General features: G+C 32.3%; 7 protein-coding genes across 7 annotated transcripts; 1 reads left to right on the top strand and 6 right to left on the bottom strand.

Moving 5' to 3' along the window:
* Positions 1 to 2030: 2030 nt before the first annotated feature.
* Positions 2031 to 6693, bottom strand: HELRODRAFT_77628 (hypothetical protein; the record flags this gene model as incomplete). Its single annotated transcript, XM_009017938.1, has 11 exons — positions 2031 to 2096; positions 2350 to 2441; positions 2629 to 2712; positions 2920 to 3106; positions 3644 to 3836; positions 4069 to 4212; positions 4370 to 4547; positions 4985 to 5217; positions 5347 to 5423; positions 6197 to 6268; positions 6514 to 6693. 11 exons carry the CDS (start codon positions 6691 to 6693, stop codon positions 2031 to 2033), a joined length of 1506 nt encoding a protein of 501 aa, XP_009016186.1.
* Positions 6694 to 7949: 1256 nt separating this feature from the next.
* HELRODRAFT_171192 (hypothetical protein) lies at positions 7950 to 13688 on the bottom strand (the record flags this gene model as incomplete). Its single annotated transcript, XM_009017937.1, has 10 exons — positions 7950 to 8038; positions 8804 to 8947; positions 9470 to 9587; positions 9859 to 9912; positions 10072 to 10172; positions 10476 to 10595; positions 10815 to 11162; positions 11362 to 11474; positions 12407 to 12557; positions 13652 to 13688. The coding sequence occupies 10 exons, from the start codon at positions 13686 to 13688 to the stop codon at positions 7950 to 7952; spliced, it is 1275 nt and encodes a 424-aa protein (XP_009016185.1).
* A 2787-nt stretch (positions 13689 to 16475) lies between these two features.
* On the bottom strand, positions 16476 to 19854 carry HELRODRAFT_171191 (hypothetical protein; the record flags this gene model as incomplete). Its single annotated transcript, XM_009017936.1, has 10 exons — positions 16476 to 16493; positions 17276 to 17367; positions 17536 to 17619; positions 17682 to 17868; positions 17937 to 18129; positions 18394 to 18534; positions 18701 to 18884; positions 19101 to 19199; positions 19341 to 19465; positions 19763 to 19854. The coding sequence occupies 10 exons, from the start codon at positions 19852 to 19854 to the stop codon at positions 16476 to 16478; spliced, it is 1215 nt and encodes a 404-aa protein (XP_009016184.1).
* Positions 19855 to 20073: 219 nt separating this feature from the next.
* Positions 20074 to 25907, bottom strand: HELRODRAFT_171190 (hypothetical protein; the record flags this gene model as incomplete). Its single annotated transcript, XM_009017935.1, has 13 exons — positions 20074 to 20193; positions 20780 to 20908; positions 21301 to 21498; positions 21825 to 21909; positions 22227 to 22305; positions 22463 to 22556; positions 22676 to 22806; positions 23043 to 23166; positions 23335 to 23415; positions 23701 to 23915; positions 24167 to 24553; positions 24881 to 24993; positions 25717 to 25907. The coding sequence occupies 13 exons, from the start codon at positions 25905 to 25907 to the stop codon at positions 20074 to 20076; spliced, it is 1947 nt and encodes a 648-aa protein (XP_009016183.1).
* Positions 25908 to 33955: 8048 nt separating this feature from the next.
* On the top strand, positions 33956 to 38295 carry HELRODRAFT_77434 (hypothetical protein; the record flags this gene model as incomplete). The annotated part of the gene is made up of 13 exons (XM_009017934.1): positions 33956 to 34051; positions 34209 to 34313; positions 34717 to 34788; positions 34957 to 35033; positions 35137 to 35267; positions 35614 to 35715; positions 35986 to 36169; positions 36328 to 36468; positions 36693 to 36885; positions 36966 to 37152; positions 37215 to 37298; positions 37597 to 37688; positions 38215 to 38295. 13 exons carry the CDS (start codon positions 33956 to 33958, stop codon positions 38293 to 38295), a joined length of 1545 nt encoding a protein of 514 aa, XP_009016182.1.
* Positions 38296 to 39724: 1429 nt separating this feature from the next.
* HELRODRAFT_77336 (hypothetical protein) lies at positions 39725 to 43452 on the bottom strand (the record flags this gene model as incomplete). The annotated part of the gene is made up of 13 exons (XM_009017933.1): positions 39725 to 39790; positions 40018 to 40109; positions 40242 to 40325; positions 40388 to 40574; positions 40658 to 40850; positions 40992 to 41132; positions 41406 to 41589; positions 41762 to 41860; positions 42006 to 42130; positions 42382 to 42461; positions 42780 to 42851; positions 43082 to 43186; positions 43354 to 43452. 13 exons carry the CDS (start codon positions 43450 to 43452, stop codon positions 39725 to 39727), a joined length of 1527 nt encoding a protein of 508 aa, XP_009016181.1.
* A 12278-nt stretch (positions 43453 to 55730) lies between these two features.
* HELRODRAFT_77371 (hypothetical protein) lies at positions 55731 to 60917 on the bottom strand (the record flags this gene model as incomplete). Its single annotated transcript, XM_009017932.1, has 13 exons — positions 55731 to 55796; positions 56517 to 56608; positions 56819 to 56902; positions 56965 to 57151; positions 57246 to 57438; positions 57563 to 57703; positions 57812 to 57995; positions 58197 to 58295; positions 58667 to 58797; positions 59003 to 59079; positions 60109 to 60180; positions 60577 to 60681; positions 60822 to 60917. The coding sequence occupies 13 exons, from the start codon at positions 60915 to 60917 to the stop codon at positions 55731 to 55733; spliced, it is 1527 nt and encodes a 508-aa protein (XP_009016180.1).
* Between the last annotated feature and the right edge of the window lie 31 nt (positions 60918 to 60948).

Here is a 60948-nt window from a genome sequence, read left to right as displayed (position 1 = left end):
TTTACCGTATAAACCAGTTGCTTCTCTAACTAATAACTGATAATAAAACCCCAGTAAATTTTAAAATTATCATCTGCTGAAAACCCATTTTTATCAAGCATGCCGATTATTGTTTAGATTATCATTTCTTTCGTTTTTAGATTCTTTAAATTACACGTCCGATGATTTCTCTATAACTATATTATTATATTGCTGGTTATTCACCATTCTACGACGGTTGCAGAACGGCCACGTTGTTTGTTCTTGGGGAAATTCTTTCTGTTTCTGTAAACTTGCTCGTTCACCGTTAAATAGCTTGAAATTTTTCATGTACATAAAATAATGATAGATGACTTTAATTGGTGACTTACGTATGTTGATTATTAGTTAGTGTTTAAATGTTATAATGTTTAGTAATCGAAATAGAATAGTTTTTACTGTTTGATTGCAATTGAATATATTTTAATGAAATACAATAGCAAAGTTTAAAAACTGAGAATTAAAATGTAAAGAGTAAATGATAATGTGTAAATGTGTATAAGTAGTGTTCAAGAGATAACTCTAACTAACTTTAACTTATGTGCTCGCCTATTATTATATACCAGGAGAACTTAGCTTGACTAGCTGTCTAACTCTTTCTAACCAGTCAGTCCCTATTGTTTGTCACCACATTCATATTATACAAAGTGTTATATGCTCTGATTAATTATACGTTATATTATATTGTATTGTATTAAGCTGCTTTATGTCTGTAAATTTGCTGTCTCGTCGTGAACTACTTTCATAACTCAACTATCATTATAATTGCTTACCTACTTTAACATCTGTCTATATATAACCTATATTTACTTATACCTCCTAACCTAGATTAGGTGATGCTTCTGGTATAAATTGCTTAAAGCACGCATCCAAGTTTTGCGCTTTGGCTTTGCTTAACCAATGACATACCTATTTATTTTTTCCATTTCCCTGGACATTTATTTTTTGGAAGATAATTTGAGGACAAATTAAGATTTTCAAAGTTGAAGATATCATGTGAGATTTCCAGTTAGGAAAGGAAACAAATTAACGAAAAAATATTTTGAAAGAAATGATAAGTGAACTATGAAAACTCACACACATTAATGTCCTCATCTCAAATGCCGCTGTTTTAATATTAATCCGAGTTAAAAGAAATAATTAGGTAACTTTAGTTAATTTTTGGTAAGAGTTGAATAAGATGGGGGAATTTTATTAAGTATGAAGGTGTGTTAATTCTTTTAATTTTAACAATTTATACTTGTTTTGGAATGTATTATAAATTTTTATTGAAACTGTCGAAGTGTTTATATTTCGTAAAAATGCGGTAAAACGAAAATTTTTTGTACACGCTACCGGCAAAAAAAATGCCCAAAAAGAAGTCGATGAATTTTTCTAGCTATTTATCACACAATCGTTATGTTTTATGATTGCATACGGTGATTTCCTAATATTAAATACCGTTTTTACCAACTATTTTCACTTTAAAGAATTAAATCCCCAAGCTGTTACATCCTGCGTGTGGTAAGAATTTATAATTAAAACCATTCTCTTATATATAATTCGCAAAATATAATATATATATATAATATAAATATATATAAATAAAAAATCAAAATATAATAAAGTTGCTACCATAATCTTATATTTAAATATCTGATGATTTTTGTTTCAGTTTTAGAAAGAACATCGTTTGTAAAATATTTATATTGCACAAGAATTCATTGAAAAAATACAACAACGAGTGATTAGAACTTTTAAACATATGGTTGCACGCTAAATCTAACAAAATCATTCATTTAAATCTAATAAAAAAATAATTATTTTTTTTATATATGAAAGGATATTATCCGTTTAAGAACATTTTTTATAGAACATTCATCAGAAATATTTCCATCTTAATATATTAAACTAATCAAATATACCTGTCTATATATTATACTAATCAAATATACCTGCCTATATATTACGCTAGCAATATTTATATTTTAAAAAAATACCATCACAATCTTTTACTAAACAAACACCAATCGTCATTCCAGCTCATCAGTTGTTGCTTTTTTCCTCACCAGCCAGTAAGTCACCATCTTACCTTTCCCCTGTTATAAAACGAAATAATTATAGTGATCACTTATTTTAATAATAATTCTGTTTTAGAAGTGTTAGCAAAATTATCGTCAGAAGTTTACACGCTGATCAGTTTGTTTTGGAATAATTTAGACATCTTATGTGATTTTTGAATAGAAGTTGGAAATCATTAATTACAATAAAACTATACTTTTTAACTATTGAAAAAAGTTTGAACAAGATAATGCAAAAGTAACATTTATGATTTAACACAATTTTATCTACTTTCAACTCAGTGGGACCTCTCAACTCGATGACGTAGCCGGGAAACTGGAGGAGTTGATCTCGGGCTGCTGTGCTCATGTGGATTTTGAGGGCTTTATCATTTGGGGTGAAATTTATTGAATAAATACATTAGATTCTCATTAATGACTTTTTTTTAAATTGAAAAATTAACTGATAATTTAATTTTATGTTTAAAAAAATGTAAATATACCAAATATTGAAAAAACATAATTTTTAGATACATTATTTCAACTAAAAATATTTTCGCTTAACGTCAACCTTGACCGGTCGACTCAATTCTAGAAGCGGTGTTGACTGTGTCCCCGAACAGACAGTAACGAGGCATCGTATGACCAACTATTCCTGCGAAAAAAATATAGAACTACAAATAAACTTGTTTAAAAAATTTAACCACATAAATAATTTGACAAATGTTTTTCAAAAAATTTTGATACAAATAATGTTTCTCTTTTTTCCGATATTTTTTATTAAATAGTAAAAAAATGTTTTAGCACTATTATTTTTTAGTTATATACACAAACAGTAAAGTCACATCAACGATTTTCGAACCAGCAGCACAAGGTCCCGAATGAATGCCAATCCTCAACATGAGTGTCATCTCAGGCCGATGTCTGATCTTGAAGGTCTTGACGATGCCCAGCAGATCCAATGCCATGTTGCATATTTCCACGACATGGCGCTCTGTTACCTGAGGCAGACCACTCACAACCATGTACGAGTCTCCTATCGTCTCAACCTTAAAATAATTTAGTGTATCGCATTTTAAACGTTTAAAAAATGCAGATTTTAAAATTGAAGCAGGAACTAATTGAATGTATGAATTTGCGTCTTGTACGAGTCAAAGAAATCAAACAATATTATATTGTGAAAATTATGAGGGGCCATTCTTTTGTTTTTTATTGTCTAGCTCTGACAAAAGAAAAACTGCTCCCAATTGAGCAAATTGCCGGACAATCAATTGTTACCATGTTATTGAATGTCATCTTATTATACCCTAATTTGTTCTGGTTTATGTGGCTGTAACGGGAGCAGCTTAGCTACTTACAAATTGTTTTGATCCGCTCATATGCATAGAAACCAGATGATCCTGCAACGAAGTCATTAACCTGCAACGCAAACGCAAGACCGACGTACCTGCTTGTTTAAATTTTCTGAGCTCTTCTTACCTTTGAACTAGGAATATTTTATTGGCATAATTTTAGATTGAATAATTTACACTTGGAAATAACAATGAACAAAGTGGTTTAAAATGTAGCCATTTAATAAAACTGACCTTATAAACATTATGCCTCGAGATGGTATCATCAAATGCTCCATAGAGATCATTAAGCAGATCCACAATTTGCATGGGAGTGCTTTGAGATGACAACGTCGTGAACCCAACGATGTCTGAGAAATACACCGTGGCACTCTGGTACATCTTGGGCTCAATTCTGCGACCAGCTTTCAACTCTTCTGCTACGAATCTTTTAGAAACGGTGAAATTTTAAAACAAAAAAATTATATATTTTTGAAAAATTCTTCAAGTATATTTTACTTTATTTAAAGCTTCATAATAGAATTACACATATCTCTAAAAAATAAATATATAAAAATGAAACTTCAAAAATTAGTTTTGCAGTTTATTAACCGTTTCTATACTTAACTAAATAAATTAAAGCAATGACGTAAAAACAATCAAACACGAAGTTATCTCACGGCGGCAGCATACTGTTTAGCAGCAAATCTGTTTTTTTCTTTTCGCCAACAAGTTCTTCAGTTCTCTGCTCTACAATTTTCTCAAGGTCATTCGCATACTTTTCCAGTTTTTCAAGCATGTTGTCTACTATGTTCACATTGGTCCTTGAAACAGTCAAAATTTGTTACTAAGTTTGTTGGAAATTAATGTGTTTTTTTTCAATATTTTAAATAGAGTTTTTAAAATTTTGTTTTGTTCAACACATTGTCATCCTACAAACAAATTTAATACAAAGCTTTAAATTAAAAAACAAAAAATTACTTGTTCAACTTGAGTAGCACTTTACTGATGTTCTCAAAAGTTGGTCTGTTGGCAGGGTTCTCATGCCAGCACAGTTGGATCAACTCCAGCATGGATGGACTGACACTCGGCGACTTGTGTGGCGACATTGCAGGACGAAATATTCCATCAGCACTATGCATCACTCTTTGGATTATATCTAAAAATTTCAAATTTAATAACAATGGTATGTCGGATTAATAAAAAGCTGTTGCTCGTTGACAGTTTTTAGTGGTCATCAGATTGTTTCTTTAAAAAATGTGGTCAGCTGTCATGATTTCGCAACCATAAATTGTGCTGCAAAATTATTGGATTGAATGTCCTACAATTAAGCATTTTAAACATGCATATTTATATGTAGTCATTTTCATGCTAAACTTATTCTATGTTATTGAAACCTTCACATTGTACGCGGCCACACTTTTGAAAACAATTGATTAAAAAGCTCAAATCAATGTTCTGTCATCAAGACTATTTTAAATCAAACAAACATTTAAATATTGTTTTCTATGTTGACGTTTTGAACAAAGCATCTAACCAAATGCAAATAGATGCTGTTTAAAAGTTAAAAAACTTACCGCAATTTACTTAACAGACCTTTAGCTGACAAGCCAGAATCTTGGTACGGATACTTCCTAAACACAATCTCGTGGCAGATGATCCCAAAGCTGAACACATTGCCCGCCGGACTACTTGACTGCTGGTCATTCGACCTCAAAATTTCAGGAGCAGTCCACAAAAGGTCACGATAATAATCGTCGGTTGTTTCATCAAATTTAGGCAAGGATCTGAACTTTTTTAAGCCGAATCCGGTTATTTTGACAACCCATCTTGTCGTTTGATAACATTTCAAGTTACAAAATAAATTCACTTTTTATTAGTATATATCGAAAACTAATTTGCGTTAAAATTTATTATTACAAACATTTATATTGAATCAAAATAAGTACAAAGCTAACCTGTTGTCCAACATGCAGACGTTACTGGTCAGTTTTTCGTGAAACTTAACAAATGATTTCTGGAGGTGAGTCATACCCTGGAGGTTTGTTCAAATGAATGTTCCAAGTGACATTAACAGAAAAATACATTTTATTTTATAATATAAAAGTGTAATAATGCACAGAGTTGAAGATCGTAATAACCAGTAACAGATCTAGGGGCTCGGGTGGCCACTGGTAAGCAGCTTTCTATTAAAAGTCAGAATAAAGACCGTTTTACGTGTAAAATCGACCAAAATTTGAACGTGAAAAGCAAAAAAGCTCTTCAGCCCCACTTCCACAAATCTTGGCTCCCGTGAAAATTTGTATATTTTCAACTTGTTGGCCTCTCTCCTTCAAAGTTGTCTTGATCCGCCACTGGTAATAACTAATTAAATGACTCTTAAGTATTCACATTAAATGAACATCGAATTAAAATTTTAGAGACACAGGATATATATATACTTGAGCATTCGGCTACATAACATATCAATTCGAACACCGAAGATGGTATAGGAATACCGAAAAAAGCTTTTTCGTACTATCATGCTTAAAATAAATAAAAATTTTGGTTTTGAACTCAAAAAACTTGACAATGATTTACGACCTGTTGTTAAAAAATTCGAAAAATTAAACAGGAAGCTAATTAACGCGGAACATGCTGTGATTTTCATCATTATTTGCATTTCTGACAGTCTTAATCCAATATTTAGAAAAATATATATATGTATATAAATCACTCTACATCTATAATATTACAAATACGTTGTAATAATGAGACGGTTTGTCATTATCAAGATTTCATCATAAAAAAGTTTCATCAACGAATCACCTTCACGATATCCATCACAAACGAGAATTTGAACGACCAGTCCAATTTTTTAGAGTAATCGCTCAGCATGTCCTGTTAAAATATTTATGAACGTAATAGAGTCTAAATATTTATCCAAATTCAATCAAATACTGCTAAACTGATTATTATTATACAAATTTATGAACCATGGGAAATTGTTTAAATATTATTACCAAGTTTTATTTCAGTTTCTTAAAACATTATTCATTAATCATAAATAAAAATGTTTTTTCCACTTTAAGTTCTTTTCTTATTCAATTCAAATTCAACACCGAAATCCGAGTTTAGTAACCCACCTGCAAAGAACCTCTACTGCAGTATTGCACAACGTAACAAATTTTATGATCATCTGTGCAGGCGCCTAAGAAAGGGAGCAAGTTGTCGTGTTGGAGTTCCTTCATTTGGACCAGTTCAACCAAATTTTCCTTGGTCAATTTGATGCTGTGCATGTTTGAGTAACAAACAGACACCAACATTCCTTTATAGACAGCTTTCAACTGGCCGTTCTTATCGTTCAAACTTTTGAGGTCTTTCATTTGATGGTGGTTCTTATCTCCAAACATGTCTGAACTGTCCATTATTTTTGAACTGCTTTTCATCTAATGTTGAAAATTTTACAAATAAAGTATTTGTTGTAGCAGAGTGTTAACAAGTAAATCAGCTTAATGATGCCTTGTGCTCAATCACGTAAACCGGGTTTGATTCTAAAGATCCCCCCATCATACACAAGAGCATATGATGCGTTGGTGCCCAGTCTGCGTGCGTAGCTCTGACTAATACAACGAGAACAAATATTGAAAAATATTTTATTTTAATCCAAATATTTGTTAACCACATTCTCACTCACACTTTTTGCTTCGACGAGAAATTGCAATTCATTGAATTCGATCTTCCAGGACATTTTGAAAACTTTTCTTTCAGAGATCACCGTTCTGTATTGTATATGCAATGCGTATTTTTATCGGTGTTTTTACGAGCGTTTTACGTTTGTCAGTCACAACGTTGATGTACGCGACATATTTTGGAGTTAGCTCAAAGTGTAGGTATGTACGCCTTTGTACAAATTGTACGCCCTTAGACACCTTACGCCTTGTGTGGTCTTGCAAATATCTTTTGAGTCTGAATGGCCTACAGATCCTAAATTGCAAAGCAAACTTATTTGCAGACAAATTGAACAAATGGTAAGTTGTTCCGCTTTTATGAATGTTACAATTTGAGGACAAAATTGACAATTTTTAGTAAAAAAACAATACCAAAATTTTTTTTAAATCTCAACTCACCGAATGACGTAAAAGACAAACGTCGCAAGGAGGAATACGACGAAAATGACTGCCAGGGCAACAAAGAACCGGGTGTTATCTGGAAAGATTTTGTATGTAATGAAGTTTGCCACGAAACAATCCTACCTGCCTCTATATACCTCTACTCTACAAAACATTAAATTCATTTTTTTCATTCTATAAACTTGTGTTATTTTTAAAATGAACGTAGATGTAAAAGAAAACAATAAAATTTAGTGAAATGAATATTTTTTCTCAAATAATGAAATCTTTCACTTAGCGATTGGATGCAGTATTCATTTTCGAATCCACAGTCTGGGGTATCTTTCGGGACTTCGTTGTCAGTCGTCCATGCTTCATAACCGATCGTGTATGTCTGAATTTTAGAAAAAATCATTTATTTTCATAAAATTTCATACAAGAAAATTAACTAACATTTTACAAACATTTGGTCAGCGCGATAGTGTAGCGGCAAAGTGCCTGGCACCGCTATTGCATTGACCAGATTTAATTGCAAAGAGACCCCCGCTTACAACAATCACTTTGTGTGTGAATATGAAAGTATTCAATTTTTTTGTTTTTTCATTTTAAAGAGTCATCATTCAAGATTTTAGATTTTCTCTCAGAAGCTGCAATTAAACATAAAATGGAACTTCTTTCACGTGAAACCTAAGTGGCCATGGTTATTTTTTTCTTCAAACATTGTTCAAAAGATGACGCAGGTGCCATTGCTAGATGGAGTGCAACGATAATTATTAAATGGAAGGAGAGGTTAATGAATACTTGGAGCCCCATGCATACATCAGCATTTTATGGTGATTAATTTTCCGCTTTCTAATATTTTCAATAAATCCGATTCATTGAAGCGACGCACGTGGGGTGAATTTATGATGATGAACACGACGATTACAATAAAATTTTAATGAAAACTTTCTCAAAAATTTTAATAGTATCATAGAGATGACAGGTGCATCATAAATAGAGTAAAATTAATTTAAAAAATAAATATGTCTAATTGATATTATTTTTTAAATAAAATATATATTCATGGTGATTGCTGGAGATGGTTTTGTTTAATAAGTTTCAGCTGAGATAACAAGTCCTTTTAAAGCCTCAGGAGTAATTGAATTTTTATTTTTAATTTGTGTCATTCTTGTTTTATAATTAAAATAATCTAAATTCAATGAAAACCAGTACATGGTACATTACTAATAGCCCACCATATAAGTTTACCACAGCCCTTAATCACCCAACTACATTTCCACAAAAAAAGTACAACTTCACATCTGATAATACAAAAATAAACCTGTACCCACCGAATATGTACTTTCGTTAGTCAGGTTGATTTCCATGTAGGGACCGAATGTGGTAGCTCCAGGAGCCAGCGACCAAACGTAAAAGTTCATCAGTCGGTCACCATCCGGATTGAATTTCAAGGTCTCGCTTTTATCTAATTTCATTTACTTTTTTTTTCATTATCTTAAAAATAAATAAATATTTATAATTATTTTTTTAATTGTGTATTATAGTTACTATCAAAAGTGTTTGCAAATTTTTTTGCATATAAAAAGTCAAATAAATAAAAAAATGATTAATTCAATCATTTTCAATTTATCTACTATAATATCTTGTGGCTTCCTGATCGATTCGACTTTGTCTCCTATCCCTGTTTATTTGAATTTTAATTTAGCTCACTCTTTTGTTCTTTTTCGTCTCAACTAGAATGAAACTCACTAAATCAATCAATATCTTTTCTTTCTATTTAAATACTCAACTTAGTTATTAATTTTAATTACTTTTTAACGAATTAATTTTTAATAAAATTATTGTTCGTTGATCAAATGACATCGTAAACTATTTCTCGCGTTAAAGTTATCGCCTTAATTCAGCATTTCAATCATGAAAAAGACATTGAAAGCATTTCGGTTCTTTTTTTTACAATTTATTGATTAATATTTATTTTTCCACTTACCAATAATTTCATTTGATTTCGCAGAGTTGAGAATGTTGGATCCGCTCTCTGGATCCTTGTTTGAACTCAACGTTTGATTCCTGAGCACCAGGTAGAGGTAGAATATGTCATCCAGTGACTGTTAGGTATTATATTAAAATCATTTTGTTTAGGAAATTCTAAGAAACATTAAAACGTGAAGCTCTTGCCGCATCATTATTTCCCAAAACTTCATGGTTCACATCATTTACTGACTCAATAACAATAAAAGTTCACTGACTAGTCTTATTGCTATACAATACTTTTTAAAGTGTTCATATTCGTATATATAACTTGCATAATATAACTATCTATAAAACTTTTATTTTCCAAACTTTATTTATTAAATTTATTCATGTGAATGAAATTACTTGAGTAGCGTCATCAGCAATGTTGGAAATATTTGTCATGTTTTTGTACGTTATCTGTTTCGCGGTGCAAAGGTTAATAATAATGTATCATCAATGTACTAACAAATGATAACCAAAGTTGATAAAAAGTCAGATAAAAAATTGATGACAAGATATAAAATTGTTGACAAAAAACATAAACTATTTAACACAAAACAAATTTCATCCCCTTACAATTTTGAGGGCGAGAAAGGCTTTCCTCCTATGGTCATCGTCAGGTTGGTTGTTGTTGTTTGTGGCTGACCATGGTTGGAGCAGAACATCAAATGGAAGTCCTTGAATAGTTTTATAGCAATGAATCATGTCTGTCATCTTCTTATTTAAATTAAAGCATTAATGACAATATTTTGAATGCCAGTCATAAATGAAATAACGAACATAAGTTATAGGAAATATTTGAGACTATAAACAGCCAAACTTTTATTTTATTTTTAAGAAATTACCTTTATGAATAAACATTTCAACAAGTTTAGCAATAACAATTTCAAAGTATATGCTTTATAGAAATAAAATTAGAATTATTTTTGCAATGCAGATCTAATTCAAAACAACGCAAAGTACAACTTTAAAAAACCTACCTAAGTAGATGTTATAGAAAGTGATCCAGACATATTGACTTGGATCAGTCATTCCAAGATCCTGTGCGAAAAATATAATCTGTCTCAGGGCAGCAGGCTTGGAATGGCAGACGATAATTACTGCAAAAAAAAAGTTGAAACGGAAACTTTAATAAAATTGAGGTTAATTCGCTATCAACATTCAAATTTTAAATTATTGACTTGATTTGAACAACTGATAAAAAAAACTTTGAAAACAATAATAAGTTAGGTAGTGTTTTCAAACACATTTATATCAATTACTTGTCATTTTTTTAAATATTCTAAACATCAAATTACAAAGTTACATTTAACACAAACTTCGAGCTGAGCGACGAATTTTTAAAAAAACCGAAGCATCCAAAGAGCTGATGTCAGCTGGCAATTGCACGATTTCAGCCACCGTCACCATGTCTCCTCTCAATGAAGATTGAATGGCATTAAGAGCGGAATCGCAAAAGTCTGCTTCACTTTCTATCATGATGGCGACGTTTTCCCACTGATACCTTTTGAAATATGCTGCAAACGATGCGCCAAATGATGTCAGAGAGCCAAAGAATCGAACAATTGTCGAATAGAGATTGGAATCATCGAGGCTCGGATCGAAGCAGTTCAAAGGGAAGTATGGAATGTTCCAGTAGTTAGCAGCTTGGGCTGTGGCAATGCAATCTGAACAATGTAGTTACGTTAATGTTGATGGGAAAACTGAAACTTTTCTATTAATAATGAATAGACTATTTTGGTAGATTTTATTTACTTAGAAACTGAATTGGTTGATCGGTCATACAAATTTTGAGTAATATTATCGACACTGTAGACATTAGAACAACAATAAGTAAGTTTAAGAAACATTAAAAAGGACACAAACTAGCTGAACAAAGAGCTCCGAAGATGACATTCACGGAATCGTTTTGAATGAGGTTGAGCGTCTCCCTCATACTCGCCATGCCATCACACGCGTCCAACACACGAAACATTGCTCTAATTAATGATAGATTGTGCACATTTATCAGAATGTTTTGTAAATTTAGTAATAATAATTCAACGTTTTAAATTAAAGTAAAACTAATTATTTGTTTGAATCCATGTGTAGATATCCAGTAATAAATGCAAAAAAAATAAAAAAGAAAACCCAAAAATTTTTAGACAAACAGCATGTAGCTACAAACGCATGATCTAAAATTGTGTAACTGACATTGAAGAAAGATCATTTTTTGTTGCATCGCTGTTCTCAGTCTACATGTTTCACGAACAACATCAAAATTGACTATGAATAAACATCTTGCAAGTGTAGCAAACCCAACCGTCAGTATGACAAATTTCGTAAATTCGCCAGTCTGTCGCAGTCGGATGAATAACATCCGACTCCGAATCCGGTCCTTCAAAAAAATCCGACTCCGAATCCGGGTAAAAATTTCCAACTTTGAATACGGGTTCCAATTTCCAGAAAATATTTTAAACTTTTGCGTTATAATTTCATTTGATTATCATTACTAAATAAAAAAAAACTTTGAAAAAATCTTAAAATCAATTACTTTAATTGTTTCTCTTAGTAAAATTACTTTATTTTTATGTTTTAAAATATACTGAACAAATCATACTATATTATAACCGCTAAATAAAAAATACTTAAAAAAACACTTAAAATCATTATATGTGATTTTTTTCTAAGTAATATTTTCCGGGGTCAGATAAAAAAATACGGCCCCTTAAAAATTTCCGACTCCAACAACTCTGCCCATTTGAGTTATTGCAGGCACATATAATCTACATTCAAAAATTAAAAGCAAATTGTACAATAAAATGAAAATTTTCTGAAATTAAAATTTTCTGATGATCTTAGGCGATTCCTGGCATATCATCATCCGACACCCGACGGTTGAGAACTGCTGGGGTCTCACAAAAGTACTAACTTATAAGTTCCATTGTAAATATTTTCCTGTCTTGCGAGAGAATATCCGTTTCCCAAAACTGTTTCTACAAGATTTATGTTGCTGCTGCTAGATATCATACCAATGAGGAGGTTGTCGGTGTTGGGTGATGGTGACGGTGGTGATGATGTGGCTGTTGTTGAAGAGAAAAAAGATGATACTAAAAATAAAGAAGAAAATAAGGATGTTAAGGTTGATGAAGATGATAAGTGGAAAATAAAGGAGTATGAGAAGAGATGGAAGAACAAAGAAAATGAAAGAAGGAAATTTATATTAGAAACAGACTCCAACATGATGCTAGATTTATTAAAATGTGAACTGACGACGAGATTGAACTTTATTTCAGTTATGTTTCATTGAACTTTATGTAAGTTATGTTTCAGTAGAAGTAACACTTTTAATAAGATAATCCAAACGCAGACGTTGGTATATATGCAGCAGACTTGCTGAAAATGACAACTTCTACGATGATGACATGAAGATGCTCTGTGTTCAAAATTATTCACTAAAAACAGCAGATGGGCCCTAGAATAATTGAAAATAAGATACGTTTGGTTTTTTGAAGATAAAACAGTGACAAAAGTTTTCAAAAATTGAAATAATGAAGCCAAATTTCACAAACTAGTTCCAAACATGCTCAACAAATCAAGCGAAACTATACACTGTTGTTTCCTTGTAAAGAATGCTTTCCAAACGATTTCTCAAGTGAAATCAACGTAGAAAGATGAAGATAAAAAAAGTCAAACCCATGAACAATCATACAAACATCATACAGGATATATATATATATATATATATATATATTTATATATATATATTTATTTATATATATATATATATATATTTATATATATTTATATTGATTTATTTTTTTTATACTTGTATATATATACATATCCATATCTATCTATATTTCATACAAAATCATCTATTATATTTAAATATACAATGTGCCCTGCACGCGTGTGCATATGTTTAAACGTTTATGTTTGCGTGAATAATATAACTACATTACACTGAAATGTTAATTAAAATGCATGAAATGAATAAGTTTACATTTCCAACTATTCGTCTGTCTTTTAATATCTGATTATTTTAATAACCAAAAACTTATTTCAGTTGAATTTAATCATTTGGAGTTATCAATCTTGTTTTAGAATTATGTAATGCCATTTATGTTTTATACTGGAATTAATAGTTCCATCGTGTTCTTCCAATTACATTCACTTTGGAAATGGAAACGACTGTTGAATTGAATTGACATCGCGCAATCATTACAATTAGTGCTGGGAACCTCTACATGGTGGTTCAATTTCTTATATATGATTCAATATTTACGATTATTATGGAGCCCCGATTTTTAAAACATTTATTCAAGAAGATAGTACGTATGAATAGCATCATTCCCACAACTATTCATCAGCATTCACTAGCAGTAATTACAGACAATTAGACACATTGTAAGTTTATTTCCACCCATTAACTCAAAGATACGATCTTACAAATTAAAATCGTGAAAAAATTCGTATTTTAAGGTTACTAAGTTGCTGGAGATTAACATTTTATAGCCATTTAATTCACGCTAAAATGTATAACTGCTTCATTCAAATGCTGACAAAACATCTTGTAATCACACTTCAAATTCTGCACAGCTTTCGAAAAAGAAAGCTAAAAAAATAATAAATAATTAGGATCGCAATAGCTGTAGGAGTGTGATTAGATTCTAACTCATAAAAACATAGGTGTGAGTAGGTTATGCCGTTCTTATTTAGTGGATCGTTTTGTAAAAGCCATTTCAATAATTAAAATAAAACATACAGTTAATTGATTTCTTAATGAGTATTAAGTCACTCTACCAATTTATGTATAATTTCTTCTCTACAATATCACTTAATCAACGTCAATGACTATTAAATTTCTTGTTAGGTAGATCGTTTAATTAATTGATATAATATTGAAAGACATTAAAAGAAGAGAAATAAACCAAGCAACGTTCTCGACTTGTTTATTATCCACCGGATCAACAGAAAAGGAAAAAGTGAAGTTACATACAAAGCAAAGAACATTTGGTCCAAAGAAAAATAAATGTATATTAATAATCATGTTTTAATAAAAAACTTAAAACTTAACACCTTCTCATTTTATTTAAAACATTAGATGACCTTAACCTAAATGTTTTGAATGGCATCTTTGTAGCTCTCTGGTTCAAGTACTTCACATAATGCAGACATAACGAAAGGATCATAACGAGATGGCCTTTTGATATTATTCCTGTCACGTAAAACCATACCTTTGGTCTTTTGATTACAACAGTCAGATTGATCTTCTTCATCAGATAAAACTGAACTACGGTTGTGAACATCTTCATCAGTTGAAATATTTTCTTTAATCAAAGTTTCTTTATTTTCATCTTTGATTTCAACATCAATCGAAACTGTATCATCTGAACAACTTTCTTTTTGCAAAATCACTGAATTTGGTTTGACAACCTTCTCATCAAAAATAACATCTCTTGATCGATGCATTTTAACATGTTTCTTATTCTGTTGTCCCATTCTTTCATGGTATAACTGCAATGAATCTGAACATTGAACAAAGTTACTTTCGACTTCAGAATTCAACGGCCAAACAGTTTTTGAACCAGTTTTGACAAAACCCCCATTGTTGTTTCTAATTCAACAAACATTATCACATTGTCAATAAGTAGGATGACAACTTCTTGAGGTTGAAACAAAAGAGCATTTTCTGTTTTATTTTTGAGTTGCAAGTACTGAGAAAAATTTCCTTTTTACTTTTGGAACATACTGTAAGTTTAACAGTTTACCATTTATATTCCCCTTTCACTTGAAGATGAATAATTCCTTTTCCAAAAGCTTCTACAGTATCACCATTTGCAACATATAATTTACTCGGTTGAGAAAATTTTTCAAAACTTTGAAATATGTCTCTTCGGAAAGTTAGATGACACGTTGCACCATTGTTAAAAAACCATTCATCAGTGTACGCTGACTCATCAATTGCAAAAACACTTGATTTCATAACAACTAGTGATTTCTTATTGTCATCGCGTAGATTGTTATTTCTTGGTTTTGCTGGTCTACCATCAGAATGGGACCTGGCAATTTGCAATAATGACATATCAGTCGCTTTGGTTTGCTGACAAATTTATCTTGTTTTTGACCATTCATGTTTAGTGATGATGACCTTTTAGTTGTTGCTTTGACAAATAATACTTTATTACATTCTGTTTTGCCTTCCAAAGATCTCTCATAGCTACACAGTTGATCTGTGAGTGTTTCGACCGTTCTTTCAGTCTTGTTCAACAATCTCCAACTTGCAGCAAATGAAAAATATTTTTCTGGCAAAGTTTCAATTATTTGGCTCATCAGCAACAAGTCACTGTTTTCATCTTTTCCTAACTCAACCTTTAAATCTTTCCAAAGATTCTTGAGTTTTGTGACATGAGTGACAACATCATCGCTTTCATCTATTTTATAACTGAAGAACTTCATGCATAAGTTGTATGCTTTATCTTTATTAACTTCATCATACAATCTGTGAAGTTCTAACCAAACATCCTTGGCATTACTGAATGAACGAACTTTTTCATACGTTTCATCGGTCATGTTGGTTGACAGAATAATCATAGCACTACAATCTGCTTTATTGAATCTGTTCAAAGCAGTTTGATATTTTGCTATCTCATCTTTATTTGAGTCATCGTTTAATTCATCTGAAATTTTTAATTTGCCATTTACTACGTCCATTGCATCAGGAATGCCACATAGTATTATACAAACTCTCGACTTCCAGTTCAACCAATTACTTTTGCCTTCTAGGTGTTTGATCTGCACTTTTGTTAGATCCATTGCTTCCTTGTCTTTCAATTTGACCTTTTAATTAGACGCAAAATATCGACTTTCAGAAAATGAAGAAGCACGTGTTTTTTCTTCACTTCAGTCTTCACAAACTCAAAGGAATCTTCTTTATTATTTTCTTTATTATATTTCTTTATTCTAAATTTTCTTCGTCAAATCAATTAAAAAAAACGTTATCTGGGTCCCGTAACCTGTTAAATTTCTTGTTACGTAGATCGTTTAATTAATTGATATAATATTGAAAGACATTAAAAGAAGAGAAATAAACCAAACAACGTTCTCTACTTGTTTATTATCCACCGGATCAACAGAAAAGGAAAAAGTGAAGTTACATACAAAGCAAAGAACATTTGGTCCAAAGAAAAATAAATGTATATTTTAAGTCATAATGTTTTAATATAAAACTTAAAACTTAACAATGACAATTTTTAACAATACGCAAGACTGTGGTGAATTAGAAAATACTTTTAAAGCGTCACACGGACTGTAAACGTATTTACAACGCAATAGAAATAACTACTACAAATGTATAAACTTAATCTTATCTAAGGATGGAGATAGGAAAGTTGAGTGTTTATTATTTGGTGTCGTTTCTTCCATCTTTTCCCACTAACCAATACGTTACCATCGTTCCTTTACCCTTTCAGAAATAATTGAAACAGTTTTAAATGTTCAAACCAAAAAATTTAATTATAGAACAGAAAAATTATTTTTATTAAATTAACTTTATATCAGCGAAGAAAAATAATTTTAATTTGAATAAAATTTTAATATTAAAGAGTCTAGAAAAAAATTTATATTACATCAATCAACTTTGAAATATGATATCATTGTGTAATGAAAATTTTTATATAATATTTTTTGACTCTACTTGAAATAAATATATTCGTTCGTTTGCCTATATTATTTTTGAATTTTTGAAACAGTTGAATGTTGATAATAATGCAAAATATGAATAAATGTCAAAAGTTACTTTCAACTCAGTGGGACCTCTCAACTCGATGAGGTATCCTGGAAACTGGAGGAGTTGATCTCTGGCTGGGGTGCTCAAGTGGATTTTGAGGGCTTTGAAGTTTTATTATTTTGAAGTGATTTATCCAGATTAATTTATAGTTTTTTTTAGATTGTTTGAATTTGTTATTAATTTTGTGAGAAACCACGAAACAATATTAAAACAGTTTTTTTATTCATAAATATTCTTCAAGTGTAGTACCTATATTTGAAAACACCAACCTTCACCAGTTGACTCCATCCTGGATGCGGTGTTGACCGTATCACCAAACAAGCAGTAGCGAGGCATCGTGTGACCGACCACTCCTGTTGAAATTTTTAGGACCATTTAGCATACAACCTTGAGAGGTTAGTGAAAACGGGTGAACCAGCAGCACAAGGTCCAGAATGAATGCCAATCCTCAACATGAGTGTCATCTCAGGCCGATGTCTGATCTTGAAGGTCTTGACGATGCCCAGCAGATCCAATGCCATGTTGCATATTTCCACGACATGGTGCTCTGTTACCTGAGGCAGACCACTCACAACCATGTACGCATCTCCTATCGTCTCAACCTAAGAGTTCATCTACTTCTATCAAAAATTGGTTCAGTGCTCAATTTACAAAGTGAAAAATCTTCAACCTTGTAAACATTATGCTTGGAGATGGTATCATCAAATGCTCCATAGAGATCATTAAGCAGATCCACAATTTGCATGGGAGTGCTCTCAGATGACAACGTCGTGAATCCAACAATGTCTGAGAAATACAACGTGGCACTCTGGTACATTTTTGGCTCAACTTTACGACCAGCTTTTAATTCTTCCGCTATGAAACTGATAAAAATTTAAAGAACTAGGTAGATGTATAATTTCATGAAAAATATGTTCCATGGTTGTAAGACCAACATTCGACGTGTTGCTACGCGTGTTTTGTTGCAAATTATTTTTATTTTAATACGTATGCAAATGGGTATGTGTTGCCTCACTTTCTTGATAAATTGGAGAACGCTTGCTGTGAAAACCTCGCATTTAAAATATCTTATTAATTTATTTATATAGCGAAGGATGGTTACGCATAGCATGGAAATAAATAGTAACGGTGGCAAGATATTGTTCAGAAGCATATCCGTTTTCCTCTTTTCTTCAACCAGCTCCTCGGTCCTCTGCTCCACAACCAACTCCAGATTGTTTGCATACTTCTCCAACTTTTTCAAAATGCTGTCGACAATGTTGTCTGTTCTGGATAAAATTGATCGACAACGTGTTTTTTTCTTCATTCAATAAACAATACTCGACAGTGACAATGATTGGGTTAATTTTGTAAACCTATAACTGCTAATCATTCAAAAAAGTTCTATGATTGTTATGGATATTTTAATTTAATAAAAACAAAAAAAAATCAAACTTCCCGCTATGAAAGGTCTTCACCGTCTTCTCAATGACGTCAAAGGCCGGGCGAACATTCGGATCCTCGGCCCAGCATAGCGCCAGAAGACTCAACACAGCCGGGTTGGTGTCTGACTCTTTCAAAGAGTGCAACTTCGGACGGAATGGTTCACCGCGGCAGTTGTGGACACGCGTTATAATGTCTGTTAGGACATTTGTTTCACGATGAACTTTCATGGCAAACATTTAAATCAAAATAATTCTGAAAAAAAAAGAATATTAATTTTTGCAATTTTTAATATAGTAATAAATTTTCATTGCCGATAATGGTTATAAATGCTTTTAAACTTTATATATCCAAATAATATTTTGAAATTATGAACATTGCCATATTTTAAATAAATTCGATAAATACAAACCTTCGTACCCCAAATCAAATGACTGATAGGGCGAACATTTAAAAACTAATTCGTACAGAACAATAGCGAAACTGTAGACATCTCCTTTCTGACTCTTTTCTGAAATAATTTGCATACTCATTAATTTATATACATTTAATGGATGGTGTTAGACTTTCAATCTCAAAATGATTTACCATCGTTTTTTAATTTCAAAGTAGTTAATAAATTACAGACATCGTCACCAGCAGCCACACTGACTTGTATGAGATGACCTCAGGTGTTCAGGTGCCATCCACAGAAAATCCCGGTAATTTTTTTCATCGTCAACTTTCACCTCCGATCGAAATGGTGATAACCCGAAACCCGAAATTTTCAAAACCCACCTAAAATTTGAAAATAGGAATGTCAGTGTCTCATTGAAATGGCTAGAGTGCTGAATCACATTTATTTAGCATTTTCTAAACCAGATTTAGTTTAAAACTTTTAATGTTTGCTTTCATTAAGACTGGAAAGTTAATTTTTCTCCATACTAATTTATAATAATGTGAATATGTACACACATTTTTAAAACGTCTTGAAATGAATTCGATTATTATTTTCTTCATCATGAAAAATTTACAATCAAGTCTACACTACGTTAATAATATCGTGAATTCAAACAACCACAACGATTCGGCAACCTATTATCAATCAGGCAAACATTGCTGGTCAGACTTCCATGTTGCCCAATGAAGGACTTGTGCAAGTAGTTCAAACCCTGCGGTACAATCATAACGTGAATAACATCTATTCAATTGTTGTTGAAAATGTGGTCATTATTCTTTGAAATTTTTAAGATAGAACTAAATTTTCCTTGTCAATGGCTTATGAACGCTTTTTAACCTACTGTTGTAGCACTCGTTATCGACATCAACCAAAACTACAAAAAAATTATAAAGGATGAAAATTATTGAATCTTTATTTTATTTTTTTTTTTAATTTTGCTGTAGATTTAAACATCTCGACAAGCCTTCGTCAAATCAGTGATGAATGACAGCTTGAACGTCCAGTCGATTGGAGTTTGAACATCAGCCAACATGTCCTTCAGAATGTTGGGTTGTACGATGTTTTGCTTACAATAAATTTATAATAAATTAATTGTAGTTATAAAATATAATTATAAATTATTAAGATAACTTATTAAAATATTATTAACAATGTTGAATCCACATTCTGTTAGCACGTAATCACTCTTGTTGATTCAACTCTTTTTAAAATTTAAACTAACATTTAAATTGTGTGCTAAAAATGTCATCATTTAATCTGGCTGTTAATACTGTACTGTGTTAATCTGGCACTGTATGATAACTATGTAAGTTTGAGACCCACGGAGACATTTAATAAAAATAATTTTATGTACCTGGTTATAATAATTATGTCTTTTCATGTGATGTTTTTCAAATATTTAACTAATTTTTTGCTACGTTTGATAGACTGTTTTGAGTCAGAATAAAATATCATTATAGGACTGCTAATAAAACATTTTCAATTATTCACTTATTGCTTATGTCACAATTTTAAAATTATAAACCAAACTAATACTATCTAAACTTTCATTCATGCTTCGAAAACTAAAACTGGATACTATTTTATTTAAAAATAATTATTGCTAATTTTGAAGAGGAAAAGAGTTGAAATAAATTTTAATGTTAAAAAACCTGCAAGGAACCCCTAGAGCAGTATTGAGTTAGAAAACAAATTCTGTCGGTTTCAATACAAGCTCCAATGAAATGAATTATGTTATCGTGCTGGAGGTCTTTCATCTGTTGAAAATCAGTTGAAAATGCCTTTATGAATTGATGTAATAATTCAATAATTTTAAATTTTGTTAACCATAAGTTATTTTAAATAAAAAATAAATGATTTTGATGAAAGCGAATTCTAGACGAAATTTCTCAAACCAACAAACGCGATATTTAGAGACCATTAAGACGAGCATGTCAGTCAGTTTACACCTCATTCCAACACCAGTACATCATCAACTGAACATCATTCAATTTTTTACCATAGAGTCATTAAAACATAGCATAGCCGTCACATATTATGGACACAATTTTTGCGTTATCAGCATAATGCTGTTTGATTTCTAATTTGAAAAACACTGGCAGAGTTATTGGCATTCCAAAAAATCTACACCACATAAGAATCATTATGAAATCAACCTGAGACCAGTTCCTACCTTGACCAGTTCTACCAGATCCTTTTTAGTTAGATCAACCTCCGTCTTGCTGGAATAGTTCACAGTTACCAACATTTCTTTATAGAGGGCCACCATGACCCCTTGAGTGTCGGCGGTGTCCTGGAAGTCCCTGAATGAGTGAGGAAACGTTCGCTCGCCCGTTATGTTCAGCAATGATGATTTCGGCATGCCTTTCAACTGTTAACATGTGTGTGTTTGTGTTTGTAGTAAGTAAGTTTTTTTAAATTTTGTTTTTCATAAAAAAATGAAATACAAAAATTTAAACAGTTGATTTTGTCAGGTTGATTCATGATCTGATGATAGTATAAACATGTGATAGACTAGCTAGATCGGCAGAATAGGAAATAACAGTAAAAACATTTGAATTTATCGATTTTACGTGAATAACAATGTCATTCACTTAAGAAGTAAAGTAATGAATCTACAAATTTTTTTATTTAGATCTGTGTAGTGCTTTTAAGGAATATAATTTTTTAATAGTTTCAATGTAATCAACAACATACGTTCATGTTCTTTTTGAAGAATTCCAAATCACTGAATTTCACCTTCCAGAGCATGTTTTGAATCTTCTGTTCAACTACAAACGATCTTCATGTGATTATCATTCGAATAGTTTAAACGATCAAATTATTTAAAAACTGTTAACTTCTTTCGCAATTTATGCACTTTGACATAAAATAATAATGTCATTGTGATTTTATATAGCGCCATGGCAAACGACTGAAACCCATTAATATTATTACAACAAACACACGGTGCATGAACACACGAAAATCAACGCATTACACACTTCTATATGTGACAAGCGGGGATTTTTTACATTCGAACCCGGACGCTGCGTCCACAATTTCAGGCACCTTAACCATTACACCATCGCGGCATATATGATAATTTAACTAACTGACCTGATGACCAAGAAGATGATCAGTATGATAAAAAGAAGCACGAAGAAAACAACCATGCCGATAATGAGTGGCTGTCCATCTGAAATCGTTCAAACTTTTTTCATTAGAACAATGATTTGATTTGAAGACTTATTCATAATTTTATTGCAAAGAATTCATTAAATAATCAGAACTAGAAACAGCAAAATATAAAATAAGATAAACGCAGAATTTAAAAATAGTTCAAATCTGCTAACCGTTTTTGCAATACTTGTTGTCATAATCGCAAATTGGTCTGTCAAGAGGGGGCCTACTGGAAAGGCCCCACCTTTCACGGCCCACCAAAATCGGCTGAATAAAAAATAAAAAAAGAATAAAACCTGAAACAAACCCTTAAATAAAAATTAAGTATAAAGTATTTACAAATTGTCTGAAGTGAAGGCTAAAATGAAAATAAAATCTACACATACCGTATAATTTCCATCTGTGATATTGATGTTGAGGTAGGGTTTGAACATGGATGAGTCGCGAGAGAGAGACCAGACTGTGAAAGTCATCAGTCTATCTCCGTCTAAATTCATTGTTATCTTGTCAGTGGCACCTGAAAAATTTGTTACATCTCATAACTTTAATTTTATCAATATGAATATATAACAAAATTATAAATGGGTATTGAGTCAGTTTTGGTCTAAGATCTAAAACAAGATTTTGTCCATTCCATTTTAATTTTAATACAATTTTCATTACAAACATACATAGACTAAATTAGCATTCGCAAAAAATCTTTTAATTGTTACGGGAATTCACAAATTCATTCATTTATTTCCGCTGAAGTACCATTTTCTAGTTCCTTTCCTCGACTAAGGTTGAGGATGTTCTTCCCACTGAACGGATCTTCATCATTTCTCATGGCTTCAATGACCAGGGTGAAATATAAATAAACTGAATCTGCCAGGATGTCCTAAATAAAAAAATTGGCGTGTATATTTGTATGTTAATATTCAATGCTATTATTTTGTTTTTTGGCTTATATTTAACGTGCATTACAATAAATCCAAAATCCATCGTTCTGATTAACTTATTAATATCAACAGTTTCTTAACTTTAATAATATTTTGAATTACTTAACCAGCTGCAGAGTCTTAGAGGTGATGGTTCGAGTTAAATTTGTGTTGGGATCAGGCAGGCGGGTGTAGTTCTTGTACGTCAGCTGTCGAAAAGTGAGTGAGTGGCCGTGAAATTTGTTTTTATTTGTCAAAAACAACTGGTTCAAGTTTGCCAAATTACGTTATTAAACAAAGTTATGATGGAAATAATAAATTTATTTTTTTTTATAAACTTTTTATTCAACATAGCTAAGATTACGTCGTCATAATCTGGCAAGCTCGCTTGATTCTGGTGATGTTTGAATACAATACACATCATCAAACATAATTTCAACTCCACCATAACCATCAAAATAAATTTTCCATCATCAGTTAACATTACGACAAACAGCTTTGACGGACAGGAAGGCTTGCATCAGTTCATCCCTCGCTAAACTGTCGTTGGTGACAAACCAGGGTATGAAGAGCATGTTGAAGTCGAATTTGTAGTAAACATTGTACAGAGTAATCCATGCGTACTCGTTCGGGTCGGTCATGCCTCGTCTATAGGCCGATCTCATGAGACTAGCCAGTGTGCTTGCGTTGCTGTGACAGACTATAATTACTGTGGTGGGTTGTATATTTTTTTAAGTTATTCATATAATTTCATAATTATAATAAAATATTAAAATAAAAATGAATTTTTTTTATTAAAACACAGCTTAAAAATTTAAAAAAATAACTTTAATAATATAGTAAAAATGTTTGACACCGATACTAACAAATATATATCACAATCTTACAACCTAACGCAAAAAGTAGGAACGATATAAGTTATAAAATATTAAAAACAATATTTCGAAAAACAACACAAACTTCTAGCAGAAAAGGAAATCTTGCTCAAAATAATTGCCATTTCACCGTCAGGAAAGAAATTATTCACTTCCAGAAATTCACTTACCCTTACAGCGCCATCAAACTTTTTCTTTATCGCAGTCATGGCATATTTACAGAAATCGTTGTTCATTTCGTTAACGATAGCGCAATTCATCCAATTGTTGCGCGCGAAGAAAGCCAAGAGAGCCGACCCATAAGACGTGAGCGAGCCATAGAGCCGGATTGATGTTGTGTAGATGGAGGAGTTGTCCAGAGTAGGGTCGATGCATTCAGTGGCGAAGTAGGGCAGGTCCCAGTAGTCCGCCACCTGAGCGCTGGAGAGGCAGTCTTTATCGCATATGGGTGGAAGAGTTTTAGGAATTTTAACTTAAATTAGTCGTCCGTTTTATTTCATTAATTACTTGTTTGATAGTTTAATTAATCGGAAAATTAGCTCAGTCGGTAGAAGTGCAATGTTCAGCGTTGTAAACGCGAGATGACCTGGTTCGAATACTATCACGTTCAAAAATCAAAGACGCCATGCATGTATGATGCGGTGCTTGCGCGTGCATGAAAATGTATACATCATGGGGTGTGGATGTTACTGTGAAGTTTTACTACACTTATATAAGGATATGCTATGAGTTTGGCTTAAAGCCAGGGCTACATGACAAAAATACAACAGGAATAGTTTTACTATAGCGATAAACTGACTGGCTGAGCAAAAAGATCCAAAGACGGCGTCAACAGACTGGTTGAGGCGGAGGAACAAAACTGCCCTGGCACCGCTGACTCCGTCACACACGTCCACAACTGTTGAAACTAAACTGTCGCAAGTGTGTGTGTGTGTGTGTGTGTGTGTGTGTGTGGGTGTGTGTGGGTGTGTGATTGACTAATAAGTTAGGTTGTGTTTTCATATCTTTCAGATTGGTACTTTAAAAATTTAGTTCTTTAACACAAAATAAAAATGCAATAATTTAAATTTCTTTGCAAAACAAATAGTTTTTTCACATTATTGGTATAAATAAAATATATCGTATTAATTAAATGTGATCTCAAAGAGTTGCTTCATTGATATACGTCACAGATAAAACTAACTATAAGAGAAAGACAAACTACGGCTTGCAAACCTATTTTATGCGGCCCGCAAGGCCTTCTACGCCAAAAAAAAGGTTGTCAGCCAGACAGCCAGCGTCAGCCAGACATTATGACCAAAAAAAGAATAAATCTTAAAAAAATTCTCCCTCAGGTCGAAAAAACTTGCTATTTAAGTACATATGCGGCCCTTCAAAAGTAAAACAGTTCTTAAAGCGGCCCTCCAGCAAAAAAGTTTGCCCACCCCTGATTTATTTAAATATTTTATAACATATTTTGGTTTTTCATGCCGGAAACATATCAGAAACTTATTCTAATTTTATCAGCTTTTGCTTTTTTAACAATTCTCATTTTAAAATTATCTTAGGCATCTGCACACAGCGCACAACTCAACTAAAAATGAGAAGAATAAAATAAAAAAACTTTTAAAATGAGATCAAACCATCGTAACCGACTTGTACGTAATATTGGCCCTGCCTCCATTGTGCTGAATAGCCTTCAAAAAGCCTTCATTCATGTTTGCTGAAAATTTGTTCTCGTTCTCTCTGCTCACAATCATTCCCAACTGCATGGGTTTATCTAGTATTAATGAAGACAACTTTACAAAAATTAAACTCACTGGGAAGAATACTTTAAATATTGACATTTTTTAAATTTTCCGTTTCAAAGTAGTCTGTTTTGGAAAACCCTTCACGTAAACTGTCTATTTATATTTTTTCTTTGATATTATGTATAAGGAAAAATCAATAAAATTTCTAAAAACTGAAAAACGACGATTTAAAAGCAATCATTCATCGCCTGACTCAAGTGCGTTTATCAATTTATTCAATTTAATTTTGAATTATATTAAGCAAATAGTTTTTCAACTAAATAAATTTCCTATTTAATTAATTTGCACCGTGTGGAAAGCGTGAAGGTGTAGCGACAAATTCGCAATTTCATCAAATTTATTTTTCATTTAAAATTTTTTAATTGATAAATTTTAATTAAAAAAAATTTATTCTTCCTACGCAATATGACGTGCATCGCCGAAGAGTTTTTTAAATACTCCACTGAATTAATCAACGATTCTAATTAAGCTTTTCATCAAGAAGTATGTTTGCAGTCTGAATGAGCTCCATTTAAAAATCCATTCAAGTTATTTTTAACAGGTGAAAAAAAGTTTAAAATGCCTGAAACGCCTATACGTCATTCACAACTAAACAAAATATAAAATTAACTTTTCACGAAATCTCAGATAGAAACAGTGGCTGATGAAGAATGTTGACGTGAGGGAAGGAGATGAATTTAAAATTACAAAGTTGGGGAACTTTTTTCTTGCTGGCCTTTAAATTCCCGGTATAATTCTATTTCCGAGAGGATTATTTTCAAAGTTCTTAGTATACGACATTTTCCGCCAATTTCCTTTTACTACACTACACTGTACCTTCCATATTTTCTTTACTCAACGACATACACAGCGAACTCGTGAAAACCACGCATCACACACATTGCAAATAATAGGCGGGAATCTCTTTGTATTCGATCCCAGCCACTGCAATAGCGGACCAGGCGCCTTTAACCATTACGCTATCACGCCACCCATAAAACTAATGACACAGCGTTTCTCTTTTCAGATATTTGATAAAAATTAACAAACAATTTTAAGCTCACCGGAAAATCTTTAAAAATGCTGGCCAGAAAAGATAATTTTACGGTGGTTGGTTAACTGATTTGTTAACTGTGTCTTAGCGTGGTTAGCGTTAAATTTTTTTGAACAAAATTTTTCATGCAAATTTCAATAACAGTCGCCAGACTTAAGAAGTCAAATTTTAAATATCGACAATAGAAGATTGCGATTATGGAATTTAAAAACGAAAATTCGTTCAATTTTGAATGCGGATGTAGTTTTTAATTTAAATAATCATGTTTTTTTTGAGAATTCTGCTAAAAAAATTCAAATAAATTAAACTTTTAAAAACAAATTTTCAAGCCTTTTAACCACAAACAGCAGTTTGATGGTTAATACGCATGTTAAAATGATTTTGAGGTCCGTAATTGGTACATTTTTACAAGTCTCCAAATTTTGTGGCCGCCAAGGCAACATGGGAAATTGGAAAAGATTGTTTGACTAAGTTTTAGTTACTGCAAACAAATATTTTAAGTGAATTTAAATGGTGATTGCGTATTTTGTGGTTCGACATTTTGTTACACGGCCGGTAGCTCTCAAACACTCCATAAATTTCTCTCGTAATAACAGTGTATCCACTTCTATATTGTATAACACGTTTGCTTCATGCCATGGACATATATAAAATATATATATATTCAAACCTAAAAACTATTAAAGCTAAATTTTCAAGCCATTTAATATCCATGCTTCATGTTTAGAATTGTATTCACTTTTAAGTTTAATTTAAATTTTAAGGGAAAAAAACAAAATATTTTTCATGTATTCATTTAAAAAAATACTGAATGATACGAAAAAGGTGAACCTCGAAAAGGAAATGGTCAGGTGGTTGGTCCAAAAAAAAATTGGTTTTGCTCAGAATAGTTGACTACTCATACTCGGTGACAGATGACTGCTCATTTCTTGATAATAAGATGAAATCAAAAACATGCACATTAATATTCAAGTAGGCTATCTTCATCAGCATTTTCATACTCACCACCACGTTAATAATGAAATGTGAATACTTTCGTTTTGCCTAAATGGTTATTTTCTGACACAGTTCAAAAAATTTACATCCTGATTTAGAATTACAGAAATTAAATAAAATTAAAAATTAATTATACCTATATAAAAAAATATATAAAAATTCACTCACAGTATTCGCAAAAAAAAAACAAAAAGTTGAAAAACATCATTTTCAACTAATCATGGTATTGTCCTTGTCTGATTGTTATGAATTGAATTTTATTGCATTCAAACCAGGTGGCAATAAATAAATCATCACAATCTCCATAAATCACCACAATATAATGGCTCGTACGCATGGGTCTTAAAATTTTTTATTTAAAAAAATGGTTTTGTTATGACAATTTATTTTCATAATGTATAACAAGCGATCAGTTTCAAAAACGTTGAATGGATCAAAGAAATAGATTTCTTAGAAATAATTTTTATCGTTCAGTCTTTAGATTTTATAATAGAAACATAAATTGCAAAATATTCATAAAATTTACATTTTATTTATAAAAAATGACATCCATAAAAATAAAGCTGACGATCATTTGTGATGGAAAAGAATTTTCGATGTTGATCGTGGAACCAGGTGTTTAAGGTGATCAATTAATATTATTTGCTATCATTAATTGCAGTGCTGAAAAACTGGTTCGGACATTTTTGCTAAACTAGCACGCTTTGAAATAAATTGTGAATGTTACGGTTAAAAATCTGTTGAAGTTTAATTATCCACAAAATTAAGTTAAAAACAACTCGGACAAACATCAAACAATGATTTTATAACGAAAAAATACCTCAATCGATCAGACAATCAAAAATCAATTTATTTATTTATTTATTAAATTTTCTTAATTTGAAAAAAAATAAAATAATTTGTACAAAATGTTTGCATTGTTTATTATATTGATTCATTACTATTTAAAATATCATTATACAAAACTGAATTACTTGCCCCAGGTACCATGTTGCACGTCCAGTAAAAGTTTCGTCATGGCCCGCATTTTATTCTTTATGAATATCAGCGGCTCAAAACTTTAGTCAACTTTAATTTCAGTTGCCTTTTGGTCGAATCTTTGAATCATTAAACATCCAATCCTCTGATCTCTAACCGTCCCAATTCGTTGTGCGGTTCTGGGCAATTGGGACCATTTTTTGATGCGATTTAATCTTCAAAACATTCATATGAAAAATGCAATAAAGGTCTCTACCCAATATCTGCTTCTTATAAAAAAATTGTGGTTAAGCGTCTGAAAAAACAGAAAATATAAAAAAAATTTATTTTCTCAATTGTGAAAGTATACTCAGAAAAAAAGGATCTGCCATTCGTAAATACAAAATTTAAAATAAAAAATACCTGAGATTAAATTTCCAGATTGCACGACATGGGTGCAAAACACTCGCGTGTGAAAACCTTTCGTGCAGTTGCTTCATGCCGTGTTGGATCGTTTCACTGATTGGTCTCAATTTCAGTTTCATGTTCATTTCACAAAAAACAACACAAACGTGATCTGATGAAAGATGAAAGAAATAAGGTGGCTCTATGCAATGATTGTCAACCGTAAATCAATTTTTTGTCTTTTGCCAATCCAATCGTGTTGTTTTTATTCTTCCTTTGTTGTTGTTTATGAATCTTCCTTCTTTTCCTCTCTCATTGATTTTTTTCACCAATCCATCCTCCAATATTCTCCACAACAAACGCGTTGACGCTCAAGTATCATCCTTTATTTATGACATTCATTCCAATATTTAAGACGATGAAAGTGCTTTAGCAATTAATTTCAAACGCTTAGTGCTGCTATGAATGGTTAAATATTATCTATCAGATTTGTTTCTAGAACATTTTCAGATTTATCTAACAAAATAGCAAAACTAATTAAGCGCTAAATTTAGGTGAAAGTAAGAAAAGAAGTTCTCAAACAATGAGATCATCAGAGCGGTTGGTCTCAGTAGCAACAACGTTGTTATTTTGTTGCTCGTTTGGCGTCTCGTTGGAAACATCAGACGTTGTAGTTCGCATCGGTATGATGGTCAGTCTGGAAAATTCGGTAAAGTTTCCACAGTGGATTTTAGAAGGCTACTACTTGGCCATCAAGCACTTCAACGAATCCATCCCACTTTACAAGTTTGTCATCTTTTTAAGGATGAGTGGGTAATTTTTGTAGTGAGTATCAAAAGTGTTTTCATGATTGCAATAAGTGTACTTAATTAATTATAATTTTCACAAAAATTTTACTGTTTCAAAATATTTTTATAATTTTTTCAGAATTAAAATTTCAGATTAATGTTAATTCTCTGCCGTCTGCTCATATGAATGTATTTTTATTTTAGATTTAATAAGAGAGCGTTAATTAAATAAGGAATTTGAGAGTGCAAATATCAAAAGTTACATCCTTCAAATTTTATTGAAACCATTGCTTGAATTAAAAATATTTAAGAAAACTTTATCAAGCGTTAAAAATCTTCAGACCACATATAAAGCATTACTCTACGTACGCAACGAAATAAACGTAATTTCAACTGATGGTGCATGGAATTAACTGTTTTGATAATTTCAAATTATTAAATAATTGTTCGTAAACTAATCTGACAATAAAATTAAAATCAAAATTTTTATCAAGAACATTTTGCCCAAAGATTTATTAATTTTTATTGATCTTAACCGCAGCTTGTCGACGAGAGTTGTTTTCATTTGCGACGGAGTGCGAGGCACCAAGGCGGGAATAGAGCTGTACATGAACGAACACGCCAACGTCTTTTTTGGGTCCTTCTGTGCCCTCAGTATGTTTAAAAATTGTATTTGATGACGAATTATTTTTTTTTAATTTTTATACCTTTAATTTCTATTTTACCAAAGATTGCATATCGACCTCTCAAGTGACGGACTATTGGGACATCCCTTACTTTGCCACGGAATGCCTCGATGAAGCTCTGGACAACTCGAATATTTACCAAACGGTCATTCGATTGAATGGCTCTCCAAGGACGTACGGATGGGCGTTGTACACACTTTTTCAACGCAACAAATGGAAAAGTTGCGCTATTATTAAGCAATTGGATGTAGATTTCTGTCAATTTGTGATAAACGCCACAAGAAGCAAATTTCGTGCCAACAATATAAGAGTAGATGAATATTTGGAGGTTAATAATGAATTCTCTGATGAAGAAGTAAAAGATCTTTTGAAAAAAATTTCTGCCTCGTCTAGAAGTATGTATTGTTTTGTATAAGTTGTTATAAATTTAAATGTTGAAATTTAGGACTTACTTTTATTTAGCGGGTGAGGAAGGTTTGTTGGGCGAAAATTTGAAATATTTAGTGATTTTTTTCATTCAACCCACTTGAACTCATTTCAATTTTATAATTTTTTATTGTGGTGGACTTTTATTAAAATCAAAAGCATGGGCACTCGGCGGTGTACTGCTTATTTGAAGCATCCGCGTGTGCTGATTTTGAATTTGAAAACTGTTTTATTGTTTGCCGATCATACATTAAGTGTTCAATAATTTATTTCTTCTGTCTCATTTATGCAATATTTTCATAGTTTGGATTTACGTATCACAATCCGCATTAACTATAATGGCAAGTAACAAACAACTTAATGAATCAATCTACAACGGCATCATCATGAGGATGAACAAAAATTTCATTTTAAATTTTAATGTGACATCTTTCAAATATTCATTTTTTCCAGTCATCGTGTTCTGCCATTCGGACGCTAGCACGACAGCAAAGATAATGCAAGCAGCTTACACACTCGGTATGGCCGACCCGAAGGAGTTCGCTTGGGTCATCCTCTACAACATCTACTACAAGTTCGATTTCAACAGGCTCTTCGTTCCATGGTACTTTTTCAATAATACATCGCAAAGGAACGAGCTGATGAAAGCCTTTCAGTCGGTTAAAATTGTTAGTAATGCTCGAGTTTCAATCTTGTTGTTTTATAGAGAAAACTTAGTTTTGAATCTCATGGTAACAGTTTTCAACCAAATTGAAATTTGTTGAAATACCTTTAAATACTACATTTCGTAGTTGACATTTAAGAACTACACTCGACTCGCTGACCCCGAATCAACCACAACGCAGAACGTCACGTCTAAGACATTACAATTGGTTAGACAAAAAGACTGAGGCATAATTTAGACATGTTTTCATAATATTCTTATCAACTTTGCTTGATTTTCTAGTTAAAAATACATTTATTTAAAGTTTAATATATTTTTGGACTGTTTTTCAGCAGTTTTGTTATAAGTTTTATTATTCATAAAGGACATCTTAACGGATTCAGTGTACCTGTATTACGTGTTGAGGGACATGGCCATCAAACAGGGCTTGAACCCTTTCAGTGGCAGGGTCATACTCAATTTGAGTCGTGATATGGAAGTCAGTGGAGGTAAGTCTTTTGGTGATTGCTTGTCTTTTTGTACGATTTGTTGTTGACAGTTCAAGGTTTGTTCAGATAAAATAGATAGATTTAAGTTAGGTAGGATAATGGATTAATTAACAATATCATCTATAAACGATAAATTAACTTCTTGTTTATAGGTAATATGGTAGACTATATTTATGTGATGTTTAGTTCTAATAAATATAAATTTGATAGAAAAAATCGACCAGAAAACAAAATATAACACTTTTGTATAACGCTTGCCTAAGTGGATAATAATAAATGAATCGTTTGAACGAGTTTAGTGTTTTTCCTTCATCGAGAAAGGTGTTAAATAGTTAAACATAATTTACCAGGTGTCACTGAAACAATCAAAATGGACCCAGACGGAGATAGATTGATGACGTTCACAGTTTGGTCCCTGGCGCCTGATTCTCCAATGTTCAGACCTTATCTTAATATCAACTACTCTGATGGAAATTATTGGGTGGGCAATTTAGATAAGTATTTTTATGTTTTTTTTTTAATAAGTAATTTACAGTTTTTAATTTATACGCCCAGGCTTTCTTGGTGGGCAGTGAGAATTGGGGTTATTCACAAATTCCCCCCCTTGACAGACCAATATGCGAATATGACCCCAACATCTGCAATACAAGTTCAGAGCAACAAATTTTTTTTTATTTCTTCGAGTGTTTTCATAAAACAAATATTTTTTACAAATGTAAAATATCCGTTTATATATCAAAAAATTTTCCTACTCAATTCATTAATATGATTTGTTTAATTTTGATAAACTGCTATCAGAACACAAGACAATTTTAACAAATGATTTAAATAAATTTTTTGCAATCAGACCAAGACAAAATCATGTTTGGAGTAGGAATTCTCTTCACTGTCCTAATAGTAATTATCGCAGTATCGGTAGCTATCAGGTGATTTGAATGAAACGTTAACTACAAACATTGAAAATGAAAATTTACAGAATAATTAACAATTGAAACAGGTCTCGTATTGTCGAGCAGAGGATACAAAGCATGATCTGGAAGATCAAATACAGCGACCTGCAATTCATAAAAAAGTCTGAATGTGTAAGGAGATTTTGTTATAAATTTTAAAGTTTGTAGGTTGAAACTATTTAGTTATTAGCCCCGGTCTACGGTCGTCATTTCGTCTTAACTTTTTTCTTATTTTTTTTTCTTCTGATTAAAGACTCTTTTGTTTGCATTTGCATTTGCTCTTCTTTTCCCTGTAAATCTCTTTCTACTTCTCTAACTACTTCTCCTTCACTTACGAAGGTCTGAGCGGATCTTAGGACCGATCGAGTTACAAAATTTGACTGTTGAACATACACCACAAATGGTGTATGGAAATAAACTGACTATTTGTTTGAGTGATTGAAAAAGTTTAACGTCACTTCTTTCTTTCATTATAGAGGTGCAACAAATATATAATCTAACATTAAAAAATTACTCAAATTAAAACATCATGTAAGTATTAATACTTTTAGACTAAATGTGGTCAAACATAAAATGTACTGGACTTAAACAGCTGAAAAGTTCGTCCAAGTCAACAGTTTTCAAAGAATGGAACGAGCCCATGTACCCACATTCGTTCAGAGATTTTGAGGATTCCGCGAGTGACGGAGTCATGGTGGCCCTTCATAAGGGAGATGTGGTCACTGTGAACTACTCGAGCAAGAGGGAAGTTAAGTTGACCAGGAAGGATCTAGTAGAGCTCGTTAAAGTACGAGAGGGTGTTCGTTTGATGGTGATGGAGACTGTTGGAAGAAATGGTCAAATTTTTCTATAAACAAGTTGATGTGAAAATATTATTCAAATTTTAAATTTTTTAAATTTTATTATTTCAACCACAAATTTTGTTTTCAACCAATTTTCGATAGATGAAAGACCTTCAACACGACAACATCATCTTCTTCTTGGGAGCCTGCATCGAGATTGACAGAATTTGCTACCTCACTCAATACTGCGCCAGGGGCAATCTCCAGGTTATTTAATACAGCTTGCAAATCATCTCTTATCAACGTTGTTATTTTCTAATTGCTACATGTTTGTTTACTGCTTACATGTTTGAGCGGTTGTAAGTGTTTTTTGTAAAACATTTTCTATGTTAAAAAAATAATAATTAAAACAAAAAAGTTTTTGTCTGAAGGTCTGTTGCAAAATTGCAGAAGGTTAATATTCCTAATGGCTAAAAACATTTTCTTGCCGGCTTGAGTTTTTCAAGCAAAAATACCAAAATTAAACGCCGGAACTAGAAACCAACATATGTTTATGAAGTGTTACAAATCACTGAAAACTCAAAATTGCATTAATTGTTCATCAATGAAGGCAAAACTTAAATTGTGGAAATTTATAAATATTGTCAACAATCACGTCACGACCTACCAGGAACTGTTAGCTGAGGTGCAAACTCCGATCGATTGGACGTTCACTCTGTCGTTCACAACCGATTTAACTAAGGTGTGTAAATTATCCATCTAACAGAGTGATAACAAATATTAATTAATTAAAATTATTATTTGCTGTCTTTGTTTGTGCATCTGTCAAATTTTGTTCAAACTGAAATTTTGTTTGACTGCTAACACATTTTTTTAAGTTCATTCGCTCTGTTGTTTCATTATTTGAAAGGGGATGAACTACTTGCACAAATCCTTTGTAGTGCAGCATGGCAAGCTGAGTAGCAGTGTCTGTATGATTGATAACAAGTTTGTTTTAAAATGGAACTTTTTGAACATACTTTCTAATCGTGAGCAAATGCCTGAAAACTGCCTTTATTTGACTAAATTCTATTTATTTCCTCAAAAATAGTTGGGTCCTAAAAGTTACCGGATTTGGCTTACCAGCGTTCCGTACTAAAATGAAGGAGGAAAAGCATGGAGAGAGTTTCTACAGGGATCTCCTCTGGACTGCTCCTGAACATTTGTTTGCACAGAATTCAAGTCACTTGTTATTATCTGTTCATATGCACTGTAAATTATTTTGATATAAAATTTAAACTGTAAGAATAAAATTTATTACTTTTCATTTTTAATATTCAAAACCAATATATTAGTCCCCAAATAATTATTTTTCATAGTCCATGGTCGCTAGCCTAAGTTATGCCTCACTACTATAAATTTTGGTAGTTTTTTGGCCCCTTTGTCAAAATTTCAAACAGTACACATCTTCAAAATATTAGCTACCCCGTCAAATTTGTCTAGATCCGCCAATGATCGAGTATTGTGTTATTTTAATAAAGACAATGGAAAAAATAAAAAATTAAAAAAAAATGTTGTTTTTCAACAGATGATAGTAGTCAAAAAGGAGATGTGTTCAGTTTTGCAATCATAGTCTACGAGATGGTCTACAAGTGTTTTCCATACCAATCCACCAACCTTCACTACAAAGGTGTCCAGCAATGAATTCAGTTTTATTTTTGGTTTTTTTTAGAATAAAGGGCTTTTTTTGTTTAAATTATTTTTCAAAATAACGTGATAATACGTATGTTACTTCAAAAAGCGTTAAACTCAAGTGAGACAAATTATGAGCGCAGCCGAGGCCCATACATCTACCTGAACTCACCTTTGTTATGTTTATGAAATTGTGAAAAAGAAAGAGAACAAAACTTATCTCTGTTATTGTAAAAGCCATGAAAATCATGAAACCAAATAAAACCAGACATAATAATGCGCGTGCTCGATTGCTCCGGTGATCCATTCCGCCCAGTGTTGCACCTGCTGAACGAATCGGACGCCAACCCAGCCATTTTGAACCTGATCAAGCAGTGCTGGGCTCAACATCCGAACCTTCGTCCACCCTTTGATGTCATTGAAAAAATGGTGAAAGCATTCCACACTGGAAAGTTTGTTAGCTTAAATATTATTTATTTATAAAATTCATCGCCTATCTCTAAACATAAATATTCATTCATCAAAAAAACATTTTGTTGACTTTTCGACAAATGTTTTAATAAATGAGACGATGGATTGGCATGAATGTAACTTTCACTGACTGAAACAGAACAAACAGCATCGTTGACAGCATGTTGAAGAAGCTGGAGAAATATGCCAGCAACTTGGAGGCCATTGTTGAACAGAGAACTGAAGAGCTGATTGAAGAAAAGAAAAAAACTGATGTTCTCTTAAACAGCATTCTTCCACCGTTACTATTTTTTAAATATTTTGCACAACCGGTGCATCTGATAATCATTTTTTGGATAATGTTATACATTGATTCGATAGGCTATTTAGTGTTCAATGCTAATAAATTATTTCTGTTTTATCTATTGAATGAAATAACATGATTTGGCATACTTATAATAATAAATAATGAAAAGAAAAACTACCGTCCCATCGTTAATGAAAATTTTATTTTACATTAATAAGTTTTATAGCAGAAGAGTTGAAAGCAGGGCGCAAAGTTGAACCGAAAGTGTACCAGAGTGCCACGGTGTATTTCTCAGACATCGTTGGGTTCACGACGTTATCATCTGAGAGCACTCCCATGCAAATTGTGGATCTGCTTAATGATCTCTATGGAGCATTTGATGATACCATCTCCAAGCATAATGTTTACAAGGTTCGATTGCTTATTCCTATAATTTATAAAAAAAATTATTACATTTGTTTATCAAATTAAAAATTTATTTCAATGATAAGGTTGAGACGATAGGAGATGCGTACATGGTTGTGAGTGGTCTGCCTCAGGTAACAGAGCGCCATGTCGTGGAAATATGCAACATGGCATTGGATCTGCTGGGCATCGTCAAGACCTTCAAGATCAGACATCGGCCTGAGATGACACTCATGTTGAGGATTGGCATTCATTCGGGACCTTGTGCTGCCGGTTCGAACGTTTTCACTAACCTCTGAAAGTTGTATGCTAAATGGTCCTAATAATTCCAACAGGAGTAGTCGGTCACACGATGCCTCGCTACTGCTTGTTTGGCGATACGGTCAACACCGCTTCCAGGATGGAATCAACTGGTGAAGGTTGGTGTGAATCGATTGTATTGTAAGAGTCGTTTGATAATTTTTTTATATTTGGGTTTTTTAGTCTAAAAGTTTTTTTGTCAAAACAATAAATAAGTTTTTTTATAAATTTTTCAAATGTGAATTTTCCAAATTAAGAAAATTCAGCCAAAGATATATCAACCGACATTATTTCAAATTTACAAATTCAAACAAATTTTTCATTTTGACAGTAATTTAATTAAATGCAAATTATTATGTAAATTCAACAAATAAACTAATTTAATATATGTTCGGTTTTTATCGATACATATCAAAGCCCTCAAAATCCACTTGAGCACACCAGCCAGAGATCAACTCCTCCAGTTTCCTGGCTACGTCATCGAGTTGAGGGGTCCCACTGAGTTGAAGGTGAATTAACGATTTAATTTGATTCATATCAAAATATTTAAAACTAATTTTTTTGCTTCTAGTAGCTTATTTGTTGATATAGACCCAATTAAAACAGTTAATGTAGTTTCGGATTGAAACATATGTTTATCTGACTACATGACATAATCAAACATGATCTAACTGGAAAACGTATTTTGATAAAAGGTAGGAAAGCCACAAGTCAATTGTTTAAAATATTTGTATGAATATTTGAATATTAACATTTTTTTAAGTTAAGAAAATGTTAATTTTATTTTCAACTAATAACCTTAGAATATTTAAAAAGGTGTGATGGTCTAATATTAAGGGCGCCTGGTGCGGTTTCGCAGTAACCGGGTTCGAATATGATAAAAAGATCCCCGCCCACCACAAGCTTTGTGTGTGATGCGTCGTTTAGCATGTATTCGTATAAAATGTCTGTGCGTTTTGTTGAATTCCCTGAACTATGGAAGAGAGTAATTGACCTTTTAACCTTTAACTTTTAGTATATGTATCTAAATTGCAGGGCAAAGGAACGATGATAACGTACTGGCTGTTGAGAAAGGAAAATATTTCTAAAGATGAAAAATCGGAGCTCAAATTGTGAAATAATTTAATTTGTTTCCAAGTTCCGGGTTCGATACGCTGAATGGCGGCGAATAAACTCATTATACATGTGCTTTTATTGTTGTTAAATTGTTTAACTTAAGTGTTGTGCAGTAATGTTGGGTGTTGTATGTATACTAATATATGTCTTTATGTGTAAAATTCAATTAGACTATATCAAAGATTATTTCGTGTGCTTCATGTCTTGCACCACTTTGAGAAATTGTTAACGTAGACTCAACGGTATAAATACAACAACTTGGTGTTAATAAGTTATTTAAAATTTGATAAATCATGTTTGTAAATTAGTCCTGTAACTTCTGTAACTTTGGTTTGAAAAATTTTCTTCTGTTTATAAAACTCATTGATTTCGAATTAAAAACTTATGAAAAGGTCAAATTTTTAGGACAGAGTAATGCATATAGACGTTTACTTTGGTTATTAATTTTTTTCGGATGACTGATAACTAACTTTTCATTTAGATACTTATTTGGATAGAAAAAAATCAGTCATGCCGTGACGAACTTCACATTCTAATGAGAGGCACGTCCAGCAGCAAAGTAGCAAAGCGGTTGCTAGTCTTGACAAACATTAATTAAATTCTCCCTTCTTTTTATTTATGGTTCCGCCACACACGCCTGTGCGTGAGACATACAACTCGAGATCAACTAGTGAAACAGTCAGACATGACGTGGCACGACGGCACATAGGGAGAGTTGTGCACGAGCATGCAATCCTCGCCGGAATGCGAATTAATCTCAAGTTTTATTAATCGAAGATTATTTTCTGATTTAAATAATCAATTAAGAAAGATTGAAGTTGGTATGTATCGAAGTTAATTGCTTGTGAAATGAAATAAATTGCTGAAGTTGTTGTGATTAGTTCATAAAAAAAAACAACAATAAACTATGGACTCCATCTATATATTTCAAAACACGGAAATAATAATAAACGCTTCAGACGAATGACAGATTGAAGATGTTAACATCAAAATAGAGAGATTAACAAATCCAACTAATAAATGGCATACTTTGTTATTAAAAACTTCAATCTAATCTAACACATAACTTCATAAATAAATCAAATTGTAATAGACTGCCTCAAGAAATATTGGGATAGAGGATAGATTTCTGTTTATCAGCCTTTTTAATATTTTGTTATTGGCAACAATTAACATGTAAGCACAGACCACAAAAACTTTGCTAATTCTATAGTAACTAATAACTAGCTCTCAAACTAGTCAAAGTTAGTAAGCCATGTACACAAATACATACACATCTACATATATTTAAATTTCTAAATTCCATATGCATAGATACATACATAGGCATATATAAAGTTTAAAAAAGATATGTGCATATGTATTTCTGTTTTTCTTCACATTTTTTTTAATTAAAACGGTTTATTCATTTATGTTTCAATAATGTTCTTCACTTTTTTTTATTTTCTGATGGTTCCTTCTTTAAGAGCCAGTAAGTCACCATGGTACCTTTGCCCTTCAAATGGAATTCAAACATTTTGCTATTTAGAATGAATGCTACTTGAATGATTAGAATATCATTCCAAACATCGACAAAAAAATTTGGTAAAATATTTAATAATTCTATTTCAACTTAAAAACAAAATTAAAGAAAAACTGAATAAACAGCTTAAAAGAATTCGTTTCATAAAATATTGTTATGTCACTTTCAATTTTTTCTTCATAAATTAAGCATAAGTTTACTTTTAGCTCCGTGGGGCCTCTCAACTCGATAACGTAGCCAGGAAATCTTAGGAGCTGATCTCTGGCTGCTGTGCTCAAGTGGATTTTGAGCGCTTTGTGGTTTGTAAATGATTATTTTATGAATTTAGGTAACAAAATTATCAAGACAAGAGAAAAATTGAAAAATTTTGGAACCAAATGTTTTTGAATTATACAAAATGTAAAATAATTATCATAACACCAACCTTCACCAGTTGATTCCATCCTGGATGCGGTGTTGACCGTATCACCAAACAAGCAGTAGCGAGGCATCGTGTGACCGACCACTCCTGTTGAAATTATTAGGACCATTTAGCATACAACCTTCAGAGGTTAGTGAAAAGGTTCGAACCGGCAGCACAAGGTCCCGAATGAATGCCAATCCTCAACATGAGTGTCATCTCAGGCCGATGTCTGATCTTGAAGGTCTTGACGATGCCCAGCAGATCCAATGCCATGTTGCATATTTCCACGACATGGCGCTCTGTTACCTGAGGCAGACCACTCACAACCATGTACGCATCTCCTATCGTCTCAACCTTATCATTGAAACAACTTTTTTAATGTGCTGTACATTTTGAATTATGTTGAAATAAACTATAGGAAAAAAAATTGAACGAACTTTGTAAACATTATGCTTGGAGATGGTATCATCAAATGCTCCATATAGATCATTAAGCAGATCCACAATTTGCATGGGAGTGCTCTCAGATGACAAAGTCGTGAACCCAACAATGTCAGAAAAATACACTGAAGCACTTTGATACAACTTTGGCTCTACCTTGCGACCAGCTTTCAGTTCATCGGCTATAAAACTTTTTGTTTAACAAATCCAATACATACCTAATCAAAAGTTTTATGACATGCCGAATAAAAAAGTCAAAACTCCAATAAGAACTAAGAACTGATAATAAACATTTGTGAAAAAATATTTTTATTGACGAAATTTTTCTCACGGTGGCAGCATGCTGTTCAGTAAAATGTCAGTTTTGCGCTTCTCCTCAATCAACTCCTGAGTCCTCTGCTTCACAATCAGCTCCAAATTATTGGCGTACTTTTCCAGTTTCTTCAACATGCTGTCCACTATGCTGTCTGATCTGATACACATTGAATACTTTGTTTTTTTATATTTTTCATATTTTTAACTAATTTCATTGTTCGTCAGTTTTTTCCCCGTTTGATGGATTTCATTTGTCATGGTCTTTATAAAATCTTTTAAATAATTGTTAATAAATTGCACAAATAACATCCATTGCTAAATTACACATGATAGTTTGTTACTTCTGTCGACCTAAGCATTCTCTTTCTTTATATAACCGAAAAATAAATTATTGTTTTATTTCTTACGAAGAACCAACAAAACAACCAACTTTACAGTGTGAAACTTTTTCAACGTTTTCTCAACGGCGTCGAAGGCTGGTCGATCGTTGGGGTCTTCGGCCCAGCACTTAGTGACCAGGCTTACAATTGCCGGGTTGGCATCCGCGTCCTCCAAGGCGCGAAGTTGAGGACGGAAGGGTTCAGTCAGGCAGTTGTGAATGCGAGTTATTATGTCTGGTTAGTATCAATTTTACTCCATTTATTAACATTCAGCTCTGATTTGATGTATATCAACTAAAGTGTAAGCTGTAGCAGCAGTTTATTTTTTTATTTTCGTTAACACTGAATGTAAATTGCTAATTAGTTAAAATGTTAAAACATTGAGATTTTAATTATAATTTGCCACCTTTGTATTTCAGGTTATTCGTCTGATATGGAAAACATTTGAACAAAATTTCGTACACTATGATAGCAAAGCTATAAACGTCGCCCTTCTGACTGGAACCTGGTGTCAACAGATATATATGAATCTAAATGATTAAAGATTTTAACAATAAACATCTATCTAAGGGTTAACAATAATATTGTAACAAAACAATTTCCATCTTTAATTCCATCATTGCAGACATCTAAACTCGACTCACTTGAACCAGACGGCAACAAATGTTCAGGGGCAGTCCACAGCAGATCTCTGTAGAAATTTTCACTGGAATGTTCTTCTTTTATTTCGGTTTTGAACTTTGATAACCCAAATCCAGCAACTTTAAGGACCCATCTTCATTACAATAGAATTAATCAACTGACTTATTGAAATTAGCTTTTTAGATTAGATAGATTAAGCATTTTGAAACTTAGATACAAACAGTATATAAAACGCCTCTTTGGTATAAGCGCAAACAAAATAAAATAGCATACATAAAACTGAATAGAAAGATTGAAAAAAATATTATTAGGGCAAATAGAAATACTGAAAATTTTCAGACAGTGCTAATCTGCAGAAAAATCTTAATTTTTATTACAAAAAACAACCTGTTGTCAATCATGCAGACTTTACTGCTTAGTTTTCCGTGCTGCGCGATGAAGGATTTGTGAAGATAGTTCATGCCCTGGTGGTCAGACAGAGGTAGAACAATTTTTTATTTCGATATAATACCATTCAACAAAAAATACACAGAATTACAAAAAAATTTGGAAATATCGACAAACGTTATTGAAATATACAAAATTATTTTTTATTTTAAAAATCGAAAGCCTAATAAAATGAGCTGATTTGACCGTGTCAATAAATTTTTCAGTTATCGATAGTTATTGTGGGACATATTTTAAAAAATTGTGCGGGAGTTTATTCTTCAGTATTGACGTTTATGATTTAGTTTAATATCTTTTAACTACAGTATAAACTGAATAAATTTATGCCCGCATACCTTGCTAAGATCCGTTGCGAATGACAATTTAAACGTCCAATCTACGCTTGTTTGGGGGTCTGCCAAGAGCTCCTTGCAGTGTCGTGGAAATATGGTGTGATGATGTCTTGAACATAAATCTTAATTATCCTAATTAGCTTAATTAGACCTCACTCGATATATATGATTGTGAAGATGTGATGCTACAATGTTATAATCTAATGATGAAATGTCGCTAAAACTGCTAAATTGTTCTAATTTTAAAGAATTTTAAGTATAAATAACTTTAATGTTGATAATTTTTATGTATAAATAACGAAAACCTGTAAGCTGCCCCTTGCGCAATATTGAGTAAGATAGCAAATTCTGTCGGGCTCGATGCTTGCACCCAGGAAGTAAATGATATTGTCATGTTGCAAATCTTTCATCTGTCAGACATTTGTTCACAAAATTATTATGACAGGAAGGTAGTAATAATGAGTTAGTGTTTTTCACTACACAACTATAAAAGTATTTCCAAATTTCGTTATCACTTTCCATATCATATTCATTACGATAACATCTTTCCAATATCATTTATTAAACTTTTACTAACTTTCACCAACTCCACAAGATCCTTTCTAGTTAGGGCAATTTCCCTCTTTAAAGAATAATTAACAGTGACGACTTCTCCTTTGTGGATGGCTGTCAGCATACCACCAGTGCTGGCATCATCGAAGTCCTTGAAGGAGTGCAAAAATACGTGCTCCTCCGATTCGCTCACGTCTGAAGACTTCGATACACCTTTCAACTGTTTTTGTTTATTTTACTTAGTATATTTTTTTATTTCATATTTTTGCATCATTTTCTTTTCTTATCGTTATCTTGTTGTTTCTTATCATTTTCTTTTCTTATCGTTTTAACTCTTTTATTTATTTTTTGTAGTAGTTCTTTTGCACGTTGTACCGACGTATCTGCGTTTGTCAGAGTTTTGTTGTTGTAAAGAAAAAGTCATTAAATAATAATGCTAACGTTTTTGGCTCTTTTGAGAAATTGTAAGTCACTGTATTTGATCTTCCAAGTCATGCTCTGTATCCTCTGCTCGTTCACGTGCGACCTTTTGGTGCAAAAAAAAACTTAAAATCGAGTAAAAAAAGTCGGTAGTTTTTCTGAGCGTTTTTTATATCGCTTATTCATTATTTATCATTCTTTTCAAAGTAAAATGTGGACATGTTACCACATGTTTATCAAATCTTTTTGTTAAAAAATAAATTTAAGTTAGTATTTTCACAAATCAGTTGGACAAACGACAATTTTTTAAATTTCTACATCTCATGCCCCAATCTTTTGCTTTTAATTTGAAAATCGCATAAAATCCAACTGGTGCATCAACCTGATTATCAAGGAAAGGGATATGATGAAAATGAGTAGTACAAACATGACTGCCAACCCAATTGTTAACGTGTTGCTTTCTGAAGATGTTTAAAGTTATTAACTTTTGTTCATAAAAATGTTTGTGCTCCATTTTATTATCATTTATTACTACTTTTTGAATTTTCAGTTTTTACTCAAACGCTGAAATATACGTTTAAGTATACATTGGGATCTGTCACGCCTATTTTTATTATTATATGTAAAACATCTCTACAGACAGATTTATAACAGCGGCGACATTCCTGAAGATATCTCCAAGTCAATATTTATTGCATTGCGTAAAAAACCTAATACAACGAAATGTGAACTACATCGAACAATCAGCTTGATGAGTCATCTTACAAAACTTTTCTTAGAAATTCTGATGATGAGAGCACGAAGCAAAATCAAGATCTGAAATTTCAAATGTCCAATGTGGTTTTGTCGAGGATTGTGGCACAAGAAACGCTAGCTTTGTACTACGAATGACCTCTATTGGGACCAACGAGCGGCGATGAAAGTTGGTAACAAGATGACTAGCTATGTCGAAATAAAGAAAGGTGTTAAGCAAGGCTGTGTATTCTCTCCAGACCTGTACAATCTCTATAGTGAGATCATCATGAGATAGATAAATCTACTTGGAATATCCATTGGAGGCGTGAATATAAACAATGTTAGACATGCCGATGAAACGACTCTTATAGCAGATTCAATGGAAATACTGCAAACAAATGTTTTCAAACGGGTTTTTGAAAGTGAAAGAAAAGGTTTGCATATTAGCTAAACAAAACAGAGTGCATGGTTATCAGTAAAAGCAAATCCGCCCCGACCTGCTCCTTAATTATCAATTTTAAACAGGCGAAACATGTTAACAGCTCCAATGATCTCGGAAATTTGATTACATAAGGTTGTAAATGTAATATGGATATCAAAAGAAAGATAGCTATAGCAAAAGATGCATATTTAAAAATGAAAAAATCTTCACTAACTGCAAAATCAGAATATCAAAATAATTATAACTGTTAGGATGTTACGTATTTCCTGTGCTAACTTACGGCTGTGAATCCTGGACAATTTCTAAAGAAATGGAAAAAAATTAACGCTGCTGAGATGTAGTTTTTGAGAAGAATTATGAAAATTAGTTGGACCTCTCATACTTCGAATGAGGATGTATTAAAACAGTCCGGTTATGAAAAGAGAAAATTACTACAGAAAATCCGACAGGGGCAGTTAAAGTTTTTTGGTCACATCATGCGGAAGGAAGGAATGGAAAATGTCACAACTACTGGAAAGATTGCAGGAAAAAAAGATCGCGGTCAACAACGAACAACATTTGTGAAGTCCTTGTGTCACTTTTTGAATATCACTACATTTCAACTATTACAAAGTGTTAAAGATCGCGTTTTGTGGAGGTCGATGGTCGCCAATGTCTTGAAAGGATAAGACACGAGAAAAAAGAAAAAAGAAAACATCGCTATAAAAACCAAGCCTAAAACCTGCGACTCCAAAATGCAATTTTTAGTTTAAGTCAATTTTATTTTATTTATTTCTTGACCCTACTTTACATAATTGTTTGACCAGTTGAAGTTTATTTAACGAAACAATGGCCTTCTAAGATAAGAGGGATGTGCTTAGGCAAGTTTTAGTAATTTTCTAAGTTTTAAAAACGATGCGTAACTTATTTGTTAAATTTTAAAAAAAGACTATTAGGATGTTTGCAACTTATTTTTTGGTGAAAACGACTTAATTACGTGTTTCTCTACGACAAATGGCTAGTTACTAATTAGTTTTTGAAGTTTTTAAAAACTGTCAGAGAATTTAAAATAATATTGAAAAAGTATATAAGTTAATAAACTGATAACCTAACCTTTTTTGCATAATTTGTTATCGTAATAACACAGTGGAGTGTCAAGGGGAGGGGTGTCGGAGTTGCCCCATTTTTCCGTATCTATCACATAGGACTAGATTGATGAGCAATCGATTAATACAACTAAAACAAAAAAAGAACTGAACTAAATAAAAAACTGAAATTAAATAAAATTAAAAATAAAAATCCAAAACTGACAAACCGTGTAGTTGCCATCCGTGAAATTGACACTGAGCATTGGTCTAAACATCGGTGAGTTTGGCGATAGTGACCAAACAATAAAAGTCATTAGTCTGTCTCCGTCGGCGTTCATTTCGATTCTTTCCGTGACGGCTGTGTTGCAGTGTTCATTTCAATAATTTAATGGATGTCAATTTTCCAGTTTGAATTGTCAAAATTTAATTCCAAAAAATCGTTCAAAAAATTTCGTAAATAAATTACGCTTTATGTATTTTATCAAAAAGCTACCCATCACCATTTAAAACTGTCCTGTCCATTGTCATAATGGTAAATGAAAATAACTGCTCTACAAATTTTAATATAAGAACTAAAAGACACTTATTTAGTGCCAATATTCTAAAAATTCAATTCTAACAAACAAAAGAAGGAAATAAAAAACAAATCCAACAGCAGTACGAAATGCACCTACCTCCTTTCAACCTCAAGGATCGACTCGAGTTGAGAATATTTCTGCCACTACGCGGATCGCCCTCACCCTCCACAACTTTGCCCCTTAATATGAAGAACAGATAGAATGAATCTGACAGAATATCCTATAATTAAGAAAAAAGTATTCATCAAACTACAGTCCATGTTTTTAAAATAATCAAATTACATATTATTTTTTTAACAAAATTAATATTCTAATTTTATCATTGAATCCGTGAACTCAACGGATCCGTAAAATTTTACAAAGAATAAAAATAACAATAGCATTGAAAGAGTTTTTCACCATAAGCAACGAGCCAGATGTGACAGATTGTTCTAAAATTGCACTAGGATCTGGTAGTCTGGTGTAGTTCTTGTATGCTAACTGTTCAATCAAGCATTGTTTTGGTTAATTAGGATGTTGAAATTATCTGACATAAACTTGAAAGTTTTTTGATGGCATAATATTTAATACTTTCAGAGATTCAAGGTTATTTACCATTTGTGAGCTGATTTTTTTATGAGTACGGAAGAGTTATTTGACGACTCAAAAATGTAGTAGTGTTTGAAATTGGAAATAAAATCGCTACCCACAAAAAAACTACTGTAATTTTTAACAATATATTCGCATTTTTTTTTACGTGAATAAAAGCTACAAATTATTCTTTGGCAATATTTTTTTTCTTTGATAACAAATCATCCAACAATGTAACAATAAACTGGACAACTTAAACTCAAATTTTTCAGAGTTTTGAGAAAAATATTTTTCTTCTGACCACCAGAATAATGAAACGATATCTTTTTTTCAGCCAAACCGACTCATATTATTATAACTGTTAGAACTACTAATTTAAACCCCAGTTTTTTCGACGTAATGGACGCGACAGAGTGCAGGTGAAATTGAAATAAAAATTGCAGTGAAGGGTACCCTACAAGTTTAACATCGTTATAACAAAATTGAAAATTATAATTAAAGATTTTTTGTAATTTAGCTAAATTCAATTAAACCAATTGTCAGTGGCGGATCGTGACAACTTTGACGGAGGCCAAATTTTTAAAATGTTCAAACAAATTGTTACGAGGGCCAAAATTTTTACGAGGGCCAAGATTTGTGGTAGTGTGGCTAACGACCTTTTATTCTTATCACATCCAATTTGTAGTCGATTTTTTACCTAAAACGGTCCTTTTCTGACTTTTATTAAAAAAACTGCACACAACATGGGGGGCACTGCCCACTCTTCCAGATCCGCCTCTGCCGATTGTATTAGCCTTGAAATGTTAATTCAAGATATATACGTCTAAAACCATCGGTTATTTTAGAAAAAATCGCCAATAGAATAATACAAACAGCTTTAACAGCGAGGTATGCTTTCTTCAAGCTCTCTCTCTGAGTGGCATCACTGGCGATCATCCAGGGAACGAAGAGCGTGTTGAAGTTGAAGCTGGAGTAGATGTTGTAGAGGGTGATCCAAGCGTACTCATTTGGATTGGTCATGCCTCGCTGATGTGCGATGTCCATAATTTTCATCACGGTGTAGGTATTCGTATGACAGACTACAATAACTAAAAGTGAAGTTCAGTTGCTTTTAAGTTTATTTACTATTGCTTCAACTCTGGAAATTATTACTAAGCTGGTTATTAACTTTGTTGAATATTTGTATTATTTAAAAAAAGAATAAAAGGTAAAACATTGCGGCATAAAACACAGCCACCATAACAGCACGTTACAGAATGTTATCAAATTTCGTTAGTCAACACAAAACAAAATTGTAAAACATTCGATACAAACTTCTAGCAGACATCCGAATTTTTTCCAGCATGGTAACTACTTCATCGTTGTTCAAATTTCTACCAATCTCCAAATACTCACTCATTTTTACACTATATCGAAACCTACTTCTTATTGCATTGACAGCATACTGGCAGAAATCGGCTTCAACTTCCTTTACAATCGCACAACTCTTCCATCCGTTACGCAAGAAAAAAGCTAACAAAGCTGATCCGTAAGCAGTGAGAGAGCCGTAAGTCCTGATAGCTGTCTGGTAGACTACAGAATTGTCCAGAGCTGGATCGATGCAGTCCAGAGCAAAAAAAGGGAGGTCCCAGTAATCTGCTGCCTGAGCGCTTGATATGCAATCTTTGGTAGTGATAAAAATACATAAATTTAATGAAGTTTTAATCTTGACATTTAATTTTTTCATTAAAAATGGAATGTCTAATTTGGTTGAGTGAGGATGAGTTTTAGCCAAGTTAAAAAGATCGGTCAAGTTATTCGAAGATCAGCAACGAGTTGTGCAAAAATTGGGTTAGATCAGAAATCTGTGACGGGTGAAAGAGTTTTACTAGTTTTTGAAAACTTTGTACAATAAGAACATTGATTAAAAACTGATTTATAATTAACATTACAATATGTGTCGTTTCACCACTTGTGCTGAATTACCAACTACAGCTACATATTATCAATAGTTGGGTGTTTGTCATCATGAAACAGGCATGAAATCAGGAAAAGTTCATCGCTTTAGCTTTACTGAATCTCCTGGATGACTTACGCACGGTCAAAGATGCTCTCTGTATGTTAGATGTAGGTGGTTTAACTAACCTTCTTATTCTAGCCCAAAATTTATTGCGCCACTGTAATGAGAGTTGTTTCTAAATCACGCAGTGAAAAAGATGCTTGTTGTTAAAAACTAGTAAAATAATTCAGGGCTGATCTCCGACTTTAATTAAAAATTTTTCAATATATAACTAAACATTACTAATAAAGTATTTGAAAAAAAATTTAAAATAAAATACTTTGTGAACAGTAGGATCCAAATATGACATTAACAGATTCGTTCAGGTAGAGATGCATGGTTGCCTTGGTCCCACTCATACCATCGCATGTGTTCACAACGGTCAGGTACAGGCTAGAAATTTTCCCAAATAATGAATGAAATTTACGCTAAACGATGTTTGATGCTTATGAAAGATTTCATAAAATTATTTCACAGATTTATTATTATATATAGAATTATAAATACAAATGCTAGAAATGATTTTTTAAATGTAACATATAAGAATTAGCATGAATTAACATAGTTACAAATTTATTGTCCATAATTAAAGTTTTACATAAGAACATTTTATAAATTTTGTTAATAAGTCAATAATCTTCACGTTATGGTCTCTATGAATTCAAAAAAATGTTTCCTACTCGAAGTCGACGACCACTTTGTCGCCAGTTTGGTTGAGTGCCGTTTCGTAACCTTGCTGCGCGATAATTTCGTATTTGGTCCTGTTGTCATCACTCACTATCAAACCTATTTTTAACTTGTCTGTTGAGTTGAACTGAGTTGAAACTGTGTTAATAAATAATGATGATAAAATAATTATGACTCGTTTTGGCAGAGTCATGTTCGGATTTTATCTTTTTCAAAAAACTTATTTGCACAAATTATTGATTGTGAATTTTATGATATAACTTTCAATATTCTGAATCAGTGTATCTATGATCACATAATCTGGTAATTAGAAAAATATAATTCTTTACTGATGATGCTCGTTGAAAGTCAAGTAGAGCATATAGTAGAAATATTGAAGAAATATAAGAATTTTTGAATATATGTTTTTGCTTAATAAATAAAATATTTGATTTTGAAGTCGCAATCATCACAAACGAATCGGGACAAAAGACGTCGTCGTCTTATACAGCCTGGAAATGATCTAGGATAAAAAACAACAAAATATATATTGACGCTTGAAAAGCATCCTGATGAACTAATTTCTGATTGGATTGGTCCTTCTCTTCTTCATCATCATTTTTAATTTCACCATCCTTCATAAACCTAAAATAAATTATTATTTGGTTCAACCGGTGTACATTGAAATAAGCACATACATACACGCACGATCTAATCAGTGCAAGTTCAATGTTTGCCCTACGATGGCTTCAAATATGTACAATATACGAGAATAACAAAAGAAAAGAACATTTTTTAAAATTCAAAATCAAAAACAGGCAGAATTTTGTTTACTAATTATTTTCATAAAAAACCCAAGATCTAAGTCAAAAAATTTTTTGTCATTGTTGAAAGCAGCAGTTTATCAACATTTCTTCCATTGAAGTTTAATTTGCAAGTCAGTCATTAACTACACGCCAATGTGATTATTTTAATAATAAGTATAACATGACTTGATAATTTCTAGTATAAATTTGTTGTCGATTTTTCATTTCGTTACTTTCATTTCAGTTTTACTTCAGTTATAATTTATAATCATGATGGCCTACAATGAAAACAAAAATTTATTTTTTTGAACTTAAAATTTTTTTTAATGGCGACTCATGATTAATTAGAGTAAGATGCAAAAATACAAATATAATTAAATAATTTATACTCAAACACGAACTACTAAAATAATTTAATCAATAAATTTGTCCGAAATAGCGTGAAAAATTGTGGAATGAACTTAATTTGTTTAATTGCTCTGTCACACTCGCGCCCTTCACGTCAGGTGCAAACTCGAAAACCAATTTACGAGAGCACGCGTTCGGGTCTTTGGTTCATCACGAACGCCTGTTTTAACGAAAATATGGGCATTTCATTTTATTTTTGTTCGTGATAATTAATTAATAGCGTATAGGCTTGAAATAGATTTTAATGCAATAGATATTAGTAAAAATGATAGATTTTCAAAGTTTCTTTTGAAGCCATGGTTTAAAACTAACAAAAAAAGATATTGAATGTTTAATTAATTTCAGGTGCTAAGAACTTATTTCTTATAACTTATTTTAACACATTTTGTTTTCATATATCTATCCGAAGATATATAGATATACGAGTAGGCATGTAGAGAGTTGAAAAGGTTGGAATGGAGTGATGTGTGAAAATGAAAAGAAAACATGAGAAGTGGAGTAAAATAAAATAAACTGAAAGTGCATATGCCTTAAAAATGTGTTTGATAAAATTTTTGGCTAATTGAGAAGAAACTGTTGTTTCAAAGTAACAGATATGTTTGATAGCCAGCAAATTGAGAAGTTTTGTTCTCAATCGAAGGCTTTTTGTAAAAAAAACGTAGTAGATACAAATCGTGTTCCTCAAGTTTGCAAAAATTAGGACAAAATGCGGCTTCTTCACATTTGATGAATTTCAAATGTACTAAACTAAAATGATAACTAAACTAACACCATTTAATCTATTTTAACAAAAATCGAAAGCGAAAGTTTAGTTTCTGATGGTTCAAAACGAATTTTTATCTTAAGGTAGTTTAAAAATTTGAATTTAAATACTGTGAAAAACTATAACTAAAAATATCTTCGTAGAATAAGCTACCTTGTCCTAAAAGTCTCGTTTAACGACAACAAAAGCGACCATTGCAAACAAGCCCAGTAAAAATTTAAATAAACTTAAGTGATCTGTTGGATACTGGGGATAAGGAGGCTAACAACCACGCTGTTGAGTCGACGTTGACAACTTTAACGAAAATATTTACGATACAAACAAACATTAACTTGCTTTGATGTACATAAACAATTTAACATTTGGCATGAAGAATACTAAAAAACATCAACATAACATCTGAAGAATTTAACACAGTGTACGAAACCTACAATGAATAACGGAATCAGGTAAGCATAGACACACACACAACACATACAACACACACATACACACACACACATACATACAGAATGGTGAACCGACTACACAAACACACATGTAGGTACACATAAACATCGCAATTTATCTGTCAGATTTAATTTTACAGCCTCCTATTGATATTTCAATACTCGGTACGGATGGGCACAAAAACCTTATACAATCAATAAATGAACTTTTATTTACTTATTTTTATTTGCTTTTATTTATTCATTGATTTGTTCTTTCGTTCATACATTCATACTTTTGTTCGTATCTTATGCAGCCTGTCTTCCAATATTTATTTTTTTGTGTTTTACTTGAAAACATAAGACATTAAAACATATTACTTTTGTTTAGATTGTCATCTGAAAAGTTAATCACTAACTTGAATTATTAAAAATTACAATTAATGATAACTAATCATATCAGAGATAATTAAAACTTCTTAAACAAATTTTACTTGACTTAACAACAAGACAACGGGCCATTTTGATCCGTTTTGTACTGTACAATTCACTCCAACATTCCATAATTTTACTGAACGCCAGAAGTTTAAGTCAAAACAATAACGCATATCGTTGGCATCGCTTTTATGTTTCCGTGATGGTGGGTGCAGCCTAAGTTATATAAAATCATTGGCGACACGTTATTTTGTTAAACTGCTTAATTGTACTTCAATTTTCAATAAACATCAATCGATGTGCCTGCCCGATAGGCTAAACTTGAGGAGTTTTTCACTAATAGTTTGGATGAAAAATATTCAGAATAAATTAAAACACTTAGCACATTTGAATCTAAAAATTGGTATCAAAATCTTTATAATGTATTCATTTGATGATGGTAAAAATTGCAAAACGAAAAAAATGCAAACTAAAACCTTAAACATATGACAACTTGTTATGATTGAGTTGTATGTTACATTAGCAGAGTACATTAAAACAAACTAACAAACAAATAAACCAGAAACAAATATATATAAATGTCAAAAAAAACTAGACCTTAAAAATAATTTATCACATATAAATATGCTACAAACAATATCGTTGTCAACTACAACTACAACCTACAAACAACTCTACATGGTTAATTTTTCAGTTCGCTGCAGGGCACAAATGCAATAGTTTGAAAGTTGTTCGCCAGGTTTAAATAATTTCATGCAAATGCATAAAAAATATAATAATTTAAATGTTACAAAAATTTAATAAAAAACAATTTATTATTTAAAATATAGTTGTTTTATTAAAATTAATTATAGCAAAAATATTAAAATATTTTAACACCGCAGCTTATAAGTCGTCAAAGGTTTATAAAATAATTGTTCAGTAGAGTCCAGAACGAGTGTATGATGCGGTGCTTGATTCTTTTACTTTATAGTAACTGAATCTTAAGAATTTTTATTTGGTAACCGGCTGACGCCTGGTTACTTTTCCATCCATAAGCAGTTACATTTATTTTTATCTGGTGGTTTTCGTTTGGTTTGCAAAGATTGGATACATGGGAATGGGTGGTTGGGTTCAATCAATCAATCGATCAATCAATCAATTAATCGATCAATCAATTAATCGATCAATCAATCAATTTGCTTGTAAAGCGCTATTTCCGCGATGTTCAACAGCGCTCCTCAATGAATTTTGCAAACAGGTGGGTCTTGAGATCCGCTCTGAACTTCGTTAAGTGATGGAGAAGTAGTCAGAGAAGTAGGTAGAGAGTTCCAGAGAAAAAAGCCAGAAAAAGCAAAAGCAGATTTAACAAATGAGTGTTTAACACGAGTTAAAAAGAAGCGAGAACAAGAAGACGATCGTAAACCGAGGCGTTTAGGTTCAATTAATATATCTAATAAGTACTTAGAAAATAATTTAGATTGAAACTTATATATAAATGTGCAAATTTTAAAAATTATTCTATATTTTATAGGTAGCCAGTGCAAGAGAACAAGATATGGAGATATATGAGAAAAGAAAGTGGCACGGGCAACTAGACTATCAGCAGAGTTAAAAGGTTTGCTTAAAAGATAGAGTATAGAGTCAGGAAGACCATAGTAGAGCGAGTTGCAATAATCGGGTTGAGAGTGCTCGCTAATTGGTTTCGCGCTTGTCGTTTGGATTGTTTGAAGTTTTCATGTTTAAATTTATACAGTTTTAGTGATTGTTTACTGTTTGCTGTTGTTGGAATTGTCTGACCTGATAATGAACCGTTTAACATTATATTCTGTACATGTACAGTATATCTACCTCTGAAAAATGCTTTAAGAGTGGATAATAATATATCTCCTTCTCTTTTTCTCCCTGCCTGCCTTACTGCCCGGAGGTCTAAAGTTGGTGACCTTTTTCTTGGCCTCAATCACAGCATTTTTTTAACGTTTTTTGATTAATTTACCATCCACTTAGTCCCATAACCAATTATGAGTAAAATAAATTGGATTTTATTAATGAAACATTTCTAAACAAAAAGGTCTACTTGGCCTCACATGAAGGCCGGTCTCACAAGTTAACAATCCATGACGTCTGTGCGTCGTTTTTATTCATTTCTTACAATTCAATCTGACATTTTCACGATTGGGCTGTAATGCCAAAAGTTTTATTTTAACCAACAAATGAAGAATATTTGAAAATTACACGCAGTCCAATTTATAAAGTTTGTCGTTAACATCAATTATGTTGTCAAGACTGTTGATGCAACTCAAATAACATCAGTTCATAAAAATGATTCTTTCTTAATTAAAGAGCTCAGTTGTGCTTCTATTTTCAACAAGCATCTTTCGATTCGACCAACGCCAGAAAAAGTGACCAATTTCTAAAGTCCCTCATTTTGAAAGACAATAAAATTTTAGGAACAATTATTTTGAATCAAATAAAACACTTACTACGATTTGGTGTAAAAATAATTAACATTATTTTTATTTTGTGACCTAAAACCCAAAGTGCAAAATGTTTTTCAATGAAAAAACGCACATGAAAAATCTGAAGAAATGAGACGATCTGCTATTTAATTGGGTAGTATGCCTCATTAGCACGTCACAACAAACGAAAAAAATTATACTGAAGCACAAACTGCTCAAAAGCATTTTTACGACACAAACGAAACGCCGAAACGCTGCGGTGTTCATAATCTTAAAACTAACAAGTGCAGTTGATAGCGTTACGATATTTGATTAAACAAAAATTTAAAAAAAACTACACATTTGATTGGCTTAATTGCATAACCTTAGAATATGTAAACTTGTTTATATTTATTTATAAATTGCAAATTTTAAAATGTCAAAAATAATATCAATTACGTCGACATGGTTGTCGGCGCAACTAAAATAATATCAATTCATTTGCTTACGTGTTATTGTTTATATCAGTTATAAAGTTAAAAAGTTCTAAAAATTGTCAAGATTGTTAATAAATTGTTCAAGTTCACATTTCTCAACAACGTTGAAAGAGTTTCTCTGGTTCATTAACATTACTCGCTGGTAGTCTCAGTCGGGTCTTTCCTTAAGAGCCAGTACGTTATCATCGTTCCTTTGCCCTTACGAGGTAGTTTATGATATGACACGGTACAGTATACTATTTCCATGTTTCAAAATTTTTCAAAAATGAATCAAATTTATAAAAAAGTTATTCCCGGGGCAAAAATCTGCTGCCTCAACGACATGCCGTCTATCATTTTCAAACTAAAAACAGGTTTAATGAGGTTGTTTTGCCTAAAAATGAAAATGTCAAAAATAAATTAAAATAAAATCTGATGGTCGTCAGTATCAGCAAAGAATCAAGTTACCGGAACATTCATCAGATTGTTAATTTTTGTATAAGAGTGTTCCTGATTGTGTATGTTGATAACAAGATTTTTTAGGAAACTGGTTTTAAAAGTTGTAGGTGAAAGAGAAAGAAATTTTAAAACGGGGTATAAAAGTTTTACAAAAAATTCTTGAAACAAAGTCAGTATAATATAGGATAAGATTGGAAATTAGCGCAAAAGATTTCTTGCCGACTAAAACGTGCTGAATTTTATTATAATTTACATTTCTGAACTGCGTTTTTTATTTAACACCATCAATTCCACATAGCATAATAACGGAATAAACATAGCCCACATACTAACAAAACAACGGACGTCTCATGTTTAAGTTCACGACTCAAACAACTGACCTGTCATTTATTGTGACTGATCTGCCTCAGTATAAGCTCTTCCAGTTTATTTCTTGAAAAAATTTTATCAAAAGTTTTATACGTGAAGTCAAAAGTTTACTTTTAGCTCAGTGAGGCCTCTCAATTCGATAACGTATCCAGGAAACTGAAGAAGTTGATCTCTGGCTGGTGTACTCAGATGGATTTTGAGGGCTTTGATGTATTTAATAAAATGAATTACTGACATTAAAATATTTTTAATATAGAAATTAATTTTTTTTTAATTTTAACCTATCATAACAGAAACTCAACAGCACGGAATCAAACAGAAAAATGGTTTAGTAAAATATTAAATTTAATATTTTTTGCTTGTATACAGATGATCGCATTATTTCTCAATTAAAATTGAGCTATAACACCAACCTTCACCAGTTGACTCCATCCTGGATGCGGTGTTGACCGTATCACCAAACAAGCAGTAGCGAGGCATCGTGTGACCGACCACTCCTGTTGGAATTATTAGGACAATTTAGCATACAACCTTCAGAAGTTAGTGAAAACGTTCGAACCGGCAGCACAAGGTCCCGAATGAATGCCAATCCTCAACATGAGTGTCATCTCAGGCCGATGTCTGATCTTGAAGGTCTTGACGATGCCCAGCAGATCCAATGCCATGTTGCATATTTCCACAACATGGCGCTCTGTTACCTGAGGCAGACCACTCACAACCATGTACGCATCTCCTATCGTCTCAACCTTTAAATTTAAATAGCTGGAGTTAACTAGATCAAATTATAGATCTTTAAATTGTTGTACAATTTGAAAAAACTATTGAAAAAATTGAACAAACCTTGTAAACATTATGCCTCGAGATTGTATCATCAAATGCTCCATAGAGATCATTAAGCAGATCCACAATTTGCATGGGAGTGCTTTGAGATGACAACGTCGTGAACCCAACAATGTCTGAGAAATACACCGAGGCACTCTGGTACATCTTGGGCTCCACCTTGCGTCCTGCCTTCAACTCATCTGCAATGAAGCTGCAAGAAATTTATCGAAATCAAATGTCATTAAAACCACACTCTTCAAAATGCTGATAGTTCCCGTTAAGAAGCTACGTTACACATTTAAATTCTTTGCGAAATATGAAAGAAAATAAATTACGGTGGCAACATGCTGTTTAGCAACAAATCAGTTTTTCTCTTCTCTTCAACGAGTTCTTCAGTTCTCTGCTCTACAATCATCTCCAGGTTGTTAGCGTACTTTTCTAACTTTTTCAACATGCTATCTACGATGCTGTCATTCCTGCAATACGTGGGTAAATAACTTTTGCTAAATTCGTTCCTTTTTTTCAATTTTCATATAAAATAACAAAGTGATGCGTAAATAAAATATTTGAAAAAAAAAACAAACTTTCCAGTGTGGAATTTTTTCACAGTTTTTTCGATGACGTCAAAAGAGGGACGGACATTGGGATCTTCGTCCCAGCACTGAGTGACCAGGTTCAATATTGCTGGATTTGCATCTGCATCATCCAAGGGCGAGAGCTCCGGTCGCAATGGGCCATCTTGGGACTCCATAATGCGGGTTATTATGTCTGTTCGCGTTATTTTCAAGGTTTGCGGAGAGTATCATGAAAGTATTGAGATACCCAACATTCATTAAAGGCAAGAATAATTTTGAATTGGTTCACCTATTATTTTTTTTAAATATCAAAGTCAATTATTTCTAGCTACCTAGTTAATAATCTATTCACATACTATTTTAAGTCTTCAAACAAAACATCAAAAATTGACACCTTTATAATCCAGGTTTGTTGTGTGGTAAGGAAAATCTTTATAAAGTATTTCGTAGACTATGATGGCAAAACTGTAAACGTCACCTTTCTGGCTTCCACCTATGTGCAAGTTTTTTTTTTTGTTTATATCTGATCTAGATGATACTTTGTGAAAAACAAAGTAACGAAACTTTACAAACTATTGTAGTTATACTTAGAAAATATTATTATTATTATTATCAGTGAATCTAAAGACAGGGACGCAACAAGAGGGGTGGGTCGAAGTTGACCTGGTCTCCATTTTAAAGGAGGCACATTTCCGAGTACTTCCAGGTAAAATTGAATTAATTTCCATTAAAAACTTACATTTTATAAAGATTTTATTTTTATTGCAATAAAAATATCTGTGAAAATTTGAACAGATAAAAACTTTTGCCAAAAGGCGCCAAGATGTATTTTATAACCCCACGCCACTGCCCTCCCTAACCCACTTGAACTTGGTGACATCAAATGTTCAGGTGCAGTCCACAGGAGATCCCTGTAGAAACTTTCCCCTGGCTTCTCCTCTCTTACGTCCAACTTGAAAGTTGACAAACCGAATCCTGAAACTTTTAGGACCCATCTGAATTTTTTTGAAACATGAACCCAAGCCATTTTTAATCTAACAAACATTTTATAATAAATAATAGATAAGCTTACATTAAACGCTAAAACGTCTTAAAAATATTTTACAAAACATTTGAAAGATCGAATTTGAAAAGTGGTTAGGTATGGGGGAAATGTTGATTGGAAAAGATATTTAGACAATGGTACGTTACAATTGGAACCTGTTGTCGATCATGCAGACGTTGCTGTTCAAACGACCGTGCAACTCGATGAATGACTTATGAAGGTAGTTCATTCCCTGTATGGTTGGGTAGAAAAATAAAAAATTTTATAAAAGTTCAATACTTGTAGAAGTTAGTTAAAAAGTACAATTTTTTTAATATCTAAAAGGTAATGCTCTGTACTATAAACCCTATTATTGTTGTAAATTATAAAATGTTCACAGAGTATACGAGGAATTGAAAATTTCTGACCAATGACGAAAAATAATATCATTCCAGTGAAAAGCTTTGCAGTAGTAAGTAACTAACAATACGTAGATATTCTTTGACCGTAATTTAAAGGTGTGAGTAGAAAGTGGATCTATCAATAATTTTTCAATCATATACTCTATTATGGAGTAGCTATTTTGAAGGTCATTCATTCTTTTTTCCTAACCAGAGATGATCATTGAGATCATCCTGATCAAATTTCAATCCACTCACAACCAATCTTGCTGCCCGGTGGTTTCTACTAATTGTAACCTCAATAACTAATTAATCGTTAGTCCGACGAAAAAACTGTTGCACTAATCTAATCTGCTATGAACTAAAGAATGTGCAAAGTTGTTTTTTTGTAATTTTTTTCATTGACGTCAAATCAAAACTCTAAACAATCATGTCTCAAACATTCAAAATGCTCCGACATGGCGAGAAAGAACCAAATCGGATACTGCCCATAGATTCTTAGCAAAATTGCGAAATTCTTTTCCTTTCTCTCTCTCTCTCTTTCGCTCCATCATTCCTGCTTCTCTCTCTCTCAATCTCTTTCTCTCTCTCTCTCTCTCTGAGTGTGCGTGCGTTTGTGTGGTAGTGTGCGTGTGGGTATGTTAGATTTAGGCGAGGTACGTTCATAAATTACAGAATTCTTCTTTTAAGCTGTAATCGTTCCCATCAAAGAACGATTTATGAAAAAATTCATTCAGGTGTTGATTAATAGACATTCTGCTCTATAACTTTACATATAATTCTGCAACATTTTTTAAATTTTAATTTGTTCATCTGTTCAAACTGATTCTTATTAATTAAGAACTGTCAAGCAAAAATAAAAAAAATTCGTTGAGTCCTACTTTGCTGAGGTCAGTTGTGAAGGACAGCTTGAACGTCCAGTCAATGGAGGACTGACCATCGGCCAGCACGTCCTGGAGGCGAATTTGTTGAAGACGATAATTATGATAGAGCCGTTCTTACAAAATAAAATTATAATAATGAGTAATTAATGTAGAAAATGTACGTTCTAGTAATCATTCTGGCAACAAAAATTAAGCCACGACTGCCATGAATACCCTTTGATGACTCCCCTTTCAATTTATAACATCATTTCGTTAGATCTCAACTATTAAATTTAACACCACCACAAATAAACATCGCACTAGTGTTGCTATTAAAACGTCACAATTTATTAGAATCGTTTCTTCCTTAGATGTTGTTCTTCGTGATAATAAAAAAAACTTTTTTGTTTTGATTATTTTCGTTAGAGTAACAAACAAAGACACAAATGGTTGCTGGCGACGGAACATGATTTGTCTATAGGAAACCTGTAGACTGCCTCGAGCGCAGTACTGTGTGATGTAACATATCCTGTCGGTCTCAACGCAAGCTCCCATAAAGTGGATAATGTTGTCGTGCTGGATGTCTTTCATCTGATATTCACAAATTAACGCTTAAAATAAAAACCATTAGTATAACAGCATATATGTATAAGAGTGTGTGTTGCATGTGTGTTTGTATAAGTGTATGTGTGTGTGTGGTGTGTGTGTAGGTGTGTGTATGTGTGTGATACCTTGACAAGCTCCACAAGATCCTTTCTAGTCAGTGTAACCTCACGTTTTCCGGAATAATGGACAGTGACAACATCTCCTTTGTAGATGGCAATCATCATTCCACCTCCTGCAGTTTCTCCGAACTCT

This window comes from Helobdella robusta (assembly GCF_000326865.2).
Source record: "Helobdella robusta unplaced genomic scaffold HELROscaffold_20, whole genome shotgun sequence".
Taxonomy (NCBI): Eukaryota; Metazoa; Annelida; class Clitellata; order Rhynchobdellida; family Glossiphoniidae; genus Helobdella; species Helobdella robusta.
The sequence above is the reverse complement of the archived record's forward strand: the minus strand, read 5'-3'. Positions and strand labels throughout refer to the sequence as shown.